The sequence below is a fragment of the Nicotiana tomentosiformis genome, chromosome 7 (genome assembly GCF_000390325.3).
Source record: "Nicotiana tomentosiformis chromosome 7, ASM39032v3, whole genome shotgun sequence".
Lineage (NCBI taxonomy): Eukaryota > Viridiplantae > Streptophyta > Magnoliopsida > Solanales > Solanaceae > Nicotiana > Nicotiana tomentosiformis.
In genome coordinates, this window is record NC_090818.1 from 15,197,190 (window position 1) to 15,269,278 (window position 72,089).

Here is a 72,089-nt window from a genome sequence, read left to right on the forward strand (position 1 = left end):
GGCTGCCAATTCTAAGTCATGAATAGGATAATTCTTCTCGTGAACTTTCAACTATCGTGACGCATATGCAATTACCCTGCCATCTTGCATTAATACTACACCAAGCCCATTATGAGATGCATCACAATATACCGTATATGATCCTGAACCTGTGTATAATACCAACACTGGTGTCGTAGTCAAAGCAGTCTTGAGCTTCTGAAAGCTCAACTCACACTCGTCTGATCATCTGAATGGGACACCTTTCTGGGTCAGTCTGGTCAATGAGCTTTCTATAGATGAAAACCCAATGACGAACCGACGATAATAACCTGCCAAACCCAGGAAACTCCGGATCTCTGTAACTGAAGTAGGTCTAGACCAATTATGAACAGCCATTTTCTTAGGATCCAACTTTATGCCTTATGCCGATACAACATGCCCCAAAAGGCAACCGAGTCTAACCAAAACTCACATTTTGAAAATTTGACATATAACTGATTATTCTTCAAAGTATGAAGCACACTCCGAAGATGCTGCTCATGCTCCTCTCGACTGTTGGAGTAAATCAAGATATCATCAATGAATACAACCACAAAAAAATCCAAATAGGGCTTGAACACCCGATTCATCAAATCCATAAATGTTGCTGGGGCATTTCTCAACCCAAATGACATCACTAGGAATTCGTAATGCCCATACCGAGTCCGAAAAGCTATCTTAGGAACATCAGATGCCCTAATCTTCAATTGATGGTAACCAGACTTCAAATCAATCTTCGAAAATACCTTGGCACCCTGAAGGTGATCAAATAAGTTATCAATTCTTGGCAACGAATATTTGTTTTTGATAGTGGCCTTATTCAACTGCCGATAATCTATGCACATTTGCATAGAACCATCTTTCTTCTTTACAAATAATAATGGTGCACCCCAGGGCGAGACACTGGGTCTAATGAATCCCTGATCAAGCAAGTCTTGTAACTGCTCCTTCAATTCTTTCAACTCCGACGGGGCCATACGATATGGTAGAATAGAAATGGGCTGAGTGCCTGGAGCCAAATCAATACAGAAGTCAATATCCCTATCGGGTGGCATCCCCGGCATATCTGCAAGAAATACTTCTTAAAATTCACGAACAACTAGTACTGAGTCCATAGAAGGAACATCCGCACTAGGACTACGAATATAAGCCAAATAGGCTAGACACCCTTTCTCGACCATACACTGAGCTTTTATATAAGAAATAACCCTGCTGGTAGAATAACCAAGAGTTCCTTTCCACTATAACCGAGGTAACCCCGACATGGCTAGGGTAACTATCTTGGCATGACAATCCAATATAGCATGATAAGGGGACAACCAATCAATACCCAAGATGACATCATAATCTACCATATCAAGAAGTAGAAGATCCACACTGATAGGTTATATGTGTATCCCTATTATATTTTGATGATCTAACAAACTTACTATCAAGAACCAGATAAGGAACCCGATACACATCCTCAAGAAATTAAAGATCAACAAGTCTCCAGTTGGGGACACAGTTCAACTCTTCAGATTCAACGGAACAACAGAGGGAACAGATAGCTACCAGTTTCCGAGGTGACTGTACAAGTCAACAAGTCTCCAGTTGGGGACACAGTTCAACTCTTCCGAGTCAAAGGAACAGTAGAGGGAACAAATAGCTACCAATTCCAGAGGTGACTGTACAAAGTCAACTCCCCACAGCTGTAAAGTGACTGCAACTGTTCCTCTGCACACACGCAATAATGTAAATAGTGGAACAGTCAACTTTATGGGGAATGCCTTTGTACCAAACATGCTTACATCATTCAAGTGAGGTCACTTATGCAATTTTAACATGAAGGAAAAGCAAAACAACACTTGCACACATCAGAATCTATCAAGCTCTCTCTCAAGTGTATTGCCAACCTGCAAGTGACCTTCAAGGCATCAAGAACAAAGAGCAACATAACAAAGGACCAGTTTCCAACATTGAGTCATCACATGTCCTTAGTTGTGTTGCACCTTTGTTAAAGTTCTTTACTTGTAATTCCTACTTCGATTAGTTAGAAGCATTATGTGGGAAACCTTTGTAAATCATAAACCCTTGTATTTGTGTGTTGGCTAGTTTAGTCGAGTTGGAAGTCTTTGTAATAGAGTCATTACAAAGTGGCTTGTAATAGAGTTGTTACAATTTAGTGAGAGGTTAAATCTTTATAATAGAGTTATTACAAAATGGCTTGTAATAGAGTTGTTACAAGTTAGTGAGGGATTAAGAGGTTAATTCCTAGGTTACATAGGTGTAATCTGAAAGTTTCTCATAGTGAAGTTTAACTCCTACAAGGGTAGGTCATGGTTTTTAATCCCGTTGAGCTGGGAATTTTCTACGTAAAATTTCTCTTGTCATTTACCTACTACAGTATGCGTGGTTTCTGTGCAAACTTATATCTGTGGGAACTTATAGAGAACCTGGTTCTCTATAGAGTTTGGTGGACCCTCGAATTCTATCAATTGGTATCAGAGGAGGTTCTTTCTATCAGGCTCACCTAGAAAGGATCCTCATGGCTGCTCCACCAAACTTTGAAGAAGGTCAATCAACCTACAGACCCCCACAATTTAATGGACAATACTATGGATAGTGGAAGACAATGATGCATGATTTTATCATGGCTGAAGAGTCAGAACTTTGGAATGTCATCTGCGACGGTTCTTTTGTTCCTATGAAGACCATTAGAGAACCAGAAGTGTCAGTTCCTAAGACTAGGAAGGAATACAATGATGCTGACAGAAAGGTTATAGAGAAGACTTCCGAGCCAAAAAGATCCTCGTCTGTGGTATTGGACCAGACGAATATAACCGAATTTCTACCTGCCAATCTGCCAAGGAGATCTGGGAGGCTCACCAAACTGCACACGAAGGGACTACTCAAGTCAAACAGTCAAAGATTGATATGCTAACCACTGAGTATGAGCTATTCAGGATGAAGGATGATGAGTCCATTCAGGACATGCACACTCGCTTCACCTCTATCATTAATGAGCTATTCAGGATGAAGGACGATGAGTCCATTCAGGACATGCACACTCGCTTCACCTCTATCATCAATGAGCTTCACTCATTGGGGGAAATCATTCCTAGAAACAAACTTGTCAAGAAAATACCTAGTGTATTACCTGGTTCCTGGGAAAGCAAGGTAAACGCCATCATAGAGGCAAAGAATTTGCAGAAGCTAACCGTTGATGAACTCATTGGTAATCTAAAAACTTATGAAATAAAGAAGAAGAAGGACAATGAGAGAAGAGAGCCCAAAAGAGAGAGGAACCTAGTTCTCAAGACAGACAGTAATGATTCAAGTGGTGAGGATGGTGATATGGCTTATTTGACTAGAAGATTCCAGAAGATGGTTCGCATGAATGGAGGCATTCCAAAAAGGGGAAGTTCTAGCAAGCCAAAACATTATGACCTCTATCATAAATGTGGCAAGCCAGGACACTTCATCAAGGATTGCCCTCTCCTAAAGAAATATCAGTATAAAAACAACTTTGACAAAGAAGCCAAGAGGAACCCGGTTCCTGATAAACGCCTTAATAGAAAGAATGTCGCTGACAATGTTGTAAAACAAGCTCTTGCTACATGGGGAGACTCCTCCAGCGAATCTGAAGAAGATAATGATCATGGTGACAGTTCAATGATGGCAGTAGAAAGTGAAGCAACTGAGTATGACTCTATTTTTTCCTTGATGGCTCAGTCTGATGATGATGAAGATGACGACGACGATGATGAGGTAAATTTTCTGGATGTTTAGGGAAATCTGAAATCTTATTCTTAAAAAAAAAACTCATGTCTTTGGCAAATGTTTTAATAGATGCATACCACAATCCTATAAATGATTAAAATGCTCTAATTGTGGAATTAGGAGAAGCAGAACAATCTAGAGATGACCTAGTAGTCGTTGTGGTAGATTTGAAAGAGACTATTGAGTGTGCTAAGAAAGAGAAAGAAGTTTCAATTGAAAACACTGCTAACTTAGAACTTGAGAGAGATGATCTAGTAGTAGTGGTGGTTGATTTGAAGTAAACTATTGAGAGTGTTGAAAAAGAAAAAGATGTCTTGACCAAAAGAGTCGCTAACAGTGAGCTTGAGAGAGATGACTTACTAGCAGTAGTAGTTGATCTGAATGACACGATTAAGGAACTGAAAGGAGAGGGTAGGCATGAGACTCTTCACAAAGGTAAGGAAGTTGCTAATGAACCACATCTTAGGCTTGAAGATGAGATGAAGACAGTGAAGTCTAGACTATGTATTGAACTTGAAAAGAACAAGCAACTTCAGGAAGAACTAGGAAGAGTCAAGAGTGATCTTGAAAAATCACTCAAATGGACCTAGTCCTCTGATGCTATCACTGCCATGTACATAAACAATGGGGGAAACAAGCAGGGAATTGGGTTTCAAAGGGAAAAAACTCCCTACAACCCTCATAGCAAGTGTGTTACTATACCCGATAATTGGCTTTGTATTCACTGTGGTAACAATGGGCACCTTAAGGAAAACTGCAAGTTTAGGGTTCAGTCTCAATAGAAAAACAAAGTTTTTGCTAAGAAAGTAACTATTGTTAAGGAACCTGGTCCCTCCGTTAAAAAACATATACTGCCTGCCTGGACAAAAAGAAGTTTAATTCGACCTTTTCCTCACTACAAGGGACCCAAACTTGTTTGGGTTCCTAAGTCTAACCCTTGATTTCCTTGTGCAGGGAGCAGTGAAAAGGAGGATCCAATAAGAGTACATAGTTAGTGGTTGCTCGAAGCACATGACTGGAAGCACAAATGATTTCCTTTCACTCAAAGCCCTGCAAGGAGGGAGTGTATCCTTTGGAAATGGCAAAAAGAGATACATTCTGGGACTTGAAAGAATTGGAAATTCTCCTTCTCACTCAATTGAAAATATGTACTACGTGAATGGGTTGAAGTATAGCTTGTTAAGTGTCTCCCAAATCTGTGACATGGGAAACAAGAGTGATAATCTCAGATGTCTGAGTGCTGTTGAAGATGATGCTGAACTATGGCACATAAGGCCGAGTCATGCAAGTTTCACGTTGCTGGTCAATAAGGACCTGGTTCGTGGCCTGCCCAACTCAAGCTTCAAGGATCACAAGGTGTGCGATGCAATGTGTTGAGGAAAGTATACATGTGATCTTTGATGAATCTCACCACTCATATGGGAAGGATTCACATGATAAGATTGATCAAGAGGAAGAACAGTCAACTGTCCCTGGTGAAGTCATTGACATGGCAAATGGAAAAACTAACATGATGATTCAGGTCAAGGATTCAGATGACAATGGCACATCTGAATCTCCAGCTGACATAGAAGAACTCGGTTCCTCAATCATTACAACTGAAGCTGAAAACAGAGTTGCTGATGCAGATCATGTGACCACACATGCAGAGAGAGAATCACATTCAGAAATTCCTGGACCATCTCACAACAAGATCAAAGGCAAGAAACGCGCTTGAAACTATGGAGAAACCTGCTCATTGTGCAAGTCTATGTTGATGACATCATCTTCGAAGCAACAAATGACTCATTGTGTGAGGAATTTGCAAAACTCATGGGAAGTGAGTTGGAGATGAGCATGATGGTGGAATTGAATTTCTTCTTGGGTCTACAAGTCAGACAAACTCTTCAGGGCACAATAATAAATCAGCAAAAGTACATCAAAAAGCTTCTGAAGAGATTTGAGATGGAAAGTTCAAAGATCATTGATACACTTGTTGCCACTGCCACTCGCCTGGATATTGATGAACCTGGTTCTTCTGTAAACGAGACTATGTATAGAGGCATTATTGGGTCACTTCTGTATCTCACAGGAAGTAGACCAGACATTGTTTTCAGTATGGGACTCTATGCCAGGTTTCAATCCAATCCAATGGAGTCTCATCTGAAGGTTGCAAAGAGAATTCTGAGGTATCTCAAAGGAACGCAGGATATGGTTCTATACTATCCCTTAGGAGATAACTTTGACTTGATAGGGTATGTTGATGCTGACTATGCTGGTTATCTGGTGGATAGGAAAAGCACTTCTGATATGGCACATTTTCTAGGTTTGTGTCTAATCTCACGGGGCACAAGAAAATAAAACTCATTAGTCCATTCAACTGCTAAAACTGAGTATGTGGTAGCTGCCTCTTGCTGTGCTCAACTATTGTGGATCAAGCAGCAGCTAGAAGATTTTGAGACAATGTTGTGAAAGGGCTCATCTGCGTGAAGTTTTGTAGCATAGAAGATCAAATTGTAGATATCTTCACCAAAGCACTACGTAGAGAGATCTTTTTAAAGAATTGCAAGGCACTATGATTGATAAAATCAAGCTGAGAACCTGGTCCCTCGATGATTGGCTACGAAAGAAATGTACAGGTAAAATAGCTAAAAAGTGTTTTCTGGCGCAGTCTAACTCACGTCTATACCGTTACAAGTAGACACGCATGATGATTACAGAGCACACAAGTAGCTAATGTATTGCACGATTGGTCAAAGGATGAGGCTTACATTTTCAAACTCTGTCAAGGAACCTGGTTCCTTTGACACAGGTTAGTAGTTCCTCTGTACTCCCATGCATAACTTTTTAAACGGCAGAAATGGTGCCACGTCATTAAAATTGCCAGTTCCCTTTTTGTTGTTTCTTAAATCCAAGCGTCTCACCCGTTATGAAGTGACCCGTCTACCAAAAATTGATACCCAACCGGTCTCTCACCCCTCTTAAATAAATCCATTTTAGAACTGTTCACATCAAGAATCCAAAATTTCCCTTTTCCTTCTTCAAACTCCCTTCTTCAACTGACTACATTCCACCATGTCTAACAATCAGGAAACACAAAATGTTCCAAGGATTGTCCCCACTGTGTCCTCATTCATTGAAACACCAGTGATAAAGCTCACACTCCCTGTTCCGACTAGTCCAAACCCTAATTTAGAGTCGCAACCACCCTTTGCTTCCTCTCCAACCCAGTCGAGTTCTGGTTCTTATCGGAGTCGCAAACCATCGACTCCCAAGAAATTTGTTGCTGTGACCTCTACTTTTGCCTCGCTGGAAAAGATTGTTGAAGAAGATACTGTCGAGGGAGAAGAAAATCAGGAAATTTCTAGTCTGCCAGTGGAAGAAAGTTCTAAGATACAGCAAGGCATGGGTCGTAATAATGGTAAATCAACAAGAACTACCCCAGGGGTTGCTTTGTATGTCGCCGATTCTACAGGTAATGCTTTTCCTATGTCTTCTGAGTTCACCTTGGGTTTGCAAGAACAAGAGGCATAAAGAATATGTTGTCAATCATTGTTGAGGGTTGTATAGATAGTGGTTATGAAGGTGTGTCTGAAACGAATGGGTCTCAGGGGAAAGGTGACTGTCCACTGAAAGAAGGAAGAAATCTGGTGCCTGTCGAAAATCTGGCACCAGACAGTACTATTGGGGAACTTACTGAGGGACCTGATCCCTTCACACAAGAGAAGCCGTATGCTCCTACTTGGGATAAACTCCCTATTCTTCTAAAGAACCCCAGGTCAGTACTGATCTTGCTCCCTCTCCTCACTTCTATGCTGAGCCATTGGCCATTATTGCTCCCGAGATGAGATCTCTGTCTGAGGAGGAGAATGACGGTAGTGAAAAATACTATGCTAATGTGGCTATTGCAAGCTTTATTAGTGCTAGGAATAGCAGGGCAATTCCCAAAACACCCACTCCTAAAAGACCTACTACAAGGCTACAATAGAAGGAGGTTCTTGAGTCAGCTCTAAAGAAAAGCATAAAAGAAAAGAAGAGGAGAAGGTTAGTGAAGGTGGAATGTTAGTACATGAAGAGGTGGTGCCTACATATCTTGCTGTGGACATTGATGACGAGGTGGATGAGGAACCTAGTCCCTTAATCCGTAAATCCTCCAAGAAACCTGCGATTTAAAATTCTGGAGAAAAAGTGGCCGAGGGGTCTGGTAAGAACGTGTCTAAGAAGGTGTTTGGGAAACCTGCTGAGAAAAGAAACAATGTAAAGAAATTATGTGAAGAGGAAGGATAGTGCTAGTGAGGGACCCGGTTCCTTGAAAAAGGCCAAGGTCAGTGTGACCAAGGATGTTGGAAGGGAAAACTCGAGGAAACAGAAGTTGCTTTAGGGAAGAACCTTTGCCCCTGATATTCTTGATATGGCTGGAATGCGACAATTGGTGGAGATTTGTGAATTTCAACAGTGGACGCATTTGTTCACAGGTGACATTTTCAAAGTGTATGAGGAAGAAGTGTGAAGTTTCTATGTTGACTTCTTCACTGTTAAGGATGATCATATTTTCATGATGATGAATGGGGTAGATTTTGTGATGGACTCTGCTGTGCTGGGATCTATTCTAGGTGTGCCTGCTGAGGGGTTGTGTTCTTTTTAAGGCTCTTGTTCTTCAAACTTTAGAAATGCCATTGTGAAGGATAAGGCAGTTCAGCAAGGGAATGGGTACACAAGAAGTCCCTCATTCTAGTGTACCAATTGTTGTTTGAGTTAGTGAACAAGGTCTTCCTCCCTCTTGCTGAGAGAAGGTCAATTACATCTCGAGAAGACCTGGTTCTCATGGAAGCACTATGTAACGACCCGGCCAGTCGTTTTGAGATTTAGAGCCCCGAACTCCTATTAACTGCTTTCCCCATATCTCTTTCTGCTATTGTGACTTGCCGGGATGATTGGTTTTGAGTTTCGGAGTGTTTTGGGACACTTAGTCCCTAAATGAGAGCTTAAGCCTTAGAATTTGGATCGTAGTCGGAACTATGTGAAGACGGTTCTAGAATGGAATTCTGTTGGTTCTGTTAGCTCCGTTAGGTGATTTTGGACTTAGGGGCGTGTCCGGAATGTGTTTTGAGGGCCCGTAGCTCATTTAGACTTGAAATGGCGGAAGTCGAAATTTTGGAGTTTTGGACCGGTAGTGGAAATTTTGATATCGGGGTCGGAATCCTATTCCGGAAGTTGGAGTAGGTCCATAGTGTTTAATATGAATTGTGTGCAAAATTTGGGGTCAATCGGACGTGGCTTGGTTAGTGTCGACATGGGTTGTCGAATTTGGAAGTTTCAAGTTCTTTAAGTTTGAATCGGAGGATGATTTGTGATTTTATCATTGTTTGATGTGATTTTTGGGTTCAACTAAGTTCGTATGGTGTTTTAGGATTGGTTGGTATGTTTGGTTCAGGTCCCGGGGGGCTCGGGTGAGTTTCGAGTGCTTAACAGATCAAAAGTTGGATTTCTGTTGCTGCTGAAGTCTTCAGGCATCTGTCATTTTTGCACCTGCGGTGGAAAGATCGCAGGTGCGTTATCACACGTGTGGAGAAGCAAGCCAGAAGTGGATTTGGGATGTGTGGTCAGGGGTCGCAGGTGCGAAGGGAAATGCCGCATCTGCGATGCTCGCAAATGCGCTAAAGGACCCGCCGACGCGGATGAGATCGCAAAAGCAGACAATAGTCCGCAGGCGCGCACTCACAGGTGCGACCCATTTTCCGCAGAAGTGGACCCAGCCCTCTTATGTCGTTTCTGCACTTGCAAAGGAAATTTTGCAGGTGTGGCGTCGCAGGTGAGACCCCAGGTCGGCAGATGCGGAATAACTGGGCAGAAAAGGGGCAGATTCGAGGGTTTGAAGTTCGCTTCACAAATTTGATTGAGAGCTCGGTAGAAGGCGGAATTTGGAGAGATTTTCTGAGGAACTTTTTGGGTAATGATTCTTAACTTCCTTATGGTTATATTCCACTAATCTATGCTAGAATTCATCGTTTAAATTCGGATTTGGGGTGAAAAATTGAGAAAAGTTCTTACGCCGATTTTTTGGGGTTTTGATCGAGATTTTGGTGTCGGATTTTAGTAAATTTGTTATGGTTAGACTCGTGAGTGAATGAGCTTTCGTATTTTATGACTTTTATCCGATTCTGAGAAATGGGCCCCACGGGAGATTTTTGAGTTAAATTTCAAAATTTTCGTTAAATGTTTATTTCGTTAATTAGATGAGTCTATTATTGTTGTATTTATGATACGTAATTTCTTTTTGCTAGATTTGGTCCATTCAGAGCCGGATATTCATGGGAAAGGTATTGTGACCGATTAATTGAGCTTGACTCGAGGTAAGTGACTTGCCTAACTTTGTGTGGGAGAAATCCCCTTAAGATTTGGAACTATTGTGCTATGTGAGCGCCGTGTACGTGAGGTGACGAGTACGTACATGGGCTAATTGTGGAAAACCTGAATTTCTTACTGAGCAGCAACATGTTTTCCTGTTATTTTGAGTTATACCATTTTAATGAGTACTAATCTATTTTCATTCTTAATTGAGTTCTTCCAATATGTGTAGCTATCATGTTTAGTCTAATACAACGTGTCTACATGTCTTAATTGTTTATGTGAATTATGTGCAGCATGCTAAATGAATTTCCTGCTTCTTCCCTGACTGGTACTTAGTCTAAATTGTAAGAATTTCGTGATGTAGTTGTATTTCTATCATTCGCGCTGCATATTTACTCTGGGACTACGGAACGGTATTCCGGGAGTTCCCCCCCGGCGGAACAGTGTTCCGGGAAATCCCCCTGCACATTTATTTTGGGACTACGGAACAGTATTCTAGGAGATCCCCCTACACATTTATTTTGGGACTACGGAACGGTATTCCGGGAGATCCCCCTGCACATTTACGTTTGGGACTACAGGACGGTATCTCGGGAGATCCCCTGTTGTGTTTCTGTGTACTGAGTCGTTACCTTCTATGATTTCATTGTTGTTAAATTTCACCTTTGTTTTATTGCGGTATAACACTCTATATTATTTTATTATATATTTACCAGTATGGCACTGACCTGGTCACTACTCGAGGTTAGGTTTGGCCCTTACTGGGTACCTACTATGGTGTACTCATGCTATTTTTTTCATGTGCAGATCCAGATGTACCTTATCAGCTGCACTATCAGTAAGCCGGGATAGCTTTGGAGACTTCAAGGTATGTCTGTCGCGTCTGCAGACCTCGAAGTCCCCTTGTACTCTTTCTCATGTCCATTATCTTCTGTATTTTTCCTTGTTAGATTCTAAGGTATAAAGACACTAGATTTTACCTTCTGTAGTTTGTGATTCATGATGTTCCGGGTTTTGGGATTTGTTGTGTATTTTTGAATAGTTGGTTAAATTTATATTTTTATTTCATTATTCCGCAAAGTGTTAGGCTTACCTAGTTCTAGAGACTAGGTGTCGTCAGGACGTCACACAGAGGGGAAATTGGGTTGTGACAAGTTGGTATCAGAGCTCTAGGTTCATAAGTGTCGTGAGTCACAAGCCCGTTTATTAGGGTCTCACGGATCGGTGCGGAAATGTCTGTACTTATCTTCGGGAGGCTATGAAACTATTAGGAAAATTTCACTACTTTGATTCCTTGTCGTGCGAAAATTTGTTGACTTTAGAGATTCTAAATTTCTGTATTCTATTCTCTTACAGATGGTGAGGACACGTACATGCGGATCTGATGAACAGGCACCCGCGCCCCCTGCTAGAGCCTCGAGAGGCCGGGGCTGGGGTAGAGGCCGAGGACGTCCACGTGGTGCAGCCAGAGCACCCGCACGAGCTGCTACAGAGGAGCCCCCAGTAGCTCAAGCTGGAGGGCAGACACCTGAGATACCTGTTGCTGCACCAGCCCTCCAGGAGACTCTAGCCCAATTTCTGAGCATGTTCAACACCTTAGCTCAGGCTGGATTGATTCCACTTGCTCCTGCCACATCTCAGGCCGGGGGAGGAGCACAGACTCCCGTCACCGGTACTCCAAAGTAGCTGGTTCAGGTCGAACAGGTTCCAGAGATTGTACCAATTCAGCTGGTAGATCCAGCTCAGCCCGAGGTTCTGGCAGCAGCTTCTGAGGCGGAGCAGCTCTGACTTGAGAGGTACAAGAAGTACCACCCGCCTACCTTCAACGGATTGTCTACAGATGATGCTCAGGGTTTTCTGGAGGAGTGTCATCGTATTCTCCGTACTATGGGCATAGCGGAGACGAACGGGGTTTCTTTTACTACATTCCAGCTTAGAGGAGAAGCCTATCAGTGGTGGTGTGCTTATGAGTTGAGTAGTCTGGCTGAGGCAGCTTCACCGACATGGACTCAGTTCTCTGACATGTTTTTGAGAGAGTATGTCCCTCAGAGCCTCAGGTACTCATGGCACGCGAAGTTTGAGCAGTTGCGCCAGGGTGCTATGACTGTGTCAGAGTATGCAGTTTGCTTCAGTGATTTGGCCCGACATGCACCAGCCTTAGTTGCCACAGCTCGAGAGAGGGTTCGATGGTTTATTGAGGGTCTCCATCCCGGCATCCGGAGTAGTATGGCTAGGGAATTGGAGATGAATATTTCTTATCAGCAGGTTATGGGTATTGCCAGGAGATTTGAGGGCATGCTTGCCCGGGATAGAGAGGAGAGTGAGGCTAAGAGGTCTCGAGAGGCTGGTTATTATTTGGGAGCTCGTGTCCCAACAGCTCGCCGTGGTAGAGGTTATGTGAGCCGCCCCGTTCATTCAGCTCTTCCAGCCTCCAGCGGTGTTCCAGCTCCTTCTAGACCCCAGGAGCCTTATTATGCACCGCCAGTATCTAGTGTGCCTCCTACACGAGGTGTTCCTAGTGGCCAGTCCAGCAGACCTGGCCCGAGCCAGCCACAATAGCCACAACCCTCCAAGAGCTTGTTTTGAGTATGGCGACACTCGCCACATGATGAGGGATTGCCCCAGGATAAGGAGGGGTGCACCTCCACAAACTTTTCAGCCACAGCGTGCTCCACCGGGTCCTCAGGCTATGATTACATCACCAGCTGCCACCCCACCTGCTGAACTAGCTCGAGGTGGAGGTTGGGGTGGTAGAGGTCACCTTAGCGGGGGAGGCCAGGCTAGATATTATGCACTTCTTGCTCATACAGAGGCAGTTGCTTCTGATTTTGTCATTACAGGTATTGTTCCGGTCTGTCATAGAGATGTGTCGATATTATTTGACCCAGGCTCTACATATTCTTATATGTCCTCTTATTTTGCCCCGTATTTGGGCATATCTCGGGATTCTTTGAGTTCCCTTATTTATGTATCTACTCCTGTGGGAGATTCTCTTGTTGTGGACCGCGTGTATCGGTCGTGTCTGATTGCTCTTAGTGGTTTTGATACCAGAGCCGATTTATTATTTCTCAGCATGGTGGAGTTTGATATTATTTTGGACATGGACTGGTTGTCGCCCCATTATGCTATTCTTGATTGTCATGCTAAAACCGTGATGCTAGCTATACTAGGTTTACCACGATTAAAGGGGAGAGGTACCTTAGAGTATACTCCTAGTAGAGTTATTTCTTTTCTTAAAGCTCAACGAATGGTTAAGAAGGGGTGTGACCCATATCTAGCTTATGTGAGAGATGTCAGTATTGATACCCCTACAGTTGAGTCAGTTCCAGTAGTGAGGGACTTTCAAGATGTATTTTCCAGCTGATCTTACGGGCATGCCGCCCGACAGAGATATTGATTTTGACATTGATTTGTTGTCGGGCACTCAGCCCATCTCTATTCCTCCATATCGTATGGCTCCTCCTGAATTGAAGGAGTTGAAAGAGAAGTTACAAGAATTGCTTGATAAAGGCTTCATTCAGCTTAGTGTGTCACCTTGGGGTGCTCCTGTCTTATTTGTGAAGAAGAAGGATGGTTCTATGCGGATGTGTATTGATTACCGCCAGTTGAACAAAGTCACAGTGAAGAACATGTACCCATTGCCTCGTATTGATGACTTATTTGATCAGTTACATGGTGCCACAGTGTTTTCCAAGATTGACTTATGTTCAGGTTATCATCAGTTGAAGATTCGGGAGTCGGATATCTTAAAGACTGCTTTTAGGACCAGATATGGTCACTCTGAGTTTCTTGTCATGTCATTTGGGCTGACCAATGCCCCAGCAACCTTTATGCATTTGATGCATAGTGTGTTCCGGCTTTATCTTGATTCCTTCGTCATTGTATTTATTGATGACATCCTGGTATATTCCCGGTCTCGGGAAGATCATGAGCAGCACCTGAGGACCGTGCTTCAGACTTTGAGGGAGAAGATATTGAATGCAAAATTTTCTAAGTGTGAATTCTGGCTTGATTAAGTGGAATTCTTGGGCCACATACTGTCTTGTGATGGGATCAAGGTAGATCCAAAGAAGATTGAAGCAGTGCAGAGTTGGCCCAGGCCATCCTCAGCTACAGAAATCCAAAGTTTTCTTAGTTTGGCGGGGTATTACCGTCTCTTTGTAGAGGGATTCTCATCTATTGCAGCACCTATGACCAGGTTGACCTAGAAGGGTGCTCCGTTCAGGTGGACAGAGGAATGTGAGGAGAGCTTTCAGAAGCTCAAGAAAGCTTTGACTACAGCCCCAGTATTGGTATTACCTACATGTTCGGGGTCTTATACTGTATATTGTGATGCATCGCGGATTGGTCTCGGCGCGATGTTGATGCAGGACGGTAGGGTGATTTCCTACCCGTCCAGACAGCTGAAGGTGCACGATAATAACTATCATGTCCATGACCTTGAGTTAGCAGCTATTGTTCATGCCTTGAAGATATGGCGACATTATTTGTACGGTGTTCCTTGTGAGATTTACACGGATCATCGGAGTTTGCAGCATCTGTTTAAGCAGAAAGATCTTAACTTATGTCAGTGGAGGTGGTTGGATCTACTTAAGGATTATGATATCACTATTTTGTACCATCCTGGGAAGGCCAATGTGGTTGTCGATGCTTTGATTCGCCGGGCAGAGATTTTGGGGAGTTTAGCATATCTACCAGCAGTAGAGAGGCCATTGGCGTTGGATGTTCAGGCCTTAGCCAGCCAGTTTGTGAGATTGGATATTTCGGAGCCGAGTCGAGTATTGGCTTGTGTGGTCTCTCGGTCTTCTCTTTATGATCGTATCAGGGAGCGTCAGTATGATGACCCCCATTTGCTTGTCCTTAAGGACACGGTCCAGCACGGTGATGCTAAGGAGGTCGCTATTAGAGATGATTGTGCATTGAGAATGCAGGGTAGGCTATGTGTTCCCAATGTAGATGGTTTGGGTGAGTTAATTCTTCAGAAGACTCACAGTTCACGGTACTCCATTCATCTGGGTGCCGCAAAGATGTATCAGGACCTGAGGCAGCATTATTGGTGGAGGAGGATGAAGAAAGACATAGTAGAGTATGTGGCAAAATGTCTAAATTGCCAGCAGGTGAAGTATGAGCATCAGCGACCGGGTGGGTTGTTTCAGAAGATAGAGATTCCGGAGTGGAATGGGAGCGGATCACTATGGACTTCGTTGTTGGTCTCCCACGGAGTCAGCGGAAGTTTGATGCAATTTGGGTGATTGTGGATAGGTTGACCAAGTCGGCTTATTTCATTCCTGTGATGACTACCTATTCTTCCTAGCAGCTAGCTCAAATCTACATCCGTGAGATCATCAGGCTTCATGGCGTACCGGTATCTATTATCTGTGACTGGGGTACGTAGTTTACATCACGGTTTTGGAGAGTTATACAGCATGAGTTGGGTACTAGGGTTGAGTTGAGCATAAGTCCGAGCGCACTATTCAGATATTAGAAGGTATGTGATAGATTTTAGGGGTGCTTGGGATCAGTTCTTGCCACTTGTAGAGTTTGCATACAATAACAGTTATCAGTCCAACATTCAGATGGCACTTTATGAGACTCTGTACGGTAGGTGGTGTCGGTCCCCAGTGGGTTGGTTCGAACCTGATGAGGCCAGATTATTGGGTACGGACTTGGTTCAGGATGGCTTGGAAAACGTGAAGGTGATTCACGATAGACTTCGCATAGCCCAATCAAGACAGAAGAGTTATGTGGACCAAAAGGTTCACGATGGGGAATTCATGGTTGGAGAGCGAGTCTTGCTCCGGGTTTCGCCTATGAAGGGCGTTATGAGGTTTGGAAAGAAGGGCAAGCTGAGCCCAAGGTTCATTGGTCCATTTAAGGTGTTGCATCGAGTTGGGGAGGTTGCTTATGAGCTTGCTATGCCTCCCAGTCTAGAAGGAGTTCATCTGGTATTCCATGTTTCTATGCTTTGAAAGTATCTTGGCGATCTGTCCCATGTGTCAGATTTCAGTTCAGTTCAATTGGACAAGGATCTATCCTATGTTGAGGAGCCAGTGGCTATTTTAGACAGGCAGGTCAGAAAGCTAAGATCAAAGAACATTGCTTCCGTGAAGGTTCATCGGAGGGGGCAGCCGGTCGAGGAGGCAACTTGGGAGGCCGAGCAGGAGATGCGCAGCCAATACCCTCATCTTTTCACAGTTTCAGGTATGTCTTTATACTTGTTCGAGGACGAACGATTATTTTAAGAGGGGGGAGAATATAACGACTCGGCCGGTCATTTTGAGAGTTAGAGCCCCGAACCCCTATTAACTGCTTTTCCCATATCTATTTCTGATATTGTGACTTGCCGGGATGATTAGTTTTGAGTTTCGGAGTGTTTTGGGACACTTAGTCCCTAAATGAGAGCTTAAACCTTAGAATTTGGACCGTAGTCGGAACTGCATGAAGACGGTTCCAGAATGGAATTCTGTCAATTTTGTTAGCTCCGTTAGGTGATTTTGGACTTAGGGGCGTGTCCATAATGTGTTTTGGGGGCCCGTAGCTCATTTAGGCTTGAAATGTGGAAAGTCAAAATTTTGGAGTTTTGGACCAGTAGTGGAAATTTTGATATCGGGGTCGGAATCCGATTTCGGAAGTTGGAGTAGGTCCGTAGTGTTGAATATGATTTGTGTGCAAAATTTGGGATCAATCGGACGTGACTTGGTTAGTCTCGACATCGGTTGTCTAATTTGGAAGTTTCAGGTTATTTAAGTTTGAATCGGAGAATGATTTGTGATTTTAGCATTGTTTGATGTGATTTGTGGGTTCGAGTAAGTTCGTATGGTGTTTTAGGATTGGTTGGTATGTTTTGTTTAGGTCCCAGGGGGATCAGATGAGTTTCGAGTGCTTAACGGATCAAAAGTTGGATTTGTATTGCTGCTGAAGTCTTCAGGCATCTATCATTTTCGCACCTGCGGTGGAGAGATCACAGGTGCGTGATCGCACGTGCGGAGAAGCAAGCGCAGAAGTGGATTTAGGATGTGTCGTCAGGGGTCGCAGGTGCGAAGGGAAATGCCATATCTGCGATGCTCGCAGATGCGTTAAAGGACCCGCAGGTGCAGAGGAGATCGCAGAAGCGGACAATAGTCTGCAGGCGCGCACTCGCAGGTGCGGCCCATTTTTCGCAGAAGTGGACCCAGCCCTCTTAAGTCGTTTTCACACCTGCAAAGGAAATTTCGTAGGTGCGGCATCGCAGGTGAGACCCAAGGTCTGCAGATGCAGAATAACTGGGCAGAAAAGGTGCAGATTCGAGGGTTTGAAGTTCACTTCACAAATTTTACTGAGAGCTCGGTAGAAGGCGAAATTTGGAGAGATTTTCGGAGGAAGTTTTTGAGTAATGATTCTTAACTCCCTTATTGTTATAATCCACTAATCTATACTTGAATTCATCGTTTAAATTTAGATTTGGGGTGAAATATTGAGAAAAGTTCTTAGGCAAAATTTTGGTGTTTTGATCAAGATTTTGGTGTCGGATTTTAGTAAATTTGTTATGGTTAGACTCGTGAGTGAATGAGCTTTCATATTTTATGACTTTTACCCGATTCCGAGAAGTGGGCCCCAAAGGCAATTTTTGAGTTAAATTTCAGAATTTTCGTTAAATGTTGATTTTGTTAATTAAATGATATTGTTGTATTTATGATACGTAATTTGTTTTGGCTAGATTTGGGCCATTCAAAGCCGGATATTCATGGGAAAGGCATTGTGACCGATTAATTGAGCTTGACTCGAGGTAAATGGCTTGCCTAACTTTGTATGGGGGAAATCCCCTTAAGATTTTGAACTATTGTGCTATGTGAGCGCCGTGTACCTGAGGTGACGAGTACGTACACAGGCTAGTTGTGGAGAACCCGAATTTCTTACTGAGCAGCAACATGTTTTCCTGTTATTTTGAGTTATACCATTTTAATGAGTACTAATCTATTTTCATTCTTAATTGAGTTATTCCAATATGTGTAGCTATCATGTTTAGTCTAATACAACGTGTCTACATGTCTTAATTGTTTATGCGAATTATGTGCAGCATGCTAAATAAATTTTCTGCTTCTTCTCTGACTGGTACTTAGTCTAAATTGTAAGAATTTCGTGATGTAGTTGTATTTCTATCATTCGCGCTGCATATTTAGTTTGGGACTACGGAACGGTATTCTGAGAGATCCCCTCCCACTGTCTTGCATATTTACTTTGGGGCTACGAAACGGTGTTCCGGGAGATCCCCCTGCACATTTATTTTGGGACTACGGAACGGTATTCCGGGAGATCCCCCTATATATTTAATTTGGGACTACGGAACTGTATTTTGGGAGATCCCCCTACACATTTATTTTGGGACTACGGAACGGTATTCCGGGAGATCCCCCTGCACTTTTACGTTTGGGACTACGGGACGGTATCTCGGGAGATCCCCTGTTGTGTTTCTGTGTACTGAGCTATTACCTTCTATGATTTCATTGTTGTTAAATTTCAGCCTTTATTTTATTGCGGTATTACACTCTATATTATTTTATTATATATTTACCAATATGGCCATGACCTCATCACTACTCGACCGAGGTTAGGCTTGGCACTTACTGGATACCAATTGTGGTGTACTCATGCTACTCTCTGCACATGTGTTTTTCGTGTGCAGATCCAGGTGTACCTTATCAGCCGCACTATCAGTGAGCCCAGACAACTTTGGAGACTTTAAGGTATATCTGCCACGTCCGCAGACCTTGGAGTCCCCTTCTAATCTTTCTCATGTCCATTATCTTCTGTATTTTCCTTGTTAGATTCTGAGGTATAGACACACTAGATATTCCCTTTTGTAGTTTGTAATTCACGAAGTTTCGGGTTTTGGGATTTGTTGTGTATTTTTTAATAGTTGGTTAAATTTATATTTTTATTTCATTATTCCGCAAAGTGTTAGGCTTACCTAGTTGTAGAGACTAGGTGCCGTCACGACGTCACACGGAGGAGAAATTGGGTCGTGACACACTGGATGGCTACACAACTATCAACCTACCTGGCATCATGATATAACATATGCAGAAGGTGGCAGAGTTCAAGGATGAATGTCATGGGCTGACTTACGGGTTCCTCCTCACTAAGGTTTTTGAATTCTTCAAATTCCCTTTGGGAAAAGCTAAAGTGGGTACTTGTAAGCAAACCTTCTCCAAGACCACCATCGAGGAATGTGAGTGCATTGATAAGGTTGGAGGGGTTGGCAGCACTTCTACTATCTCCCAGTTGATCAACGCCCAAAACAGTGCCACTGATGACACAAGGAAGCTGAAGGCAAGGAATACCATTCTTGAAGGTCAGCTAAGTCAGCTTCAGGAGGCACTTGGTTCCAGAAGCTCTCACAGCACAGAGGTTGCCCGTTTGACCAAAGAAAATGCCGACCTCAGGAAATAGGTTGAGGACCTGAAAGAGAAACTGCTCAATGAGTAGATGTCAGCTAATGCTAGAATGGACATCCTTCTTAACACCCTTGCCTCTTCTTCTAAGCCTTCCCCTTCCAGTGCTCCTCAGAGTCATTCCCTTCCAGTGTCAGTTCAAGTTCAAGTTGTTTTTGTTTCCTGTGTTTTATGTTTGATGACTGGCACCTTTTTGTTGTTTTTATTTTGTGGTGATTGTATATCAGTGGAACTGCTCCCTACCTATTTCCAAAATTAATAAATTTCTCGTCCTTTTGTTGTGCATACCTTGTTCTTCTGCTCTGTTTTTAGTCATGATTGTGTGCACACATGTGGCATAAGTTAACCAAGCTAGACTTCTTCTTGCTTATTGCTTGCTACTGATCTTTTTATGCTGCCAAAAGGGGGAAAATAATTGAGGGGTAATAGAGATGGGGAACAGATTCAGGGGGAATACAGTTCACTCTGGTTCTTAGGAGGAACTTGAATTATACGTTTGCCATCATCAAAAAGGGGAAAATCGATAGGTTATATGTGTATCCCTATTATGTTTTGATGATCTAACAAACTTACTATCAAGAACCAGATAAGGAACATGATATACTACGAAATTAAAGATCAACAAGTCTCCAGTTGGGGACACAATTCAACTCTTCGGAGTCAAAGGAACATCAGAGCTACCAGTTCAAGAGGTGACTATACAAGTCAACAAGTCTCCAGTTGGGGACACAATTCAACTCTTCCGAGTCAGAGGAACAACAGAGGGAACATATAGCTACCAGTTTTTGAGGTGACTTTACAAGCCAACAAGTCTCCAGTTAGGGACACAGTTCAACTCTTCCGAGCCAAATAAACAGCAGAGGGAATAGATAGCTACCAATTCCCGAGATGACTGTACAAATTCAACTCCCCACAGCTGTAAAGTGACTGCAACTATTCCTTTGCACACACGCAACAGTGTAAACAATGGAGCAGTCAACTTTATGGGGAATGCCTTTGTACCAAACATTCTTACATCATTCAAGTGAGGTCACTTATGCAATATTAACATGAAGGAAATGCAAAACAACACTTGCATACTTCAGAATATATCAAGCTCTCTCTCAAGTGTATTGCCAACCTGCAAGTGACCTTCAAGGCGTCAAGAAAAAAGAGGAACATAACGAAGGACCAATTTCCAGCATTGAGTCATCACATGTCCTTAGTTGTGTTGCACCTTTGTTAAAGTTCATTACTTGTAATTCCTACTTCGCTTAGTTAGAAGCATTATGTGGGAAACCTTTGTAAATGATAAACCCTTGTGTTTGTGTCTTGGCTAATTTAGTCGAGTTGGAAGTCTTTGTAATAGAGTTATTACAAAGTGGCTTGTAATAGAGTTGTTACAAGTTAGTGAGGAACTAAGAGGTTAATTCCTAGGTTACATAGGTGTAATCTGAAAGTTGCTCATAGTGAAGTTGAAATCCTACAAGGGTAGGTCGTGGTTTTTAATCCCGTTGAGCTGGGAATTTTCCACATAAAATTCCTCTTGTCATTTACCTACTGCAGTGTGCGTCGTTTCTGTGCGAACTTATATCTATGGGAACTTATAGAGAACCTAGTTCTCTATAGAGTTTGATGGACCCTCGAATTCTATCACACACTAGTCTCCAGACTACTAATAGTCACCACACACGAACGTTGGACATGATCTACTACAACAGAGTCTCCAACCAGTGTAGATACACATACAGAAGCACTCAAAGAATCAGAAGGCACAACCAAATATGAAGCAAAATATGAGGACACATACGAATAAGTAGATCCTGGATCAAATAGAGCTGAAGCATCTCTATGGAAAACTAGAATAGTACCTGTGATAACAACATCAGATAGCTCGGCCTCAGGCCTAACTGGAAAAGCATAAAATCGGGGCTGGGCCCCACCACTCTGAACTGCATCTCTAGGACGGCCTCTAACTGGCTGGCCTCCACCTCTAATGGTCTGACCTCCACCTCTAGCTACCTGACCCCTACCTCTAGCTGGCTGAGTAGGCGGTGAAGCAACCAATGCCGGTATGATGGCACGAGAATCCTATTGAGATCTGTTACTTGCCAACCTAAGGCAATACCTCCTGATGTGACCAATGTTCCCACCGTCATAACACCCATCTTGATGCTGTGGCTGCTGAAGCTGAAGCTGACCCGAATAGGCCGGATAACCGCTGTAGTAACTCTGGAGTGGTGGTGCACCGATAGGAGCTGAATATGCACTAAATGCTGGCTGCCCAGAGTAAGGCATAATAGGACCGTGACTCCCTGAAGCACCATGAGATGCATGAAGTGCTGAATGAAATGGTGTGGGAGGATGACCCCTACCAATTACCCTGCCTCCAGACGAGGCACCACTGAAACCACCGAACTGACGAGGCCTCTTATCAGACCTCTGCCCTCTTGCATGTGCAAGAATCATCTCGATCTTCCTCGTAACATTAGCTGCCGCCTGAAAAGAAATCTCACTTCCGGTCTCCTTGGCCATCTGAAGCCTGATAGGGTGAGTGAGTCCCTCAATAAACCTCGTCACTCTCTATCCCTCAGTAGGTAGTAAAAGGAGAGCATGACAGGCCAAATCCACAAAACGGGACTCATACTGAGTAACAGTCATACTACACTACTGTAGACGCTCAAATTGCTTCCGAAAATCCTCTCTCAGTGTGATAGGAAGGAACTTCTCCAGAAATAGCTGAGAGAACTTCTCCCAGGTAAGTGCAGGCAATCCAACTGGTCTGGTCAATGTATAATCTCTCCACCATCTCTTGGCGGAACCCCTAATCTGAAATACAGCAAAATCAACCCCATTGGTCTCAACTATACCCATGTTCTGCAGCACCTCGTGGCAGCGTTCAAGATAATCATGTGGGTCCTCAGAAGGTGTACCACTTAAGTGAACTCAAAAGAGCTTAGTAAACTTAGCTAGTCTCAATAAAGCCTCAAAAGACATGGCGGGCCTATCACCGGTCTATGCCGCAACAACTAGCTGAACTACCCCAACTGGCGGGGCTGCTGGAGCCTGATTCTGGGGAGCCATCTGCTCTAGAGAGGGAGTAGTGGGAGTTTGTGCTCCTCCACCAGCCTCAGAAATGGCTGGTGCCATTGGAAATGTACTATTCTGGGACACGCCCTCCATAAGACTCACCAAACAGACTAGAGCGTCCTGAAGCACTGGAGTAGCTATGAATCCTTCCGGGACCTGAACTGGTCCAACTGGTACATTCTGAACTGGAACTTCCTCCTGAAGGTCCACCTGAGGTTTTACAATAGGTACAACTGCTCGAGCTCTAGACTGAGCTCTACCTCGGCCTCTAGCATGACCTCGATCTCTACCCCTGGCCATAGTTTCCACTGGGGGCTCTGGTCCCTGTCTATTGGTAGAGGTATTACGTGTTCTCACCATCGGCGAGAGAATAAGAGTAGAATGGTTCAATCATCGATGATAGAATAAATTCGCACGATAGTATAAGAAAGAAGTGATATTGTTCCTAAACTTCATAGCCTCTGAGAGATAAGTACAGACATCTCCGTACCGATCCTTCAGACTCTACTTAGTTTGCTCGTGACTCGTGAGACCTATGTAACCTAGTGCTCTAATACCAACTATCACGACCCAAAATTCCCACCTTCGGACCGTGATGGCGCCTAACATTTTACTTTCTAGGCAAGCCAACATTAGAATAATATTAGCCATTTTTAAACAAGTTTTAAATTTATTAATAAAAAAGAAATAAATGCAGAAGTAAGATCTGAAATATAGTGAATAATCCATAAAAATAACGGTGTCTAAATACCATCCCAGAATTTGGTATCACAAGTGCACGAGCTTCTAGAATAATACAAATAAGGGTCAAATTAAAATAAAGCTGTCTAGAAATAAACACATAGCTAAAGTAAAGTAGACGGGGACTTCAGAACTGCAGACGCCATGCATTTATATCTCAAGTCTCCTCTGGTAGCTTAAATCCGAGCAAGTCTATGCTACGCCGCTGGGACCAACTCCGAAATCTGCACAAGAAGTGCAGAGTGTAGTATCAGTACAGCCGACCTCATGTACTGGTAAGTTCTGAGCCTAACCTCGACGAAGTAGTGACTAGGCTAAGGCGGTTCACTTATATTAGCCTATACGCAATATTAGTAACAACAACAAATAATAAAAGTAAATCAGGTAACTCATTTATAATAATTGAAGCCAACTCAGCAGTCATAATCCATTATTATTTCAACCAATTTCCGTTATAGCGTGCAAACCGCTCTCACAATATATTCATTTTCCATACTCTCATATATTTATCTTAATCAAGTATATATATAGACTTTTAAATAAGTCTATTGCGATGTATATACACTTTTAAATAAGCCTGTTGCGGCGTGCAATCCGATCCCCCAATATGGACTTTTTAATAAGTCTGTTGCGGCGTGCAATCCGATCCCCCAATATAGACTTTTTAATAAGTTTGTTGCAGCATGCAATACGATCCCCCAATATGGATTTTTAATAAGTCTGTTGCTGCGTACAACCTGATCCTCCAATATGGACTTTTAATAAGTCTGTTGTGGCGTGCAACCCGATCCTCTAATATGGACTTTTAATAAGTCCGTTGCGGCGTGAAACCCGATCCTCCAATATATTCATTTCAATCAATTCTTTTGCGGCGTGCAACCCGCTCCTCCAATATGTTCATTTACCAATTCTTATAGAAGAAATTGCCCCAATAAATGTAACAATTAATATAAAATTATAAGACAACAAGCATACAATAATTATGATTTAATTATGAAACAAACAATGACAAATAGCAATTTATTATGGAAATCAAGGAGAAAATAGGAAGTTTAATATTTAATATGCTAAATGTCAAGTAGAAATTAATACACATAAATCAAATAGCATGTAACAATTATTGCAGGAATTCAAGAATTTATATTTGTCAAAGAATAAGAAATAAATAATTATTAAAACAATTAATTCGTGCCTTAGAACAATTTATGATTTTCAAATAATTATGCAAACAATTAATTTGATGATGTATAGACACTCGTCATCTCGCCTATACGTCGTTCACATGCATTTCACATAACAAATAATTTAAGGGTTCTATTCCCTCAAGTTAAGGTTAATCACGACACTTACCTCGCTTTGTACATTCCAATAAATTATTCGACCACAACTTTTCCTTTTGAATTTATCTCCAAAAGCGTCAAATCTATTCACAAACAATTTGATATACTCAATGTGAATCATAGAAATTAATTCCATATGAATTCACTAATTATCCGGATAAAAATCCGAAATTCATTTAAATATTCGACAGTGGGACACACATCACAAATCTCGAAAAAACTTACGAAATCCGAACACCCATTCCGAAACGAGTCCAACCATATAAAAATTATCCAATTCCGATGTCAAATGGATCTTCAAATCTTAAATTTTTGTTTTTGAAAGATTTTATAAAAATCTGATTTTTCTCCCAAACTTTCACGGATTCATGATATAAATGAGTATGGAATCATGAAATATAATCAATATAGGATAAGGAACACTTACCCCAGTGTTTTCCCATGAAAATCGCCCAAGAATTGCCTTACTCGAGCTCAAAAATGGAAAAGGGTTGAAAATGGGACGAATCCCATTTTCTAGAACTTAACTTCTGTTTCTGGGATTCTTACCCTTCGTGAATGCGGTCAATGCCTCGCGTTCGCGAATCACAAATTTCTGCTGACCAATGCGAGATGCGCTACGCGAACGCGAAGGCAATTTCCTGGTTAGCCTCTTTCCCTTCACGAACGCGAGGCTTCGATCACAAACACGAGGCTTCGATCGCAAATGTGAGGCCTCGATCGCGAACGTAAAGCTTTGCATATCAAGCCTTTGCGAACGCATTCACTCTATCGCGAATGCGAAGCACAAAACGTGTCAGCCCCACTTTGCTCTTCGCGAACGCGAGACTCCCCTCGCGAATGCGAAGAAGCAAACTAGAAGCAGGTTTGTGCAGTTTCCTCAAGTCCAAAAATGATCCGTTAACCACCCGAAACCAACTCGAGCCCTCGGGGCTCCAATCCAAACATGCACCCAAGTCCTAAAATATCATACGAACTTGCTCGCGCGATCAAATCGTCAAAATAACACCTAGAATTACGAATCGGACAACAAATAAAAGGAAGTTTTCAAGAAAATATTAAAACTTATATTTTTACAAAATCATGTCAAATCAACTTCGATTCTCACCAAATTTGGCAGACAAATCATAAATATTATAGTGGACCTATACCGGGCTCGGGAACCAAAATACAGACCCGGTGTCAATAAATCCAACATCAGTATATTCTTAAATATCATTAAGCTTTCAAACTTTTAATTTTTCATCAAAATTCCATATCTCGGGCTAGGGACCTCGGAATTCAATTCCGGGCATACGCCCAAGTCCCAAATCATGATACGAACCTACCGGAATTGTCAAAACATTAATCCAAGTCCGTTTGATAAAAATGTTGACCAACATCTACTCAGTTGAGTTTTAAAGCTCCATTTCACATTTTAATCCATTTTTCATACAAAACCTTTTTCGAAAATTATACGGACTACGCACGCAAGTCGAGGAGTGATAAATAATGCTTTTCGAGGTCTTAGAACATAAAATTACTTATTTAATTTAAAGATGACATTTTGGGTCATCACAATGGAACATTGTCACCGATGGTCCACTGGCTACCCTGAAGATAAATGCCGAAGGAGTAGAGGTGCCAAAGACAAGAGTTGATTGCACTGCCGAGGACCTGAAGAAATGGGAGAAGAATGCTAATGCCAAGAAATGGATTGTTTGTGGACTTGGTCCAGATGAGTACAGCAGAATCCAAAGTTGTACCATTGCTAAGGAAATCTAGGACACTCTACAAGTGGCTCATGAAGGAACACCTCAGGTGAAGAGATCTAGAGGAACTCTACTGTATTCTCAATATGAGAACTTTACTATGAAGGAAGGAGAAACCATTCAAGAGATGCACACAAGGTTCACTACATTGACAAATGAACTAAAATCTCTTGGAAGGATTATTCCTGAAGAATATAGAGCCGAGAAGATATTGACAAGGGTCTTGCCTATTACTTGGGAAAGTAAAATCACTGTCATTCAGGAATCAAAGAACATTGCCACTCTCCCACAGGATAAATTAATTGAAAATCTTACTGCCTTTGAACTTAGGAGACAAACCATGAAAATGGATGTACCTAAGAAGGAAAGGAGTCTGGCACTCAGAATCACTGAAGGTTCTGATCTAGAAGATGACGAAATGGCTATGATCACCAAGGACTTCAAGAGGTACCTGAGGAGAGGAAAGGGTCCATCAAGAAGTGGAAGTTATAGTAAGTCAAATATTCTTGAGAAGAAAACCAATAATGGATGCTACAAGTGTGGAAAGACTGATCACCACATCAAGAACTGTCCTCAATGGGAAATTGAATGGAAGAAGGAAAGAGCTGAACGAAGGAACAAGAAGAAGGAACAGGTTCAACCCAAGAAAAGCAAAGGATCAACCAAGGCTATGGTCGTTGCTTGGGGAGAAAGCTCATATGAAAGCTCAGATGATGATGGGGATGAACAAGCACTTATGGCCATTGGAGAATATGATGAAGAAACTGAGGTAAGTGTAATTCATCTCAAAGACAAGATTAAATTATTGTCTAAAGAAAGGTTATCTGAGTTACTTCTAGAACTAATTGATGAATCTGAGGATGTAATGAATGAAAAAGAATAGTTTTCTAAAGAATGTGTGATTTTGAAGGCTAAGTGAAAAAACCTGAAACTTAGAGCTAGTGAGACTGTAAGTGAAAATACTGTATTGAAGAACCAAGTTCATGCACTTGACCCAACTGTTCTAGAACTTAGATCTGAAAATCTAAAACTTAAATTAGGAACAGGTAAAAAGATAACAAATCACACACAACTCACTCTATAAAAAGGATGTGCTGGTAAGAATCCTAAAGGAGGATCTAAGCGAGGTCAATCATGAGCTAGACATAACTTGTAAATGGAACAGGTCCTTCGATGCACTTTCATGGCTACAGGAACACCATAGTAGCAACAGAAGAGGAGTTGGCTTTGGAAATCTGGAACCTAAAAAGGATCACAAAAGCAAGTACCTCACACTTCCTGAGAACAAGATTTGCACACACTATGGTAAAACGGGTCACTATAAAAGTGAATGCACTGCAAAAGAAAAGGCAAGTCAAAAGAACAAAGAATTTGTTCAAGGGAAGAATAGGCTACCAAGTTGGGCTAAAAAGAATTTGATTCATCCTTTTGCCTATAGAAAGAGACCCAAACTAGTTTGGGCTCCTAAGACTAACCTCTTATTTCCTTTTGCAGGTCCAAGTGAAATGGAGCAGTCAAAGCATATGACAGGAAACAAGAACCAGTTTCTTTCACTTGAGGACTTTAAAGTAGGTAATGTCTCCTTTGGAAATGGGAAGGAAGATGAGATCATTGGGATTGGAAAGGTAGTTAAGACCGATTCTCACTCTATTGAGAATGTTTACTTGATAGATGGACTGAAGTACAGTCTAATAAGTGTATCACAAATGTGTGATAGAGGTAATATGTTAGCATTCACCTCTACCAAATTCTTTGTAATTAATCTTACCACTGACAAGATTGTTTTGCAGGGAAAAAGAGTGAACATTATATATGTTGTAGATCTGTCCACCCTTTCAGAAAATAAACTCACTAACTTAAGTGTGTTGGATAATGATCCCCTCATTTGGCAACTTAATAAACTAGTCTCCAAGGACTTAGTGATAGGACTGCCTAACATTAAGTTCAAGGAAGATAAAGTTTGTGAAGCTTGTGCAAGGGGGAAGCAAGTAAGATCCTTTTTTAAAAGCAAGAAAGTGGTAAGCACCACCAGGACGATGGAACTGGTCCATATGGATCTTTGTGGACCAATGAGAATATTAAGCAGAGGTGGTAAGAGATATGTGATGGTGCTTGTTGATGATTACTCTAGGTTTACTTGGACATTGTTTTTAACATCTAAAGATGAAGCATTTGAGATGTTCATTTCTTTTGTTAGAAAAAATCAAAAACAACTAGTTAATCAACTTGCATAAATTAGGTCTGATCATGGTACTGAATTTGAGAATGCTAAATTTGCTGAATTTTGTGATGAGCATGGCATAGATCATAATTTTTCTGCTCCTCGGACTCCACAACAAAATGGAGTAATTGAAAGAAATAATAGGACACTTGAAGATATGGCTAAGACTATGCTTCTTTCTAGTAAACTACCCCATAGTTTTTGGGCAAGAGCTATGAACTCTGCATGTTACATCATAAATAGGTGCATGACTAGACCTCTTGTAGAGAAGACTCCCTATGAGTTACTTAAAGGGAGAAAGCCAAACATATCCCATCTTAGGGCATTTGAATGCAAATGTTTTGTTCACAATAATGGTAAAGACTCCCTAGGTAAGTTTGATCCCAGAAGTGATGATGGATTATTCTTGGGATATTCTTCACATAGTAAAGCTTATAAGATTTATAACAAAAGAACTATGTATGTAGAAGAAAGTGTACATGTGATTTTTGATGAAACTAGCATTCTTTCTGAGAGATAGGAACATGATGATGAAGTAATTGGGCTGGTGAGAAACTCAAATGAAACCACAGCCCAGACTGAAGCTGCACCATAAGTAGGAACAGGGGACGGAACGGGTTCTTCCACCCAGGGCAACTTGATAGGGGGAACTGAACAAAGGGGAAGTGATCCTCAAACCTTAAGGAAACCCGTCCATGAACCTGTTCCTCAGCAACAAAATATTGAAGGAACATCTAAGGGAAACCAGTTGGTTGTGAAACCTTACAAGTATCAAAGTTCTCATCCCATTGAGAATATAATTACTGATCCAACCTTTGGAATCAAAACCAGATCTTCGTTAAAGAATCATTATTCTTTTGATGCTTTTCTATCTCTTATTGAACCTAAAAATATAGCTGAAGCTTTGCAGGATGCAGACTAGGTGAATGCAATGAAAGATGGACTCAACCAATTTGAGAGAAATCAAGTTTGGCATCTGGTACAAAGACCCAAGGACAGATAAGTAATTGGCACAAAATGGGTCTTCAAAAATAAACTTGATGAAGATGGAACAGTTACAAGAAACAAGGCAAGACTGGTGGTTCAAGGATATAGTCAAGAGGAGGGCATATACTTTGATGAGACCTTTGCTCATGTTGCAGGATTGGAAGCGATTGGACTCCTTATAGCCTTTGCTGCTTACATGGAATTCACTCTTCATCAGATGGATGTCAAGAGTGACTTCCTCAATGGCTATCTAAAGGAAGAAGTGTTTGTTAAGCAACCTCCGGGCTTTGAAAGCAAGGAATGTCCTGATAATGTGTACAAGCTTGACAAGGCGCTTTATGGGCTAAAGCAAGCTCTAAGAGCATGGTATCAAAGATTATCAAAACTTTTGCTTGAGCATGGCTACAAGAGAGGTAAAATTGACAATACTTTATTCTTGAAAGAAAAGGGTAAAGATCTCTTGGTAGTTCAGATATACGTTGATGATATAATCTTTGGAGCAACTACTGATAAGTTAAGTAAAAAATTTGCTAAACTAATGTGGAGTAAATTTGAAATGAGTATGATGGGTGAGCTTAATTTTTTTAGGATTACAAATTAAACAAAATTCAAATGGAACTATGATCCATCAGCAAAAATATGTGAAAGAGTTCCTTAAAAGGTTTAAAATGGAAGATTCCAAAGAAATTGACACTCCTATTGCAACAACCACAAAATTAGATGTAGATGAACCTGGTTCATCTGTTGATCAGAAGTTGTATAGGGGAATGATTGGCTCTTTATTGTATCTCACTACTAGCAGACCTGACATTGTTTTCAGTGTGGTCCTTTGTGCTAGATTTTAGGCAAATCCAAAGGAGTCTCACTTGACTGCTGTCAAGAGGACCTTGAGATACCTAAAAGGCACCACTGACTTTGTCTATGGTATCCAAAAGGTAGTAATTTCAATCTAGTGGGATATGCTGATGCTGATTATGCAAGTTTTCTTGTGGACAGAAAGAACACTTCAGGTTTGGCACATTTTCTTGGCTCATGTCTTGTTTCTTGGGCCACCAAAAAGCAAACTTTTGTGGCATTATCTACTGCTGAAGCTGAGTATGCTGTTGTTGCCTCATGTTGTGCTCAATTGTTATGGATCAAACAATAATTAATGGATTTTGGAATTGATGAAGGTTGTATCCCCATATTATGTGATAACACTAGTGCAATTAGTATGACCAAGAACTCGGTTCATCACAAGAGAACAAAGCACATAGATGTTAGGCATCACTGTTTCAGGGACAATTATGAAAAAGGTTTGACCACTGTGGAAGTCTTTGCTACAGACAAGCAAATAACTGACATCTTCACAAAATCTCTAAGGGGATATCACTTTGAAAGGAACATGTTAGAATTAGGGATGATTAAGATCACCTAAACAGAACCAGTTCTAACTCAAAAATTGGTTAGAAAAATTGTGAATTTTTGTATATAATTAAATTAGACTTTTCCCAGTCTCATACTTTTATAAGTATACTCTTGTGCCATGTGCGAAAATGACTCATTAAATCTCTAATGATATTATCTCTATTTTCTTGGAAAATTCAGACTTACACACGAGCTTTTTCAGTGAAAAACCTAGTTCATCAAGATTACTCAGTATGTATTCTCCACTGCGCATATTTTGAAATAATTATATTTGGATTACGATCAAGAGGAGAGTCCCATTCAATCCTAAACCCCTCGATCTTATCAGCGGTTTCATTGAACAGAGTCCAAACAATATTAAGTGCGTAGATTCTAGGGACACTCTTCAACGTCTTTTCAAACTGAATTCCAGTTCGATTAGACTTCTGCAAAGGCCGTCGTTACACAATCAAACACTTCCACTTTAAATTTATTAGGCCTCAGTTGCTTCCTTACTTCTTAAACCGTCAAGAAATTCTCTCTTCTCTCATCTTCCAAAACACACACAAACCCATTTTTTCCAAAATTTCCAAACACATAAATGGCAATCCCTTCTGAGAATCCCTCATCACCACCCAAATAAATCACACCCATACCATATATCACACCTTTAACCACTCCCATCTATAATAAAAGAAGAGTCAATATGCTTGCTCGCAAGATTGTTGCGGGTAAAGAGCAACTCAAGAAAATTAATAAAAAATTGGAAGCAAGTCAAGAAAAAGAACCCCAGAAATCTAATGAATCATTCAAGTCTACTACTAAGGGGGGAAGAAATGGTTTCTTCTGAAACAGAGCAGGTAACTTCTAGACCTAAAGCTACTCCTCAAATTATTTCTGAGGTTGCAACAAATCTGGAGACTAGGTTTGTTCTAGTAGGAACTGTGGCAGGTGTTGAAACCACTAAGTCTGGAAAGGTTGATGGTAAAAATGAAAAGAGAAAAGAAAAAGAGAGTGAGGGTGCTTAAAGTATTGTGAGGGGTATGGGAAAAGGAATGATTGATTCTTCACCCACTCATGTTGGTTTAACTAAAGAATCAGGTGTTATGGTAGTTTGGAGTGAGGAATCTGATGGAGAAGAAGAGAGTGTGAGAAAAACAAGGAGAAGTGGGTCTGGAGAAATTGCTTAAGGGTTTGTACGATTAGGGAAAAATGCTCAAGAACTTGTTCCATCTGAGCAGGAAACCCTCGGAGACCTACTAAAAATGATGATTGACAGTTACAATTACAAAAAGAAAAGGAGTTCAGGAGTCAAAGTTCCTGGCACTGCTAGGGCAAACAAGAAGAGAAATGATGTCTCTTATATCCTTGTAGAGATTCCTCCTGCAAGAGGAAGAGCTACAAGGAGTCAGAAGAAGCAGAGTGAGGCTGAACTGGAAAAGGCCTTAGAAGAACGTAAAAGAAAAGCTGATGCTAAAGGAAAAAAGAAGGTGATTGAGCATGTTGAGGCTGTTGAAATTGATGAGATAGACCTAGTTCTTCAGGATGAAGAGGAGACAGAAGAAATGGAGGTTGTGACTCAAAAGGCAAAGAAAGTCAAGACTTCCTCAAAAAGGTTTGTTTCAAAAACAAAGTATGTGGAGCCATCCACTTTGGCTAAAAGAACCAGGCCTGCATTGAAACCAAGAAAAGTAAAAATAGTGGAGGAAAGGAATGTAGTGGAGAAGAAGAAGAATCTGATGCTGAGAAGGACAGGATGGTCAAGTTTGGGAAGAGAACCATCTTGAAAGGCAGACTCCTTAGAGACTTGGAGGAGGAAGGTATGTTACTACTGTTGGAGAAGTTACAATTGCATGGAGGGACATGGTCCTTCAGATGGATGGAAGGTTGGCCAGAACTGAGATTGTGGAGTTCATGGCAAACTGTAAGATCAAAGATGGTAGGGTATCCAGTGTGGTAAAGGGGGTGACAGTGACTTTTAATGATAAAGAACTGGGAGAGATCTTAGGTGTACCTGGTGAAGGGTACAATGATTATAAGAAGCTCAAATGGCCAAGACTAGAGAATCTCCCTACTGCCCTTGCCATTACTAAGAAGTTTGGTGACAATGTAGAGGAGCTTGAGCCTAAGGCTATTTACAAAAGTAAGATGAAGCCACCCCATAAAGTGTTGTTCGAATTTGTTAACAAATGTGTGCTGCCAAGGAAGGAAAGGAGTCACATTGCCACATTCAAGGACCTGGTCCTTATGGAATGTTTGGACAGTGGGAGGCAAATCCATTAGTCTGGATTCATCATCCGGCTTCTTGATAGGGTTCTAAATGGAACCAAAACTTACGCCATACCCTATGGCTTTATTCTCATAATTGTACTTGCATACTTCAAGGTATCCATAAAGAAATGGGAAGTTGGTACAAACAAGGATCATTTTGGGGTAAACACTCTAACTGCTTGTGACTATGAAGTCCAAACCACTCCCAAAGAACCTGGTTCATCCAAAAAGGTACCAGTGAACAGCAAAGTGGGAGCTTTGGTGCAAGAAAGTGGGGCCAAGGATGTTGAGATTAATAGGATGAAGAAGAGGTTAGAAGAGGTGGAGACTGAGAGAGATGCTCTCAGAGCTGAGCTGGCAAAAGAAAAGGAGAAGAATGATGGCATTCTTCGGAATATGCGAAAATTGCTCCAAGCCAAAAACTAAGAACCTGGTCCTTCCTAGCCTTAAGCCTCCTAGCCTAGTGCAGATCAACCAGTGACCCAGTTCGGGATTTTGTTTTCTCCTTTTGCTCATGATCCAGTGTTTTTATTTATTTTTATGCTTTATGGTAAGATCTTATCAATCAATGAAATTTATTGTTTTTGCTCTAACTGTTTTTGATATTTCTTAGATGGCTAATATTCTTAGATTGATCGATGATATTTGACTCCATGATTGCATTTGAAGTAGCCCCAGTGGCAATGAGTTATTTCAATTAAAATCTGGTTATCTAATATTATTATGCAACTTTTCGATGATGCCAAAAGGGGGAATTAGGTTGTGCTTTTACTTTGGACTGTGATGTTTATAACCTAATGAATATGGTCCTTGATGATAAGAGACTTTAAAAAGGTAAAATGTTCTAACATTGTGTTGATGTTGAACTGAGTTGAAATAGGGCCTATGCTTATGAAAAGCATAGAGTTTGTCATCATTAAAAGGTGGGAATTGGTTGGCCCAAGTGAAGTTTGTTTTGAAGATTGACAAAGGAACTCAGGCATGAACCAGGTCCATCCCCTGTGTATACAAGCACTGGCAGATTCGAGCATAAGGGATGAACGTGAAGGAGATAAGCTTAACTTGTTATGTCTGATATCTCATGATCGAAAAGGTTGCATAATTGATAAGGAGAAGGACTCCTTACTCAAAGAGAACACTATCCAAGATAAGGGAGGAGTTAGAAGTTGTGGATAACTAGAAATCTTCCACCAAGGAAGAGTAGCATTATAACTCTAGTTATTTCTTATTCTACTCTATAAATTGCAGGATGTTCTCATTCTACAGGTACGCATAAAAGCTGAAGATTAAACGTGAGTTAAGAGCAAAATAGCAAGGCATTTTGCAAACAATTCTAGTGTGATTCAAGTGTGCGAACCTGAATCTACATAAACGAGATAGAAGAACCAGTTCCAAGCGTCTGTCTTTTATTCTAGTTCAATTGTAGTAGGTGTTTTCAAGTTGTACCTTTCAACTTTATCTAGAAGCAATTGTATTAGGTACTCTGAGTATTCAAGTTAGAGATAACTTGAAGTTATCGCAATAGTTAGAGGCTGGTTGCCACAATGGGATTAGAGTAATCCTTAGGTTTACAAAGAGTTTTGTAGATGCTGTTTTGGATTGATATAGTGAAGTGTTGGAAAAAATCCTAATGAGTAGTAGGTCGTGATTTTTTCACCTTTTGAGCCGGGTATTTTCCACGTAAAAATACTTGTGTTCATTACTTTTCGCATTTACTAATTCTGCAACAGTAGTATAAGGAACACTTAGAAGAACCAGGTCCTTCTATAATCAGTGCACGCAAAAATTGGACACCACACAAATCACTCCTCTTCTGTTGCATTGAAGTATAAAACATCATTGACACAGATAAATTAGGAACTTCTTTTATTACAAATATAATGACTTATAGTACATATATATCATATTCTCCTTTCAACAGAAATAAACTAATTGAAAATAAAAATATAAGCATTCTAGAGAATTGCAATACGTGTTTTCTTTTTTATTCCATTTTCTTTTTGTTTTTGCTTTTCAAGTTTTCATATTGTAATGGGATCAACTAGAACCTCATAGATGATATCTCTCAAGTCATTTTTGGAAACAGTATAAGAATCTTCATCTTTGTATGAGAACTCCGACATCCTAGCAAGGTTGAGCACTGGCACGAGCAAAACCCTAGGTACAATTGTACGTTTTAGGCATTCTCGATTCAAATCCTTCCAACTATTATCCATTATTTTCCTAATCTCCACGTATGCTTATTCCTTTGTCACACCATATTCATTCATGTAACATTCGACACCTGATATATCTCCTCCTTCTTGCTCTCTCTGCATATCCATAAGAGCGACAAGCATTAGACAAAAAATGGTATGAACACGTAATTTTAGTCTAAACTTATTTGCTCAAAAGTTAACGTAAAAAGGTGAAACTCTTCTATTTATACAAAGCTAGAATTTTCGGACAAAAATACCCTTTTGGAGGTTCTGCGACCACACAATTCCATGTGCGGTCCATACTTTTCTTCAGCTTGACAGGAGTGGAAATCTGCGGCCGCACTACTTTCTTTCTGCGGTCCGCACAATTCTAAGTGCGGCCGCACCTTGCTCTTCTATGGTCCACACAAATGTGAGTGCGGCCGCGTGGCTCTTCTTCTACGGCCGCACACTAATTATGCAGTCCGCACTTTGAGATGCAGGTTCTCTGAACTTTTTCTCTAACCCAGCTTCTGCGGCGGCACAATTTATGTGCGGACCGCACTTTTCACATTTCTCTGATGGGAATATCTTCGCGACCTACGGCCGCAGATGATATTCTGCGGTCCGCACTTCTGAGCTTTTGTGCCTATTTTTGTCCTTGAGTTGGATTTCATCTTGGGAGCTCATCTTCCAATATTCCTGCAATTAAGCATATTTCATCAGTTTTCGGGAACACAATTAAGCACTTTTGGACTAAAACGAAAGCTAAAGAGCGCTAATAAGTAGTCAAAATCCCCACTTATCAACTCCCCCAAACTTAAGCTTTTGCTTGTTCTCAAGCAAATAAAGTAATTCCTACCTCCACAAGTTAAGAGCCATTCTAGCTAATCAAAGGTGAATCAATCACACATCACTTGGGACCAACAATTACCCGCACCACTTATGAAATATCAACAAGGAAACAAGTTAAACGTTTAAGCACAACTAGTTCTAGTGTGACACTTAAGCATCAAGAGTTAACTTTATTCATTAAGGAAGCTCGCTATTTCATGTAGGTCATTGTGGATCTCAAACTCCTCCTCCTCTACTCTCCGTTTGCCTATCTCACTTAAGAATATAGCATGCAATCCAAAGATTTGCGAAAGGTTCACTCATCTCTCTCAAACGAATGTCGCAAGTACGGCTTTAAGTACCATAGGCTTGCCCTCATGTAAATCACCACTCATGTAAGCTTACTCGGCTTGAAATCACGTAGGACATTTTTCAGAATGTGATGAAGGCTTTTGGACTAAGGTTGGATATGCTGTGAAAGAATGGGTTCATCTTTCCTTAAGCACTCTATTTTCTTTTATCGGCTCATGTTTTGCCAACTTTTTCAGGCATTTTCTTTTCCTTAGGGGAACTAGAGAGACTTAACATCACTCTTTCTTGGTTATGATATTTATTTTCTCCTTCTTTTCATTCTCCATGCTTTGCATCATTACTTTTCTTTGAATCCCTTCAACTTTTCAACTTATTCACTTTCTTTTTGCATTTTTCTTGCTCTTTCTTTTTCTTGCCTTTCCTTCTCTTCATTTATTTTCTCTTTTGTGCCTTGATACCTTTTTCAAACTCCTCTTCTCTCCCCTAAACTTATGTTTTTAGCCAATTATTTCACAAGAGTGTTAAGGAAAGCTCGGTGCCAAGAGAGGGTCACGACAAATCGGGTAAAGGCTTGTAACATGGTTATCAAAAGAGAAACGTTTTAGGCTCAAATGGGTTGACTAGGGATAAAAACATTGGCGACCAATGGAAAATTTCAAGCAGGTCAAGGAGAGCCTACAAACACTTTTCAAGCCAAGCAAAACTTACAATTTTGCCTAGAAACACATTTAGGACAAGTTCTAGACCATTCGCACGGGTACTTGGACTTGCAACAACAACATCTAACCTCTCATGCAGTTGGATTGTTAAAGTGGATAGAGTCGAGGGCCCACAATGACTATATTTAAGATTGAAAATCAGTATGGTTCGACTAAACCACTCGATGATTGCCTAAGTCAACACAAGAGTCGAAAGGTCACTAACTAGAGTTATTTCTTTCGAAAAAACCTTGTTTTTAACCATAAATATGTTGTTAAGTGTGTTGGTACCAAGTGACGCATGTTTGACTCTTCGAGCATGACTCAATTAGGTCTTTTTATTCATTATTACTACTATTCTTACCTAAACACAAAAAATAGATTCAATCCCTAAAGAAGGTTGTCACACCATCCATCGTTGGGAAGAGTTACCCGGTTCACACAAAACACCTTTGGAAAGCACCGTGGCATTAAGAACATCAAAGGCTTATTATCCACTAAATCATAAAAAGAAGCTAGTAATTCAAAAAGCAAATCCCAAAAGAAGCTACTAAGTCAAAATGAAGACAAACAAAAGGATAAAAAACCTATAAAACAAAAACTATTGAAAGCTAAACGAATATACATAATGAGGGAATAAAGAGAATATATACATAATGATAAAGAAGAAGAAAATAGTAATAAGTTAATTACAGGCAAAATGTGTCATAGTTATCAAAATACATAATCAGAATCATCAAAATGTCAAAGAAACTCCACCCCCTGAATAGAAATAAGCATTGTCCCCAATGCTTAACAAAATAAAAGTATAAGAAGGGTGAGAGTGAAGAAAACTCCCTATGGCTCTGTGGCCATCTACGTGTCCCCAGCAGTGGCACCAACCTCAGTCTCTAATTAGATCCTATCATCCTCAAATTCGGGAGTAGGGGGGTTGGTGAACATCTAACGGACTGCCTCAGCAGTGTCAGCAGCAAGGTCTGGCTCCTCAGACTAGGCAGCTGCTGTGGTGGGCTCTGTGGGAACTGGGCTTGGGTGGTGCGGGTCTATCAACATGTCGAATGGAATGTCTCTGGATGCTTCAATCTTGGTCACCTGTCGCCAGAGCTTATCCACCAATTTCTTCTAAGCCTGTGACTTCCACATCTTCTTTACTTCTTTGCCCAATTCTTCAATCATGGACCAATGCTGTATCAGAGCAGCCATGGTAGTGTTCTGGTTGTCTTGGATCTTCTTCAATATTTCGTTGACTGTGGGAGGAATCTGGGGTGTGGGAGAGGATGACTGTGCTGCAACCTGACTGGATATGTTAGTCAGCTTTGCAGTAGCTATCGGCATCCAGTTGTTGAGGCTCGCCAGTGTCTGGGAGACTCGCAGTGCAGAGAGTGGAGAAGATGGCATCGGTACTGGCTTCAAAGCCGAGGTGGGAGGTACTGAGGGTGAAGGTGGAGGCATGGCAATTGCACTAATAGAAGGCTCTACTAAAGTGGATGGCATATCAGCTATCTCTGTACCCACCATTGATGGCTCATTAGACTGTCCTACGGTAGTAGTCGGCTGACCCTTTCTTTTGGGGTTGTGTGCATCCATCAAAGAATAACAAGAGAAGGGTTTTTTTGCTCGAACCTTTGTGGCATAGTCTCTGGGCTCTACCTGTGCATCCGTAAGGTACTCAGTGATAGTGTTGGGATACGGGTAGGAAGTATTAGCCTGCCTGGCAACCACTAACATGTTGGCCAACATCACGGCACCCATATTGATCGGGTACCAGGCCATAATAGAGGCAACTAGAACTGATCGTGGAATAGGTAAGTTTGTCTCGTTCTGGCACCGGTCTAGTGTACTGCATACGAAGGTCGGCCATCCCTTCGCCTTGAAATTTATGGTGTTCCGCTGAATAGGAACCCCTGCAGTGATCCATGGTGGTGGTGGCCTCAGGGCTGCAAGATGCTCGGCTAGCCAAGGGCGAGCTACATCACCCATTGCCAGCATCTCCAAGTAATGCACTGGCTCCACATCCTCGAACCCCAAGTAGGAGTTCCAGTTTGAGCTGGTCGAATCGCACCTTCAGATTTCTCACTTTTGTAACTTTGGTCCATTTCTTGATATGTGCCACATTGGCATAGAACTCACAGACCAAATACTCTTTGGCATCCACAACTGACTGGGTGAACCACATCCACCCATTTCTCTCTCGGAACTGCCTTAACACTTCTGGATTATACTTGTCAAGATCTTTGAGTTGGAATTGTCGCTCTAGAGTGAGCGATCTCATCGGCCACCACTTACGAAAGCTGGTGAAGGCAGCTAGGCTCACAAAACGATCCTCCCAGACCTTTTTCTTCTTCGACCATTCAAGGCCAGCAACTATAGTATCAACCTCTCGACCATCGTTCAGAATATCAACAACAACACCTGCTGGTGTCTTAAGGACAGATGTAGCGGAGGGCTCTGAAGCCTGACATGCACTCTCCAAACCCTCGGAAGTGCTATGTGAGGAGGAAGATTCGTCTCTAAGTTGGCACCTTCCCTGTGGCTGTTGTGGCTGTGATTGACCAAAAGGCTGCTCTTGCACTGAGTCGCCCTCCGATGCTTCTCGAGATGGGGCATATGAACTAGATTTGGAGGGCTCAGGCTATCGTCCTCAGCCTATTGTAGCTTTCTTGCCGATTACCCTTTGGAGGGCGAGGGACAAATTGCTTTTTCCTCTGCTTATGGAAGGCTCACCCCTCCCCTTTAAAGTGTTACCACAACGTCGAGATCTGACCATTTTCTGTAACAAGCAATAACTGAAGTCAGATGTAATTCAGTTCAACACAAACATTATATCACATTGCAGAACATAAGTGCAGGGTGGGGAATTGCGGTTTGCATAATTGCAAGTGCGGTCACAGACTGGGTTGTACGAACCACATAATTTGGAAGTGCGGGTGTGGAGATGGAACTACAGTCTGCACTATTTGGAGTGCGACTGCAGAATTGAAGTGTGGTCCGTATATTTCTCATTGCGGTCGCACATTAGAATTCCCAAAAGTGCCAACTTTCTGATGACAGAGATTGGCCTGATCTGCGACCGCACACACTTTTCTGCGGCGGCGATGGAATTTCTGTGATCCTCACAATTTCAAGTGCGGCCGCAGAATTTAATTAACCAAAGACCCTAGATTATAACTTCTGCAGACCGCACAATTTCTTGTGCGGCCGCAGATTTCAGAAATCAAAACGATTAGACTTCTAGGATTTTCAAGTTTTTTGCATAGATTCAACATGATATTAACAATTAAGCATGCAAATGAATTTACAAAGTCCTCATAAAGCAATTAGTAGTTTACCCATTACAGATTAACTCCCACATGGTAGTAAAATTGAAATCTATTGACAAATGGCCTAAAATTATCTAACAAATTACAAATTTAACTAAAACGTGAAAAATTCTATGAGAAACTAAACATACCAGATATGAAGGAGTGCAACTAAGTGATCGCAGATGTGTATAGAGTGTGGCAGATGATTGAACAGATGATTTCCAAGTTTAAGAATTTAGAGTGCTCAGAGAGGGAAAATTACTTTTGCGGTCCGCACTCTATTACCTGAAGGCTCAATAGCCTTGTTGATCTGCGGTCCACACAATTTGTGGTGCGACCGTAGATTTTGGCTGTGGACTGCATAATTCGATGTGCGGCCACAAAATGGCCTATTCTCTGACAGACCAAACTTCAGAGAGTTTGCAATTTCCCATCTCAATTTGTGCGGCCGCAGTTACCTTCTGCTGTAGCATTCAAAATTATACGGTCCGCATTTTCTCCACACTTAGCCAATTTTTCTGAGCACAGTTCCAATAAAGCACACTCATTCCTGCAACACACTTTAAATCCAGTTAGCACAAAATAACACCTATCTACAAAGAAGAAAAGAAAAAGAAAAAGAAAAAGAAAAAGAAAACATGGGTTGCCTCCCAAGAAGCGCCTGATTTAATGTCGCAACACGATGCAGATTACCATCACTTCAAATGAATAAGTGCCACCACGTGGCCATCATCAGCTTGTCCCAAATAATGCTTCACCCGATAACCATTGAATTGGAATACCTCATCATTTTTGTTCTTCAAGTCCAATGCACCAAAAGGTGTCACACCCACAATTGCAAAGGGACCACTCCATTTGGATTTCAGCTTTCCGAGAAACATCTTCAATCATGAGTTGAACAACAAAACAAGATAGCCCACCTTAAACTCCTTGTTTCGGATGTATTTGTCATGAAGGTAATTCATTCTCTCTTTGTACAAGGACGAACTTGCATATGCATGGTACCGGAACTCATCCAATTCATTCAAATATGCAACCCACAAGTTAGCGGCTGCATCCCAATCAAGATTCAAATTCTTTAAAGACAACATGGCCTTGTGCTCAAGTTCCACCGGAAGATGACAATATTTGCCAAACACCAACCGGTATGGAGATAGCCCGATAGGAGTTTTGAAAGCAGTCCGATAAGCCCACAGTGCATCATCAAGCTTCTTTGACCAATCCGTCCGGCTAGCATTCACTGTTTTGGACAAGATACTCTTTATCTCTCGGTTAGAGACTTCCACATGACCGATAGCTTGAGGATGATAGGGATTCGTAACTTTATGAGTGACACCATACTTGCTAAGCAAGGTGTCAAAAGCCTTGTTACAAAAATACGACCCCTAATCGCTTATGATAGCCCGCGGCGTGCCAAATATTGTGAAAATATTCTTCTTCAAAAATGCCACCACGCTTCTCACTTAATTGTTGGGCAGATCAATGGCCTCAACCCATTTAGACACATAATCACCCGCGACTAAGATGTAGGTGTTTCCACAAGAACTGACAAAAGGACCCTTGAAGTCAATACCCCACACATCAAAGATATCAATCTCCAATATGGTAGTGAGAGGCATTTCATTCTTCTTTGAGATTCCATCCATTGGCATTCATCACATCTTTTCACCATATCATTTGCATCATTATAAAGAGTGGGCCAATAGAAACCACAACTTAGCACTTTAGCCGCCGTTCTCGCTCCGCCATGGTGACCACCATAAGGCGAAGAATGGCAAGCCTCAAGAATAACATTGTGCTCTTCATCCGGTACACATCTTCTAATTACCCCATCCGTGCAAATCCGGAAGAGGTAAGACTCGTCCCAATAACAGTCTTGACAATCCCGTTTGAGCTTCTTCCTTTGATTTGAAGAGAACTCATTCGAGATGATTCCACACACAAGGAAGTTTGCTAGATTGGTGAACCATGGCACATCCTTCATTGAAATAGCCAAGAGTTGCTCATCACGGAAGGAGTCATTGATTTCAAGGCCATCATGCGGTCTCCCCTCCTCTTCCAAACGAGACAAGTGGTCCGCCACTTGATTTTCACTCGCTTTTCGATATTGGATGTCAATATCAAACTCTTGCAACAATAGCACCCATCTCATCAACCGAGCTTTTGAATATTTCTTGCTCATAAGATAACGAAGTGCTGCATGATCTATATGAACAATAACCTTTGCACCCATCAAGTATGGGCGGAACTTCTTAATAGCAAACACAATGGCAAGGAGCTCTTTATCGGTAACTGTGTAATTTACTTGGGCAACATTCATGGTCTTACTAGCATAGTAGACCGGATGAAAAATCTTGTTGATACGTTGCCCCAAAACTGCTCCAATCGCTACATCACTAGCATCGCACATGAGCTCAAAAGGAATACTCTAATTAGGAACGGTGATGATAGGAGTTGTTGTCAACTTGAACTTGAGCAATTCAAAGGATCTCATGCAATCATCATTGAAGTTAAATTTAGCATCTTTCTCCAAACGCTTGCACAAGGGGTTTACCACTTTGGAAAAATCCTTTATGAAGCACCGGTAGAACCCCGCGTGACCGAAGAAACTTCTCACTCCTTTCACGAATATTGGAAGTGGAAATTTAGAAATCACCTCTATTTTCGCCTTTTCGACCTCAATGCCTTTCTTTGAAATTTTGTGGCCAAGGACAATGCCCTCCTCGACCATGAAATGACATTTCTCCCAATTCAACACCAAGTTTGTTTCTTCACACCTTGCCTATACTTTATCCAAATTTGCCAAGCAATCATCAAACGAATCCCTGACTACCGAAAAGTCATCCATGAAGACTTCAAGGTAGTCCTCTACCATATCCTTAAAGATCGCCATCATACACAATTGAAAAGTGACCGGTGCATTGCACAAGCCAAATAGCATCTGCTTGAAAGAAAAAGTGCCATAGGGACAAGTGAAAGTTGTTTTCTATTGATCTTCCGGGGCAACAAGGATTTGATTGTAGCCCGAATATCCATCTAGAAAGCAATAGAACGCCCGGACGGCCAACCTATCATGCATTTGATCTAGAAAGGGTAGTGGGAAATGGTCTTTCCTTATGACTTTGTTTAGCTTCCGATAGTCCATACACATTCTGCACAGGGTCACCGTTCTTGTTGGAATCAACTCGTTCTTATCATTGGTGAAAACAGTTATGCCTCCCTTCTTTTGGACACATTGCACCAGAAAAGTCCACGAACTATCGAAAATAGGGTAGACCACCCCAGCATCCAATCATTTGATAATCTCCTTTTTGACCACGTCTTGCATGGCTTCATTGAGTCTTCTTTGATTTTCAATGGATGGCTTAGCATCGTCTTCCAAGTTAATCTTGTGCATGCAAAATGCGGGGCTTATTCCCCAAATATCCACCAAAGTCCACCCAATACTGCCAATGTAGAGTCAACCTGCACGTTAGTCAAACAAGAGGAAAGAATAACTGGTAATGTAGAACAAGGGCCAAGGAATTCATACCTGAGATGTGGAGGCAATGGCTTCAAATCTAAAATAGGAGGTTCTTCAATTGAAGGCTTTGTAGAAGGAGTTTTCCTATTCTCAAGATCCAAGGAAAGCTTTCGGGGTGCATAGTTGTAAGACCCCATTCCTTGCAAAGAATTAACACATTCCATGAAGCCATCCATCTCGTCATCATGAAAATTGAGCAGGGCGGCCTCCAACATGTCACCCACATTAATTGTGGCACTTGTATCATTAATAATCACATCGGTCACCAAGTCCATGAACGAACACACTTAATTGCTATTCGGCTGCCTCATAGATTTGCACACGTGAATCACTACCTTTTCATCACCCACCCGACAAGTAAAGTCACCGGCTTCCACATCAACAAGATCCTTCCCCGTAGCAAGGAAAGGTCTACCAAGAATAATCGGGACCTCATAGTCCACTTCACAATCAAGAATAACAAAATCCGCCCAGAGAATGAACTTGTCAACTCGAACCAATACATCCTCAATCACCCCCAACGATCTCTTCATTGTACGATCGGCCATTTGTAATCTCATAGATGTGGGTCTTGGTTGCCCAATTCCCAATGTCTTGAAAACCGAATAGGGCATCAAATTGATACTCGCCCCAAGATCACAAAGAGCTTTTGCAAACTCGGCACTTCCAATGGTACAAGGGATTGTAAAAGCACCGTGATCTTCCAAATTAGGAGCCATCAAATGCACAATTGCACTCACTTGGTACGTGACTTTGATAGTTTCAAAATTCATCGACCGCTTTTTTGTCACCAAGTCCTTCATAAATTTTGCATATCTGGGCATTTGCTCCAAGGCTTCAACTAATGGCACATTTATCGAGAGACTCTTCATCATATCAATGAACTTCTTGATTTGATTCTCGCCATTTATCTTGGCAAGCCTTTGAGGATAGGGAGGAGGTGGCTTAGGCAATAGTGCCTTAGCTTTTTGCTCTACCGGTTCCGATATGTCAATCACATGATCCCTAGATGGGTTCACATCCTCTTGAGTCTGTTCAACCGTGTCATCAATATCAATCTGCACTTTCTCATTTTCATGGACAGCATTGTTTGGGATCTCCTCTTCATCTACCAGTTGCTCATCATCCACAAGTTGCCTCTAACTTGATGTAGGTGCGTTCCCACCTCTTCCACTTCTTGTAATAACGGCCATGGAATGCCCCGTATTGTTCTCACCCTTCGGGTTCACCACTGTATCATTTGGTAGTGCCCCCTTTGGACGAGAATTTAAAGCTTGAAAGATTTGACCCATTTGCACTTCTAAGTTTCGGATTGACGTGCTGTGTGAAGCAAGTTGGGCATCAGAATCGGCATTCTTCTCCATCAATTCCTTGAACATGTTTTCAATATGACTCATTTCATTGTTGAAGGAACTAGGACCATGAGAAGGATAAGGAGGTGGGTTGCTCGGTTGTTGATTCATCGGGGGCCTTTGAAAGCCCGACCCCCGATTTCCTTGGTTGTTGTTCCAACCTCCTTGGTTGTTGTCTCCCCAATTGCCTTGATTGTTATTGTTTTGCCAATTATTTTGGTTATTGCTTCCACTTCAATTTCCTTGATTGTTTCCACTAGTCCAATTACCTTGGTTGTTAGAATTCCAATTGCCTCGATTATTTCTCCATTGTTATTGACTAGGGCCTTGGAATTTGTTTCTTTGCCCTTGAAAGTTGTTCACATATTGGACCTATTCCTCTTGATCATTGTAAGAATCACCTTGATCAAATCCACTATCATCTTGCACAAGATTGTCCACTCGTTGTTGCACTTGTGGACTTCTTGTTCTTCTCTTGTTTACCAACATATTGACTCCCTCTATAGCATTGACTTGCCTCGGGTTTGTAAATGTTGAAGCTGAGCCTTTACCAATTAGTTCATGGTGGTTGTCAACTCGGCTATGGCTTGCCCATGGTCATGTAAATCTTTATGAAGAAGAATCACATTTGGATCACCTTGTGGAACATTGATTCTAGATTGCTACACCGATGAAGTATCCGCCATCTCATTTAAAATATTACACGCCTCCGCATAGGGCGTAGTCATGAAGGTCCCACCGGCAAGTTGGTTCACTACACATTGGTTGGTGGTATTGATCCCCCGATAGAAAGTTTGTTGAATCATGTTCTCCGTCATATCATTGTTGGGGAACTCTTTCACCATTGTTCTATACCTTTCCCATATCTCATGCAGTGGTTCATTTGGCTCTTGCTTGAATGCTGGAATTTCATCCCGAAAAATAGCCATGTGCCCGGGAGAGAAGTACTTTGAAATAAATTTTTCCTCTAGTTTAACCCAATTATGAATGGAATGATTTGGCAAATGTTCCAACCAATCTAAAGCTTTTCCCCGTAGAGAGAAGGGAAAAATCCTTAGCCTCAAAGTATCCTCGAAGATATTTGTTTTTTTGATCCCCCAACACGTATCTACGAACCCCTTCAAAGAACCCTCGTTTATAGAGCAAAGTGAGCATCACGTTGGTTATTTGGAAGTTTCCCGCCCTAATACGGGGAGGGACTATAGCAATTGCATACCCTTCATTCGGCAACACCCGATGTGGAGCCGCTCGTGGTGGAGGTGGGGGTAGAGCGGGTACAATGTCTTGAGGCGGTCGGCCTCATCTATTGTCCTGAGGTTCAAGAGGGACCTCATCCATTTGATCATCCTCAACATCTACATCCCCCGCGGCTATGTTTCCGAGATCGTTGTTTTCCATGATTGCACCTATAACACTCACACGTTAGTAACAAGGAAGGAAAAGAAGATATCCCAAACACACACCTAACTATATAGCTAACACCGTTTTTTTAGCTCCCCGGCAACGGCGCCAAAAATTGATCTCATCCAATTTCACTCCTCTCTTTGAGGTTATGAAAATGGTCGATGCAATAGTAATACCCAACAAGAGTCGGGGTCGAATTCTGCAGGGAGCTATATGAATGGGTTTTAGTAGTATATATCTTAGCGCGTGAGTTCGTATATCTAAATTTTCACTTCCACAATATTTGGTTTTGTTTAAAAATCTAAACTAAACTACGATTGTGATTCAAAGAATGAAACTAGGAAAATATTTTTGTTGTTTTCCAAATGATATAAAAGGCCCAGGGCTATGACCTTTACCTAGGTGTTTGCCTAATGGGTTGTACATTTAAAGCTTATTTTATTGGTCGGGGTGTATTATAGCTATCAACACTCAAGTACCCACTCAATACCTCTCGGTCAGAGAGTGATTTTGCCCAATTTGGCTTTCTCAAGTCCAAATGGTTTTTGAAAAAAATAATTGATAAGAATCTCAAGTCGGGTTTTACTATCTCTAGGTTCAACCCTTTAATTGGGCTTATCAATCTCTAGATTGACCCAATTTCATGCTAGTCAAGTTTTCCTAGACTATGTCTCTGTTTCTCAAGTAGTGACTAAGTCAAATAGGCATGAATTAATGTTTGCAACTATTAATTCTTCAAATAAAAACAAGAACAAGGCTAGATAATAAACACCCAACCATAAACAAGCAGTAAATCAAACACCCATTAAGTTTACACGCTAGGGTTGAGTCACAGCCCTAGTAAAAATTTAGCTACTCATGCTTAAACTAGAAGAAACATGAGAAGAAATGATAATTAAACCCATATAGATAATTAAAATGATGAAATCAATATTCAAAAAGCTCAAAATAGCAAAAAACTACTAAAAAGAGTAAAACAAACCGTCTACTGTAGCAGCTGATGTCAAAAGTTGACCTAAAAAAGCGAAACTCTTCAATTTATACAAAGCTAGAATTTTTGGACAAAAATGCCCTTCCGGAGGTTCTGCGGCCGCACAATTCCATGTGCGGGCTGCATAATTCCATGTGCGGGCCGCACTTTGCTTCAGCTTGAAAAGGTTGGAAATCTGCGACCTCATAATAATGAAGTGCGGCTGCACTGCCCTTTTACTGTGGTCCGCACAATAATGTCTGCGGCCACACTTTGTTCTTCTGCGGTCCGCACATGGAATTGTGCGGCCGCGTAGCTCTTCTTCTTTTGCCGCACAATAATTGTGCGGTATGCACTTGTGTTTGACTGGAGGTGCAGGTTCTCTGAACGTTTTCTCTGACCCAGCTTCTACGGTCGCACAATTCGTGTGCGGTCCGCATCTTGCAACATTCTCTGTTGGAATTGCTTCACGACCTGCGGCTACAGATGATATTCTACGGTCTGCACTTTGAGCTTTTGGGCCTGTTTTTGTCCTTGAGTTCAGATTACTCTTTCTTGAGTTGGATTTCATCTCGGGAGCTCATCTTCCAATATTCCTGCAATTAAGTACATTTCATTAGTTTTCGGGAACACAATTAAGCGCTTTTGGACTAAAACGAACACTAAAAGGCGCTAATAAGTAGTCAAAATCCCCACTTATTAGGGGGTGATATGAGGATACAACTACATCGACTGCCGCTCCGATCGGTATACGAAACCCAGAAGCATAGTTATATCATCGGGACCGGGAAGTGCGCGGCCAGCCCCGTAGAAACAAGTTGTACAAGTTAGCCACAAGAAATGGAAATTTACTTTTAGCATAACGGATGCTTATGTACTTTTTGAAAATAGTAGGAATAAAGTAAAGTCCTTTTATTCCTATCTTATTTCTTGTCTGAACGATGAATTGATTCTGTCATTTGAAAGTTAAACAAATACTTCAAATGCTAGTGCCATAATGAACATGAGACGTTCTCTTCAAGAGCACCATAAGCATAAGAGGACCCTCTCTTATGAAAACCCTCACGATAAAGGGTTGATTTCTAAAGAACTTGTGCCCTAAATCCAAATGCTTTTGGGAGAAAATACACCCAAAGCCTTGCATAATCAGACGCAAATAGTAAACTTGGATAAAACACTTAAACGAGATAGGATGCAAAGATTAAACATGCATAAATGTTCAAACAAAAGAACGCAAAAACACTCGTGTAGTACTTGAGCAAAATGTGTTTTTATTTACAATGAATGTTCCAAAATGGCACAAGTACAAAAGTTGGGAAAAGAAATGAATAGCTATGCTACTGCATCTCCGGAACTCGGAGGAAGAGAAGCATCCATGCCCGTAGGAGAAGTGGGTAGATCAGCCGCCGGCTTGATATCTTGATCTTCATCATTCTAACCTTCAACATCTTCGCCTTCCGGTTCCTCTTCAGTTCCCGAGAATTTGAAACCGGAACCAGAAGAACTAGAAGCATGCCGGAACACCCCTTTTAGCAGTTGACTCCAGCTCACGGGCTTTAGTGATTTCAGAATCAAAATCAATGACACCCGCTTTAGCCTCTTCCAAGGTTTTTCTCCTCATGCAGTACATAACATATATTGTTTCAAAAATGAGGGAAGCCGCTTTGTGCTTGAGTTCTTCTTTAAGTTGGTCAACCTCGGCAAAAAGATTTTCCCGTGCAGATCTAACAGACCGGAGGCTAACATCTAGATCACGGACAGTAGAGCTGAAAAGTCTATTATGCTCAATGGTCCTCTTATACTTCTCCTCCAATTGGGCATATTTCACCCCAACAGCAACAAGCTCTTCCATTTTGGAGTTCAAGGCCGCCTCCAAACTATTTAATCTTTCTGCGGAAGAAGCCTAGCGATCGGATGTAGCAATAACGACACTATGGGCTTCAGCCCATTATGCCCTAGACTCTTCAAATTGAACCCTCAGCAGGGCGATCTATTGGCTAAGGGTCTCTGCTTCTTGCTCGCTTTACTGCAAACGAGCCTCTAACACAGCAGCCTCAGCAGCTTTGGCTTCCAGTTTTGAGAGGCGAGTAACAGTTTGGTCGCGCTCGGCCAAAAGTTGATAACGCTCGGAGGAAAGTTGTTCCTTATCTCGAATCAACCTTTGGAGACCCTCGGAAGCAAGGAAATTGGCATGTGAAACAAAAAAGGCAAACTCAAAATACTACTAAATCAAATATAGAAGAGATAACAAAGGAAATGAAGAATATACCGCTGCGGCATTGTGCATAGCATTGTTCAACAAGCACTCTCTCGATAGAGCTTGTATCTTTTCCCAATCGTTTTCTCAAGCCAGAGGCTTCAGATAATTAGCAAGTTCCACAGGTTGGGACAGTAGATTGCATCCGGTAGAGACCGAAAGAGTAACGCTCCTCCTTTTTTTGCAGATCCTTTGGGGGCCGGCATAATTTTGCCCCAAGTTCCCATGAACTGGGGACTGGGGGAGAGGAACATCCTCTTCTCGGATAGATGCGGCCGGTGGGGATGATGAAGAAGTTACTGGTGGAAGAGTCGGTGAAGAGGGAGATGAAGCTGATGGCATTGAAAGATAAGAAGCGGCTTCGGCAAGAGTAGTGTTGGGTGTTGGTTGCTCATCAACTGAAGACGGTTGGGACCCGATACTCAATCTCACAGTACCGGGGGCACCAGCTGGGATCCGGAAACTGGTGTTGGCATTTTGCACCATCTCAAACTCCCCCAAGAGTGCCGAGCCAGGTCCTGAGTGATAATATCCAAATCTTGCTAGTGGCAGTCTTCCTTCACAGCAGGGATACTGGAAGGGCGGGTAGAAGAAGGGTATACGCTAACAACCCACGTATGAGGGTGAGCAGAAGGGTATTTCTCTTCAAACTCTTTAGTGGTAATCAGATTCTTTGGGATGATGGTACTCACCGTAAGGGGAGAAGCATCATCAGTTTTACCTTTGTTCTTTGAAGAACTACGGTTTCTTGAAGAAGAGGTCATTTTTTATCAGAAAAAGGGTTTTTCTCTCAAAGAAGGAAGCTAAAGAAAGATTAAAGTCGAAGTATGAGTTGAGTAAAGAAATTCTAAGAACTTTTTGAGTATTATTAAGTGTAAATGAAGGAGGTTGATGCGTATAAGTAAAGGTATACGCGGCTAAACGTGTGGCAATAATTACCTCGATAATCGGCAAAAGTGATGCTAAATCATGGGATGACGCGTATTCGGGGCATTAAATGCGGAGAGACGTGTGTCTAATCAACCGTCATAAACTTTTCAGAGGGGGTTAGTAAATTTCGCGCCAAAAATAATGTTTCTACCAACTTTCCGGTGACACATAGTTAAGTCACCGAAAAGGAGGGGTACTATCTATATAGGGTAAAATATGTTATATTAAATGATCGCATGAGGAAGCGACACGTGGAGCCGAAGCCAAAAGATAGCTGAAACCGAAGGCAACGATCCAGTCTGTTACCTGAGAGAATGATACTCATAAAGATGAAATAATTGCCTTCCACCTGGTAGCATTTAATGAAGAATATTCTACAACATTAAATACATTGCATGTTACAAGAAATATGGAATTCACTGCCCGTCGTTACACATTCATCAGTGGCCCTCATAATTGACATTAAAGAAGGAATTGATCCTAGGACCTTGTTCCCTAGGTGCAACTATAAATAGTGAGCTCTATATCACTGTAAAGGACGCAAAATTTCATGAAAACATATGCTACACTCTATTCAAAGCTTAATATAATTTTATCTTCTTATTTTTTGATATCATTGTTGTTGTACCCGGAAGCCTTGCTCCCAGAACTACTATTTATGCTATTTCGTCTCCATCTCAAGGCTAAGTATTATATTTTTATCTAATTCATCTATTATTTCATGATCAAATTAATTCATCTATCTAGAAATCATGTATAAATTCAACTGTACCGTTTTACGGGTAAACAATATCTTGGAATTTCAATTGTATAATTTGAAAATCTAAAATAATGACTAATTTTCAAATTATAGAGGGTGAAAAGTGTCTATTGGTGAATTTTTTATCCCGTTCCAGGACAACTCAGTTTTGTTGGGCCTATAGCTTGAAAAGGTAGCGAAGGAAAAAGAGATTTTCTAGGAAATAATTGATTGCATGTTATATTGATTCCCTTCCTAAATGTATAATATGTTTGAGAAAATAATTATTATTGATTTTATTATTTTATTATATCTTCAACAAGCTCCTCTATGCACGAGTCTGATTCATTTTGATAGGCCAAACACGTTAAAATTCTATCTTGATGAAGGGTGGTAGTGAGATTTTAATCCATAATCGAGGTGTGCTCTAATAAATACTATTATGTTAACTGTTAAGTTGTGTGACTATACTTCATATAAGTATAAATCGTTAGATAGAGTACAATTTTATTTACTTATGTGTTGCTCGCCATTTGTGAAATTATACTGGATATGTTGTTGTTGTATTTGCTGCTCTTGATCGAGCTAATTGGCTCAACAATCAAGATTTATATATGCATGGATGCACTATATATTATTATGCCAAAAATGTTGATTTTGACTATGATAACACAACAATGTAGGGGTGTTCGTCGGTCGATACGGTACTGTATTTAGACATTTCGGTTTGGTATTTTCGATATTCGGTTTCGTAAAATGCTATACCAATACCGTACCTAATTAAATTCGATATGGTTCGATTTTTCTCCTTTTGGTTTCGGTTTATTCGGTTCCGTAACTTCGATTTATTTGGTTTGAAAACTAACTAGTGCATAGAGTCATAGACGGTAATATTCTTAATTAAAGTACTCAAAAGTACAAAATTAAAAAACGTTTGTTGACATAAGTTTTGTCCAAAACCAGCATATACCAACCTAGAGAGAGAAAACTTAGAAAAATGTCTTGTTACTTGCTTAGAGTTAATTGATGAACTTAGAGAATAAAGGAAAGTAAAAATTTATTGTCACGACCCGAAATTCCCTCCTTCAGACCGTGATGGCGCCTAACATTTCAGTTGCTAGGCAAGCCAACTTTAGAATAATATTAACCAATTTTTAAACAATCTTTAAATTATTAATAATCAAAGAAACAAATGCGGAAGCAAAGTTTGGAATATAGTGAAAACCCATAAAAACAACGGTGTCTAAATACCATCCCAGAATTGGTGTCACAAGTGCACGAGCTTCTAGAATAAATACAAATAAAGGTCTGAATAAAATAAAGCTGTCTGGAAATATACCTCAAGTCTCCTCTGGTAGATGAAATCCGAGCAAGTCTATGGTACGCCGCTGGGACCAACTCCAAAATCTGCACAAGAAGTCCAGAGTGTAGTATCAGTACAACCGACCCCATGTACTGGTAAGTGTTGAGCCTAACCTCAACGAAGTAGTGACAAGGCTAAGGCGGTTCACTTACATTAACCTGTACGCAATATTAATGACAACAACAAATAATAGAAATAAAATAGGTAACTCATTTATAATAATTGAAGCCAACTCAGCAGTCATAATCCATTATCATTTCAACCAATTTTCTTGCAGCGTGCAACCCGCTCTCATAATATATTCACATTTAATTTTATTGCAGCGTGCAACCCGCTCTCTCCATATATATATATATATATATATATATATATATATATATATATATATATATATATATATATATTCCTTTTAATCAAGTTTGTCATATATTTATTTCAATCAAGTATAAATATAGAGTTTTACATAATTTTGTTGCGGCGTGCAATCCGATCCCCCAATATTGACTTTTAAATAAGTCTATTGCGGCGTGCAATCCGATCCCCCAATATTGACTTTTACTTTCATTTTCGTTGCAGCGTGCAACCCGTTCCCCCAATATATATAACTTTAATCAGCTCATAATGTAAATAAAAATTACTCCAACAAATACCACGTCCAATGAGAACTATTAAACATCAAGGCACACAATAATTATAATTTATTTATGAACAAACAATGGAAATAACAATTTATTTTGGAAATCAGGGAGAAAATAGATAGTTTAATATTTAATATGCTAAATGCCAAGTATCAATTAGTGCACATAATTCAAATAAGTATGTAGCAATTATTACAGGAATTTAAGAATTAATATTTGGCAAGAATAGGAGAGAAACAATTATTATAACAATTAATTTTTGGTTTAAAATAATTTATGGTTTTTCAAGTAAGAAGGCAAACAATAAATTTTACGACGTATAGACACTCGTCACCTCGCGTATACGTCGTTCACATACATTTCACATAACAAATAATTTAAGGGTTCTATTCGCTCAAGTCAAGGTTAACCACGACACTTACCTCGCTTTGCAAATTCCAATCAATTATTCAACCACAGCTTTTGCTTTTAAATTTGTCTCCGAAAGCTTCAAATCTATTCACAAACAATTTGATATATTCAATACTAATCATATGAATTTAAAAATTTATCGGATAAAAATCTGAAATTCATTAAAATATTCGGCAGTGGGACCCACGTCTCAAATCCCGAAAAAACTCGCGAAATCCAAATGCCCGTTCCGATACAAGTTCAACCATACAAACATTTTCCAAATCCGATATCAAATGGACCTTCAAATCTTAACTTATCATTTTTGAAAGATTTTATAAAAAATCCAATTTCTTCCATCTAAATCCGATATAAATGATGAATATAGACATGGATTCGTAAAATATAATCACTTTTGGTTAAAGAACACTTACCCAATTCAAAGTCATGAAAATCCCCCTTAAAATCGCCCAATCCGAGACTTGAAACTAAAAAATGAGTAAAAATGGTGACTTCCGAATTTATGGGCTCTACCCAGTCATTTTTGCATCTGCGGATAAAAGTTCCACATTTGCGGACTCGCATTTGCAAGACAAAGCTCGCATTTGCAATGCTAGGATGCCAGGTGAAGTTCCGCATCTGCGGACACTCGTGTCGCACCTGCGACATCTGCTTCTACGCAAAATAGCCGCACCTGCGAAGATCCCAGGCCAGCCCAGTCCCGCATCTACATCATTTGGTGCGCATCTGCGAACTTACTCGGGGTCTCGTATCACGTCAAACAACGCTGAAATTACAATTCACACCCTGATTCAAACTTTGAGTTTTTCAATTTGCAAACCTCGTGCCAAAACATATTAAATGAATCCCGAATGACTTCAAATTTGGCACACAAGTCATAAATGACATAACGGAGCTGTTCAAATTTCCAGAATCGGATTCCAGCTTCGATATGAAAAATTCAACCCCGTGGTCAAACTTGGAATCTTTAGCCTTTAAATTGCTAGTTCCGTTAAATGGTCAAATCTTGAGGTAGGGACCTCCAAATTAAATTCTGGGCATACGCCCAAGTCCCAAATCACGATACAGAGCTACCGGAACTGTCAAAACACTGATCAGGGTCTGTTTGCTAAAAATGTTAACCAAAGTCAACTCAGTTGAGTTTTAAAGCTTTATTTCACATTTTAATCCATTTTTCACATGAAAAATTTTCGGAAAATTTTACGGACTGCGCACGCAAGTCGGGGAATGATAAATGGTGCTTTTTGAGGTCTTAGAACACAGAATTACTTATTAAATTTAAAGATGACATTTTGGGTCATCACATTCTCCACCTCTAAAACAAATGTTCGTCCTCGAACGGAATTAGAAAAAAATACTTGAGCCGGAGAGAAGGTGTGGATATTTACTCTGCATGTCCGACTCGGACTCCCAGGTAGATGCCTCTACCGGCTGTCCTCTTCATTACACCTGAACTGAAGGATAACTCTTAGACCTCAACTATCGGACCTGCCGGGCTAGAAAAGCCACCGGCTCCTCCTCGTAAGTCAAATCTTTGTCCAATTGGACTTAGCTGAAATCTAACACATGGGACGGATCACCATGATATTTTCGGAGCATAGACATATGGAACACTGGATGAACCGCTGATAAACTAGGTTGTAATACAAGCCTGTAGGCTACTTCACCCACCCTTTCAAGAATATCAAAGGGTCCGATATACCTAGGGCTCAACTTGCCCTTCTTTTCGAATCTCATTACACCTTTCATAGGTGAAACCTGGAGCAATATTCTTTCTCCAACCATGAATGCAATATCACGAACTTTACGGTTGGCATAACCCTTTTGCTTAGACTAAGTTGTGTGAAGTCGATCCTGAATAATCTTGACCTTATCCAAGCCATCCTGTACCAAATCGGTACCCAACAACCGAGCCTCTCCCGGTTCAAACATACTAACTGGCGATCGGCATTGCCTTCCGTATAATGCCTCATATGGAGCCATCTGAATGCTCGATCGGTAGCTATTATTATAAGAAAACTCCGCAAGTGGCAAGAAATGATCCCAACAACCTCCAAAGTCTATAACACAAGCGCAGAGCATATCTTCCAATATCAGAATAGTGCGCTCTGACTATCCGTCTATTTGCAGATGAAATGCTGAAATCAACTCCACCTGCATGCCTAACTCATGTTGTACAGCCCTCCAGAAATGTGAGGTAAATTGCGTACCTCGATCTGAAATAATAGACACGGGCACACCGTGAAGGGGGACAATCTCACGAATGTAGATTTCAGCTAACCTCTCTGAAGAATAGGTAACTGCTACTGGAAGGAAATATGTTGACTTGGTCAACCTATCCACAATGACCCAAACTGTGTCAAATTTTCTCTGAGTCCGTGGGAGCCCAACAACAAAATCCATAGTGATACGCTCCCACTTCCACTCAGGAATTTCTAACTTCTGAAGCAAACCACCAGGTCTCTGATGCTCGTACTTAACTTGCTGACAATTCAGACACCTAACTAAGTATGCAACTATATCCCTTTTCATTCTCCTCCACCAATAATGTTGCCGCAAATCATGATACATTTTAGCGGTACCTGGATGAATAGAATACCTGGAACTGTGTGCTTTTACAAGAATAAATTCACTAAGCCCATCCACATTAGGCACACAAATACGACCCTGCATTCGCAGAACCCCATCTTCCCCCACAACAACATGTTTGGCATCACCGTGCCGCACCGTGTCCTTAAGGACAAGTAAATGAGGATCATCAAACTGCCTCTCTCGGATGTGCTCATATAAAGAAGACCGAGCGACTGTGCAAGCTAGAACCCGACTGGGTTCTGAAACATCTAACCTCACAAACTGATTAGCCAAAGTATGAACATCTGCAGCTAATGGCCTCTCACCAACCGGAATATACGCAAGACTGCCCACACTCACAGCCTTTCTACTCAAAGCATCGGCCACCACATTGGCCTTTCCGGGGTGATACAAAATGGTGATATCATAGTCTTTCAACAACTCCAACCATTTTCTCTGCCTCAAATTAATATCCTTTTGTTTGAACAGATACTGAAGGCTACGATGATAAAAAAAATACCTCACACGAGACAACGTAAAGGTAATGCCTCCAAATCTTCAACGCATGAGCAATGGCTGCCAATTCTAAGTCATGAACAGGATAATTCTTCTCGTGAACTTTCAACAGCCGCGAAGCATATGTAATTACCTTGCCATCTTGCATTAATACTGTACCAAGTCCAATGTGAAATGCGTCACAATACACCGTATACGATCCTGAACCTGTAGGTAATACCAACACTGGCACCGTAGTCAAAGCGGTCTTGAGCTTCTGAAAACTCAACTCACACTCGTCTTACCATCTGAATGGGACACCTTTCTGGGTTAATCTGGTCAATGGGCTTGCTATAGATGAAAACCCTTCCACGAACCGACGATAATAACCTGCTAAAACCAGGAAACTTCGGATCTCTGTAACTGAAGTAGGTCTAGGCCAATTCTGAACAGCCTCAATCTTCTTGGGATTCACCTTTATGCCTTTTGCCGATACAACATGCCCCAAAAGGGCAACTGAGTTTAACCAAAACTCATATTTTGAAACCTTGGCATATAACTGATTATTCTTCAAGGTGAGAAGCACACTTCTAAGATGTTGCTCATGTTCCTCTCGACTGCTGGAGTAAATCAAGATAACATCAATGAATACAACCACAAAAGAATCCAAATAAGGCTTGAACACCCGATTTATCAAATCTATAAATGGTGGTGGGCATTTGTCAACCCAAATGACATCACTAGGAATTTGTAATGCCCATACCGAGTTTGAAAAGCTGTTTTAGGGACATCAGATGCCGTAATCATCAACTGATGGTAACCAGACCTTAAATCGATCTTCAAAAATACCTTGGCACCATGAAGCTGATCAAATAAGTCAGCAATTCTTGGCAGCGGATATTTGTTTTTGATAGTGGCTTTGTTCAACTGCCGATAATTTATACACATCCGCATAGAGCCGTCTTTCTTCTTTACAAATAATACTGGTGCACCCCAGGGCGAGACACTAGGTCTAATGAATCCCTGATCAAGTAAGTCTTGTAACTGCTCTTTCAATTCTTTCAACTCTGGCAGGGCCATACAGTATGGTGGAATAGAAATGGGTTGAGTGCCCGGAGCCAAATCAATACAGAAGTCAATATCTTTATCGGGTGGCATCCCCAGTAAATCTGCAGGAAATACTTCTTGAAATTTACGAACAACTGGTACTGAGTCCATAGAAGGAACATTAGCACTGGGATCGCGAATATAAGCCAAATAGGCTAGACACCCTTTCTCTACCATACGTCGAGCTTTCATATAGAAATAACCCTGCTGGCAGAATGATCAGGAGTTCCTTTCCACTCTAGTTGAGGTAACCCCGGCATGGCTAGAGTCATTGTCTCGGCATGACAATCCAATATAGCATGATAATGTGACAGCCAATCCATACCCAAGATGACATCAAAATCTACCATATCAAGAAGTAGAAGATCCACACTAGTCTCAAGATTACCAATAGTAACCACACATGAACGATAGACATGATCTACTATAACAGCGTCTCATACGGGTGTAGATACACACACAGAAGCACTCAGAGAATTACAAGGCACAACCAAATATGAAGCAAAATAGGAGGACACATAGGAATAAGTAGATCCTGGATCAAATAGAACTGAAGCATCTCTATGAAAAACTGGAATAATACTTGTGATCACGGCATCAGATGACTCGGCCTCAGGCCTAGCTGGAAAAGCATAAAATTGGGGCTGGGCCCCACCACTCTGAACTGTGTCTCTGGGACGGCCTCTAACTGGCTGGCCTCCACCTCTAACGGTCTGACCTCCACCTCTAATGTCCTGACCTCCACCTCTAATGGCTTGACCTCCCCCTCTAGCTGCATGACCCCTACCTCTAGTTGGCTGAGCAGGAGGTGAAGCAACCGGTGCCGGTATGATGGCATGAGAATCTTGTCGAGATCTGTTATTCGCCAATCTAGGGCAATACCTCCTGATGTGACTAATGTTTCAACACTCATAACACCCATCCTGATGCCGTGGCTGCTGAAGCTGAAGCTGACCCAGATGTGCCGGATAACCACGGTAGTAACTCCAGTGCTTCAGGGAGTCACGGTAGTGTGATAGGGAAGAACTTTTCCAGAAATAGCTGAGAGAACTGCTCCCATGTAAGTGCAGGCGATCCTACTAGTTAGGTCAATGTATAATGTCCCCACAACCTCTTGGTGGAACCCGTCATCTGAAATACAGCAAAATCGACCCCATTGATCTCAACTATACCCATGCCACGCCCTCCATAAGACTGGAGTGGTTATGAATCCTTCTGGGACCTGAACTGGTCCAGCTGGTACATTCTGATCTGGAACCTCCTCCTGAAGGTCCACCTGAGGTTCTACAATAGGTGCAGCTGCTCGAGCTCTGGACTGAGCTCTACCTCGGCCTCTAGCACGACCTCGACCTCGACCTCTATCCCTAGCCATAGTTGCTACAGGGGGTTCTGGTCCCTATCCATCGGTAAAGGTATTATGTGTTCTCACGATCTGCGAGAGAATAAGAATAGAATGGTTCAAGCATCGATGATAGAATAAAATCGTACGACAAAATAAGAAAGAAGTGATATTGTTCCTAAACTTCATAGCCTCTAAGAGATAAGTACATATGTCTCTGTACCGATCCTTTAGACTCTACTAAGCTTGCTCGTGATTCGTGAGACCTATGTAACCTAGTGCTCTGATACCAACTGTCACGACCCGAAATTTCTACCTTCGGACCATGATGGCGCCTAACATTTTACTTGCTAGGCAAGCCAACGTTAAAATAATATTAAAATATTTTTAAACAATCTTTAAATTATTAATAATCAAAGAAACAAATGCGGAAGTAAAGTTTAAAATATAGTGAAATAACCCATAAAAATAACGGTGTCTAAATGCCATCCCAGAATTGGTGTCACAAGTGCATGAGCTTCTAGAATAAATATAAATAAAGGTCTGAATAAAATAAAGTTGTCTGGAAATAAACACAAAGCTAAAGTAAAATAGACGGGGACTTCAGAACTGCGGACGCCATGCAGTTATACCTCAAGTCTCCTCTGGTAGATGAAATCCGAGCAAGTCTATGGTACGCCACTGGGACCAACTCCAAAATCTGCACAAGAAGTGAAGAGTGTAGTATCAGTACAACCCACCCCATGTACTGGTAAGTGCTGAGCCTAACCTCGACGAAGTAGTAACGAGGTAAAAGCGGTTCACTTACATTAACTTGTACACAATATTAATGACAACAACAAATAATAGAAATAAAACAAGTAACTCATTTATAATAATTGAAGCCAACTCAGCAATCATAATCCAATATCATTTCAACCAATTATGTTGCAGCGTGCAACCCGCACTCACAATATATTCACATTTAATTTTGTTGCTGCGTGCAACCCGCTCTCCCAATATATATATATATATATATATATATATATATATATATATATATATATTCCTTTTAATCAAGTCTATCATATATTTATTTCATTCAAGTATATATATAGAGACTTTTAAATAAGTCTGTTACGGCATGCAATCCGATCCCCCTATATTGACTTTTAAATAAGTCTATTGCGGCGTGCAATCCAATCCCCCAATATTGACTTTTAAATAAGTCTATTGTGGCATGCAATCTGATCCCCCAATATTGACTTTTACTTTCATTTCCGTTGCGGCATGCAACCCGTTCCCCCAATATATATAACTTTAAATAGCTCATAATGTAAATAAAAATTACTTCAATAAATACCACGTCCAATGAGAACTATTAAACATCAAGACACACAATAATTATAATTCATTTATGAACAAACAATGGCAATAATAATTTATTTTGGAAATTAGGGAGAAAATAGACAGTTTAATATTTAATATGCTAAATGTCAAGTAGCAATTAGTGCACATAATTCAAATAAGCATGTAGCAATTATTACAGAAATTTAAGAATTAATATTTGGCAAAGAATAGGAGAGAAATAATTATTATAATAATTAATTTATGGTTTTTCAAGTAAGCAGGAAAATAATAAATTTCACGACGTATAGACACTCGTCACCTCGTGTATATGTCGTTCACATGCATTTCACATAACAAATAACATCTCCTTCACCCTAACAATGTCCTCCAAAATAGCCAGTTGCTTGAAGATATCACCAAATGTTTTCCTATTCCATTTTGAGAGTGCTGCCTTCACCCTCTTGATTTTCTGCTTGAACATCATAAATGGATCCCCTATGAAGTCAGCTTCCCAATTCTGCCTCACCACATCCATAACTGTAGCATGCTTTGTCCAAAAGTTGAAGAATCTGAAAGGCTTGACAAACTTGGTTGTCTGCACCCCACATGTCATTAGCAATGGTGCATGATCTGATCCAGTTCTGATTAGATGCTCAACTTCAATAGTTGGCAACATGTTCTGAAATGGAAAATTCACAAAGATCCTATCCTATCTCTTGAATATACACTCAGCATTGGATCTCCCATTCCACCATGTGAATGGACTACCTTTGTAGCCTTGCTCAAACAAACCACAAGAGTTTACACAAAATGCAAAATCCTCATATTCAGGAGGGTGTACTGGAAGTCCACCTATTTTCTCATCTTCATGCAATAACACATTGAAATCCCCTCCTACCAACCATGGTAATTCCATATCACTTGCTAAATAATACAAGTGATCCCACAACTCCAACCTCTCAATTGCTGAACATTTTGCATAAACAAATGTCATCATCATATGCTGCCCCAAGTCATGGTGAAACACTCTCACAGTCACCTGTTGCTTAGTATCCTCCACTAATTCCCATTCCACAACTGCATCGAAGAACAACCATATTTGCCCATTAATATTTGTATAAGCAGTTTCCATATTCAACCTGCTTTTATATCTCTCAATGAGTCCCTTCTTTTGAAAAGGCTCCATCAATGCAACTATATAACAATTATGCTCCCTATTCATATTGATCACCCTAGGAAAGGCCTGTTGTGTATTCACAGACCTTATGTTCCATATTAATGTTTTGATCATCATCTAGATAGAGAAGCTGCCCTCCTGGGCATTATTCTTGAAGGTTGTGGTGGATCTTTACTCTGATTCTTCTTAGTTTTTTAACCTCCTTTAGCACTAGTTGTGGGTGATAAATCCCCTTCCCTAGCCACTTGTTTGAAGTTTTCGGCAGTTGATCAGTGCCAGATTCCATAGGCACTTCCTCTATTTCCCCGGATGCTCTTGGAACAATTGCCCGCTCATCAACCTGTTCATACTCCTTGAATTGTAGCTCATGGACATACGCCGGAACACCATCTACATAGGCCAAAATTTCTCCAGTGGCTTGAAGGTTGGGGTTTACTGTAGCTTCCTCATCAGGTGAATCTGGTTTTAGGCCTGGCGTGGCCAGCCTATCGCCGGGTGAGCCTGGCTTTAGGCCTGGTGTCGCCAGCCTATCGCCGGGTGAGCTTGGCTTTAGGCCTGGCGTCGCCAGCCTATCGCCGGGTGAGCTTGGATTGTTGTCCTTCTTCACCTTGTCTTCTATTGTCTTTGTTTTTCCCAGATGATCATTCTTAACCTCAACTGCATTGCTCCATAAGACCTTTGTAGAGTTTACCTCATCAAGATCCTCCATCCGCCCAGAATCTTTAAAAGTTTGAGATGTAATCGCATGACAAGATTGGTTTGTGGTCACATTGAGTTTTTAGATCCCCTTTGCTAGTCCCAAACCTTCTATGAACCCAGTCGATTGTGGACTGAATCCCAGAAGGAGTAGGACCATCTTTAGAACTGAAGATTGGTTTTTCCCCCACCAAAACCAGTTGGTTGTTCTCGTTTATATCACTTTGTTCCTCCTCTAATACTGCAAATTTATTCCTTGTTTGAACCTTGTTTGTCTGATCTTCTTCGACCTCCATCAGTGCAAAGTTATTGTGCACCTGATGTACACCAGCATTCACTGGCATGATTGCATTGCCAGTTTGCTCTTGTACCTGGGTTTTGTTATTTTTGTTGGTTCCCCGATTATCCCGAACTTCCTTCCACTGTGCACCTACGTTCCCGACTACTTTTCCACTCGTGAGAATCATTAAAGGGGTAATGTGATTTTTGGTTTTTCCTTGTTCATCAGTAGCAGAATTCCAGTTGTTCAACTCAGCAAGATCATTTCTTTTTTTGCTGCTTCGATTCTCAATAAGCTCGGTGTGCAAATGCCAACATTCAGTTTCATTATATCCTTGTAGTTTACACTCCTTACAATATTTTGGTAGCATGTCATACTGAATTCTCACCCATTCTGTTCGAACACCACCAGAAGCTTCATCATCAATATCCAATCGCACCTTTTTAGGTAGTTCGGCCAACAAATCGATGTAGTACGTACTCTTCGATGTGAAATCGAGGAAATCTTGCCCATCTTTGGCTTTGATGTAGTACGTACTCTTCGATGTGAAATCGAGGAAATCTTGCCATAGAGTTAATCTAATTAACACATGACGATCTCTAAGGAATCCGATATTAGACTCACCTTTGATACCACATTGAGTTGGAATTATTCAGCGAAGCTCGTGAATCTCCGGAGAACCATATGACAGATTTCCAACGATAGCATATTGGAGGCCTTCAATCACGTTCATTTTATATACTTCTACCTATGTGAATTTAACCACTTGTTGGCCATTCAAATACACTGCTCGTCGCATTGGAATGGGTTGAATTGAAGCTGCAGTAGTAGCCATCGCTGGAGGATTTAAAGAATTTGGTTTCAAAATCTTCGAGTAATCTAGAGGAGCTGGGTTGGAGTTAGTTGTTTTATGTTATTGTGCAACACTGGGGAAGGGCAGACCAGCCAGAAAAGCTGGTTGGTCGCCGGCCATTATGGCCAGTGAAGCCTAAAGCTCCAGCTTTGTCCGCGATGAACAGTGACGAAGTCACTGTTCACGGTACTGTTTGGCATTGTTCACTGCTACAGTGACGACAAAAATTTGAGAGAAATAATTCTAGAGAGAATGTGTTAAATTTCATTTCATTTTGGGACTTTGAGAGCTCGGATTGAGGGAAATATTTGAGGAATTTTCAGAGGAAACATTTAGGTTAAATTGGGCTTGAAATGGCTAAAAAACAAGAATTTAAGTCTGGAAGTGTGACCGATGAGTTGACTTTTTGATACCGGAGTCGGAATCCAGTTCCGAAAATTTTCATAGCTCCGTTATATAATTTATGACTTGTGTGTAAAATTTAAGGTCAATCGGAGTTGATTTGATAGGTTTCGAAATCAAAAGTAGAAGTTGAAAACTCTTAGTTTCATTAAGCTTGAATTGGGGTATGAATCAATGTTTTAGCGTTGTTTGATGTGATTTAGAGGTTCAACTAAGTTCGTATGATGTTTTAGGACTTGTTGGTATATTTGGTTGAGGTCCCGAGGGCCTCGGGTGAGTTTCGGATGGTTAACGGATCAAAAGTTGGACTTAAAAAGCTGCTGCAATTTTCCCTTCTACTATATATTCTTGTCACGCCCCGAACCTAGGAGCGAGACAAGCACCCGGTGCCTCACCTAACCTAGCATACCAAATTGCGACTAAGGGACTCTGAACACATAATGTCATACTTTGGCCATGGGGCCACCTTGTAAGACAATTTGCGAAGCAAAATATAAAATTGAATGGAAACTAGCGCTAACTAAACATCAATATAAAGCTAGATTGAAAAGGCCGTCATAGCTACTACAGCTGACAAACCACCAAATTATACATACCAGGCCTACAAACCCAACATACTGCACTAACCAACAGGATATGTCTACAAGCCTCTACTGATAGATATATTATGATCGGAACAGGGCCCCGACCTACCCATATTATATATATAAATACATACATAAGATGCACACAAAAACCTAGACCCGATAACTCCGAAGGATGTAGAGCTTACCGATCAGGCTAAACTCTGGAAACACCTACTGAGGAGGTCTACTCGTCTGTCTATCTGAACCTGCATGCATGAAATGTAGCGTCCCCGGAAAAGGGACGTCAGTACGAAATAATATACCGAGTATGTAAGGCAATAACATAACTGAAAATCAAAACTGAACTGATAATATAATAACTAAAAGTAACTGGGAGTCAAAGATGATCTGGAGATATACTTACCTGCTGATAGTGACTAAACTCCTTCAATATAGTAAGTAAAATAAATGTCCGGCCCTATAAGGCTCGGTACGTGTAAATGCTCGGCCGTAGTAGGCTCGCTCATAGGTGCTCGGCCATACTGGGCTCTGTATCTCGGCCATTCTGGGCTCGCTCATAGACGCTCGGCCACAGCAGGCTCGGTATATATAACTTACCATCTGATCAGAGGTTGCCCAATAGGGGCCTGCCCACCGATTATAGCTCGATGGTGGTGAAAATAGTGTAATACTGTATATATATATATAGACTCTCTTCTCTCTTGACTGAATAAAGACAAAACTAAACTAAATATGAAGTCCCGATAAGGAATAATATTGTCACTTATGAGACTAGAATAATGTGAATGAATTCATGAATACGAACTTCTCTTTATGTCTCATTATTAACACATGTAGCTACGAGATCATGCCAAAATGAAGGAAGGGCTTAGCCTTAACATACCTTATCACAATCTTTCTAATCACCAAGTTGAACTCACCTCTTCGCACCTTAATCTACAAGAATGATAATAATACTATCGTTAAGTTACGAAAGGTACAACTATCGCACAACGTACGACAAACTTATTTTGTATTAAAACGGGCAGCATCTCCCCTATAATCCTTACTTCCTCCAAATTCATGATAATACCAACAATACAAGAACAGAACAATAACAACATATATACATCATTTTCCAGCCCTATATACACCATCAAATACTACAAAACAGCCCAACACACCCCAATCTCTTCATACACAAAACGACCATCGTAGTAGTGTCAAACGACCCGAAAATGTTATGACGAACGACCAACCAACCACCCTACATTTATATGGTGTTTATAAACCCCCTTCCTTCTCCAAAAATCAACAAAACAGTAGTAAAACACGCAGCCCAACAGCAACACAAAACGGTCCACAAAACAGTCCGCTACAAGTGAATAACTCGAACTCACGGCTTCCGATAACCGTCCCGTGAGTTCTTACAAGTATAGAACGACTTACCATGAATTTATAGAAGAAAAATTGGATGAAAGAGAGCAGTAAACTCACCTTATTTTTTGTATAACTCAGCTCCTATCTTGGTTCTTCAAACTCTAGGTTTTACCTCCAATTAGAACTTGAAAGGGAGAGAAAATCAATTAGGGTTTGTGGGAAATTTTTGGGAGGATTTTTTTTTGCAGAGCTTATGTCTGGTTATTATGCTCTATTTTAAGTCTAATATATGAAGAAAATAGGCCTTTAAAAGGCCTCTTTGGATGACCCAAAATGGCCCATTTTTTGGGCTCTCATTTAAGCAAGTAGGTGACACACCTGCTTGTCACCTAGCAGCTTGCGCAGTATCGCACAAATGCCCATATCTTTCTACTCCAATGTCGTATTGACAAACATTTTAATGCGTTGGAAAATAGACTCATATATCTTTAATTTGATGGGTAGGACACCCCATAACTATAAGTATATTGGGAGAAAACCGCAGTTATATTTGACCCAAAGTTTCAGTAAAACTTGTGAATGTAACTTGTGATGACTTTCATCGACTTTTGTTCCACAACTCGCTTGACTTCAAAACATAACACACGGATGTCATACGACTAATATAAATTATAACATAATCTCCTTGTCATGTTAAGCACCCTAGTCTCACCCCAAAGGTACATGTTATAACATTCCCAACTTGTTGACTTTCGACGAAACATTATTTTCTTCAATTGCTTTAGCTTCTGAACCGTCCAACCCTCTTTGTACTTGTTGTTCATGATCTTCAATATTTGTAACCTCATAGGTAACATGATTAAATTAGTTTATATACTTTTAAATATTATCTCATTTTTGATCCTACATTAGTTTGCTTACGATGCATTTTTACGTACGAAAATATAGGGTGTAACATCATTCCCCCCTTGGGAACATTCGTCCTCGAATGTTTACTCTTAGAGACTTTGGAAAATTTTGCCAGAGTATCCTTCGTACACTAGGTTAAAACCAACCAGCACATAGCCAGAAAACATACTGTGTATGCCACACACGGCCAATGTTTATAAATAGCAACACTTTGCCTCACCGACCGTAAATCATAAATACTAAAAGTGAAAAATAAAAGCTTACCTGATGACCTGCTAGCCTGAATAGAGCTGTGTTGTAGCATCCCATCTCGAGCCATATCTTCAGTTTGAAATAGGTGGGGGTATTTAGACTTCATTTCTTCCTCCGATTCCCACGTCATCTCTTCTACATTCTTGCTCCTCCATAAAACCTTTACAGAAGCTACCTCCTTATTTCGTAGATTGCGGATTTGTCGGTCTAGGATGGCAACTGGAATTTCCTCGTATGACAAGTCCTCTGTAATCTGTACATCATCCGTGGGCACCACTAGGTAGGATCGCCAATGCACTTCCGTAGCATAGATACGTGAAAAACCGAATGGACAGACTCCAATTCTGAGGGCAACTCTAACTCATAAGCTACTTGGCCCACTCTCCGAATGATCCTATAAGACCCAATATACCGTGGGCTAAGCTTGCCTTTCTTGCCAAACCTCATCACGCCCTTCATAGGTGATACCTTTAAGAATACCCAGTCATTAATCCTGTGTCACGCCCCGAACCTAGGAGCGAGACCAGCACCCGGTGCCTCACCTAACCTAGCATACCAAATTGCGACTAAGGGACTTTGAACATATAATGTCATACTTTGGCCATGGGGCCACCTTACAAGACAATTTGCGAAGCAAAATATAAACTGAATGGAAACTAGCGCTAACTAAACATCAATATAAAGCTAGGCCGACAATGCCGTCATAGCTACTACAGCTGACAAACCACCAAATTATACATACCAGGCCTACAAATCCAACATACTGCACTAACCAACAGGATATGTCTACAAGCCTCAACTGAGAGATATATTGTGATCGGAACAGGGCCTCGACCTACCCATATTCTATATATAAATACATACATAAGATGCACACAAAAACTTAGACCCGATAACTCCGAAGGATGTGGAGCTTACCGGTCAGGCTAAACTCTGGAAACACCTACTGAGGAGGTCTGCTCATCTGTCTATCTGAACCTGCATGCATGAAATGCAGTGTCCCAAGAAAAGGGACGTCAGTACGAAATAATGTACCGAGTATGTAAGGCAATAACATAACTGAAAATCAATACTAAGCTGATAATATAATAACTGGAAGTAACTGGGAGTCAAAGATGATCTGGAGATATACTTACCTGCTAATAGTGACTAAACTCCTTCAATATAGTAAGTAAAATAAATTTCCGGCCCTATAAGGCTCGGTACGTGTAAATGCTCGGCCGTAGTAGGCTCGCTCATAGGCGCTTGGCCATACTGGGCTTTGTATCTCGGCCATCCTGGGTTTGCTCATAGGCGCTCGGCCACAGTAGGCTCGGTATATGTAACTTACCATCTGATCAGAGGTTGCCCAATAGGGGCCTGCCCACTGATTATAGCTCGATGGTGGGCAAAATAGTGTAATACTGTATATGTATATATAGACCCTCTGCTTTCTTGACTGAATAAAGACAAAACTAAACTAAATATGAAGTCCCGATAAGGAATAATATTGTAACTTATGAGACTAGAATAATGTGAATGAATTCATGAATACGAACTTCTCTTTATGTCTCATTATTAACACATGTAGCTACGAGATCATGCCAAAATGAAGAAAGGGCTTAGCCTTAACATACCTTATCACAATCTTTCCAATTACCAAGTTGAAATCACCTCTTCGCACCTTAATCTACAAGAATGATAATAATACTATCGTTAAGTTACGAAAGGTACAACTATCGCACAACGAACGACAAACTTATTTTGTATTAAAACGGGCAACATCTCCCCTATAATCCTTACTTCCTCCAAATTCAAGATAACACCAATAATACAAGAACAGAACAATAACAATATATATACATCATTTTCCAGCCCTATATACACCATCAAATACTACAAAACAGCCCAACACACCCCAATCTCTTCATACACAAAACGACCACCGTAGTAGTGTCAAACGACCTGGAAATGTTATGAAGAACGACCAGCCAATCACCATCCATTTATATGGTGTTTCTACACCCCCTTCCTCCTCCAAAACTCCACAAAACAGTAGTAAAACACATAGCCCAACAGCAACACAAAACAGTCCACAAAACAGTCCGCTACAAGTGAATAACTCGAACTCACGGCTTCCGATCACCGTCCCGTGAGTTCTTACAAGTATAGAACAACTTACCATGAATTTACAGCAGAAAAAATTGGATGAAAGAGAGCAGTAAACTCACCTTATTTTTTGGATAACTCAGCTCTTATCTTGGTTCTTCAAACTCTAGGTTTTACCTCCAATTAGAACTTGAAAGGGAGAGAAAATCAATTAGGGTTTGTGGGATATTTTTGGGAGGATTCTTTGCAGAACTTATGTCTGGTTATTATGCTCTATTTTAAGTCTAATATATGAAGAAAATAGGCCTTTAAAAGGCCTCTTTGGACGACCCGAAATGGCCCATTTTTTGGGCTTTCATTTAAGGAAGTAGGTGACACACCTACTTGTCACCTAGCAGCTTGCGCAGTATCGCAAAAATGCCCATATCTCTCTACTCCGATGTCGTATTGACAAACGGTTTAATGCATTGGAAAATAGACTCATAGATCTTTAATTTGATGGGTGGAACACCCCATAAATCTAAGTATATTTGGAGAAAATTGCAGTTTTATTTGACCCAAAGTTTCAGTAAAACTTATGAGTGTAACTTGTGATGACTTTCATTGACTTTTGTTCCACAACTCGCTTGACATCAAAACATAACACACGGATGTCATACGACTAATATAAATCATAACATAATCTCCTTATCATGTTAATCACCCTAGTCTCACCCCAAAGGTACATGTTATAATATTTCCAACTTGTCGACTTTCGATGAAACATTGTTTTATTTAATTGCTTTAGCTTCTAAACTGTCCAACCCTCTTTGTACTTGTTGTTCATGATCTTCAATATTTGTAACCTCAGAGGTAACATGATTAACTTAATTTATATACTTTTAAATATTATCTCATTTTTGGTCCTACACTAGTTTTCTTACGACGCATTTTTACGTACGAAAATATAGGGTGTAACATCACTCCCCCCTTGGGAACAGTCGTCCTCGAATGTTTACTCTTAGAGACTTTGGAAAATTTTGCTAGAGTATCCTTCGTACACTAGGTTAAAACCAACCTACACGCAGCCAGAAAACATACTATACATGCCACACATGGCCAATCTTTATAAATAGCAGCAATTTGCCTCACCGACCGTAAATCATAAATATTGAAAGTGAAAAATAAAAGCTTACCTGATGACCTGCTAGCCTGAATAGAGCTGTGTTGTAGCATCCCATCTCGAGCCATATCTTCAGTTTGAAATAGGTGGGGGTATTTAGACTTCATTTCTTTCTCTGATTCCCATGTCATCTCTTCTACATTCTTGCTCCTCCATAAAACCTTTTACGGAAGCTACCTCCTTATTTCGTAGATTGCGGATTTTTCGGTCTAGGATGGCAACTGGAATTTCCTCGTATGACAAGTCCTCTGTAATCTGTACATCATCCGTGGGCACCACTCGGGTAGGATCGCCAATGCACTTCTGTAGCATAGATACGTGAAAAACCGGATGGACAGACTCCAATTCTGAGGGCAACTCTAACTCATAAGCTACTTGGCCCACTCTCTGAATGATCCTATAAGGCCCAATATACCGTGGGCTAAGCTTGCCTTTCTTGCCAAACCTCATCACACCCTTCATAGGTGATACCTTTAAGAATACCCAGTCATTAATCCTGAACTCTAAGTCTCGTCGCCGCATGTCAGAATATGACTTCTGACGACTCTGAGCTGTCAACAGTCGCTCCCGGATAACCTTTACTTTCTCTATGGCCTGCTGAACCAGGTCTGGCCCATGTAACCCAGATTCTCCAACATCAAACCACCCTATAGGAGATCTGCACTTACGCCCATACAAAGCCTCGTACGGAGCCATCTGGATACTGGAGTGGTAACTGTTATTATATGCAAACTCGATAAGAGGTAGATGTTCATCCCAACTTCTTTTAAAATCCAACACACATACTCGTAACATATCCTCGAGCGTCTGAATTGTGCGCTCGGCTTGTCCATCAGTCTGTGGATGAAAAGCTGTGCTGAGATTCACCTGAGTCCCTAGACCTCTCTGAAATGACCTCCAAAAATGTGCTGTAAACTGAGCCCCACGGTCAGATATAATAGAAACTGGTACTCCGTGTAGCCGCACTATCTCCTTAATATATAACTTTGCATAATCTTCTGCTGTATATGTAGATCTGACCGGTAGGAAGTGAGCTGATTTCGTGAGCCTATCGACTATCACCCATATGGAATCGAACTTACGATTAGAACGAGGTAAACCCGTGATAAAGTCCATGTTTATCGCCTCCCATTTCCATGTCGGGATCTCTATAGTCTGCATTAGCCCTCCGGGCATCTGGTGCTCTACTTTCACTTGCTGGCAACTAGTACATTGGGCGAAAAACTCAGCAATGTTCTTCTTCATATAGTTCCACCAGTACAT

At 41.0% G+C, this 72,089-nt stretch overlaps 2 protein-coding genes across 2 annotated transcripts; both read left to right on the plus strand.

The window, feature by feature from the left end:
* Positions 1-26,572: 26,572 nt before the first annotated feature.
* Positions 26,573-29,588, plus strand: LOC138895280 (uncharacterized). Its single transcript, XM_070179954.1, has 5 exons — positions 26,573-26,892; positions 27,611-27,750; positions 27,940-28,070; positions 28,236-28,433; positions 29,298-29,588. Exons 1-5 carry the CDS (start codon positions 26,573-26,575, stop codon positions 29,586-29,588), a joined length of 1,080 nt encoding a protein of 359 aa, XP_070036055.1.
* A 2,287-nt stretch (positions 29,589-31,875) lies between these two features.
* LOC138895281 (protein pxr1-like) lies at positions 31,876-32,826 on the plus strand. Its single transcript, XM_070179955.1, has 2 exons — positions 31,876-32,059; positions 32,246-32,826. Exons 1-2 carry the CDS (start codon positions 31,876-31,878, stop codon positions 32,824-32,826), a joined length of 765 nt encoding a protein of 254 aa, XP_070036056.1.
* Positions 32,827-72,089: the final 39,263 nt, after the last annotated feature.

Excerpts from the sequence above, each read along its gene's own strand:
- LOC138895281 (XM_070179955.1), top strand. The coding sequence starts at position 31,876 with ATGGTTTCTTCTGAAACAGAGCAGGTAACTTCTAGACCTAAAGCTACT. Across the intron at positions 32,060-32,245 it reads AAAAGAAAAAGAGAGTGAGG|GGAAAAATGCTCAAGAACTT; the intron begins GTGCTTAAAGTA and ends TTGTACGATTAG.
- LOC138895280 (XM_070179954.1), top strand. The coding sequence starts at position 26,573 with ATGCACACAAGGTTCACTACATTGACAAATGAACTAAAATCTCTTGGA. Across the intron at positions 26,893-27,610 it reads ATCACCAAGGACTTCAAGAG|GTCCTTCGATGCACTTTCAT; the intron begins GTACCTGAGGAG and ends TAAATGGAACAG. Across the intron at positions 28,434-29,297 it reads CTTGTGCAAGGGGGAAGCAA|GGCAACTTGATAGGGGGAAC; the intron begins GTAAGATCCTTT and ends TCTTCCACCCAG.